We start from the raw sequence: 72089 nt of genomic DNA on the forward strand, positions 1-72089 counted from the left end.
GGAATACCAAAAGAGATAGCATGTGACAATGGGCCACATTTTATCGGTAAAAAAGTTACAAAGTTCTTCGAAGACCTGAAAATAAAGAGAATCACATCCCCACCTTATCATCCGAGTCCAAAAGGTCAAGCGGAGTCAACAAACAAAGTGATCATTGAAAACCTCAAGAAAAGGTTGGAAGCATCAAAAGGCAAATGACCCAAAGAGTTGCCCGGAGTTCTATAGGCCTACCGAACAATGACCAAATCAAGTATCGGAGAAACTCCTTTTCCCCTCGTGTACGGTGCTTAAGCCCTAATCCCGGTTGAAGTGGGCGAACCCACTTTGAGATATTCTCAGACAAACGAAGAACCAAACGATGAAGCAATGCTAATCAACTTGGAACTGCTCGAGGGACGCATGGACTTGGCGCATGTAAGAATGGCAGCTCAAAAGCAAAGGATGAAGCGATATTACAATCGGAGAGGCAACTTTCATTTTTTCAAAGTAGGAAACTTGGTTCTAAGAAAAGTAACACAAAATACTTGGGAGCTTAACACGGGAAAGTTAGGTCCAACGTGGGAAGGCCCTTACCGGATTTCAGCTGTCATTGGCAAAGGTTCATACAAGTTGGAGAACCAGAATAGGGACAAGTTGCTCAGCAACTGGAACGTGGCACACCTCAAAAGATATTATTGCTGATGAACATCACTCAAACAGAAAGTATGTGCTGCACTCTTTTTCCCTTCGTTCAGTTTTTGTCCCAATTGGATTTTTCAGGCAAGGTTTTTAACGAGGCAGGGACGGAAAGCATACTACGAAGACAACAACAACAAGACCTTTGATAGCAAGGAAAATGAACAGGTTTCCACTCGGGGACGATTAGGTAATCTTTGGTTCGATAGCAAATTCCCACCGGGAAGTTAAGTTTGCTACCGAACAGAGGTTACCGGACCATTCACGGGCACAAACCGCCAGAGGGCTGTTAGGTATTCTTTTGCTCGATAACATGGATTCCTAAGGGGAAACAAGATATGTTACCAAGTGAAGGATTACCTAGTAATTCATTGGTGGGACCTTCAAAGATTCAAGACTTCCAGTGTTCCAATTCGCATTCTTCGCATTCAAACACTAGGGGGGGGGGATGATATGAGGATACGACAACAATGACTGCCACATCAACCGGGAATGAAAATCCGGAAACAAAATGTATCATCGGGACTGGGGACTACGTAGCTATCCCCGTAGAAACAAGTTGTACCAGATAGCCACAAGTAATGGAAATTTCTTTTCTGCATAGCAAAATGCTTATGTAATTTCTGAAAATACAAGGAATAAAATGAAGTCCTTTTGCTTTTATCTTATTTTTTGTCTGAACGATGAGCTAACTTTATCATTTGAAAGTTAAACAAGTACTTTGAATATTAGTGCCGTAATGAACATGAGACATCCTCTTCAAGAGCACCGTAAACATAAAAGGACCCTCTCTTATAAAAAAAACCCCACTTTAAAGGGTTGGTTCAGGAAGAATCGATGCTTGGAATCCAAAATTCCATTGGGGAAAAATACACCCGAAGCCGCATACGAAAAGGACGCAAAAAGCAAACTTGCGCAAATATTCATAAAAACTCTCATGTAAAAGGGAAACTTGCGCAAATATTCATAGAAACTGTCACGTTAAAGGGAAACTTACTCAAATATTCATAAAAACCCTCACATAAAAGGGATAATACTCGGAACCAAAATGCTTTGAAGAAAAGGCATCCGAGATACACATAGTAAAGCGCGAATTGAACATCATGCGCATAATGCTTGAGCAAGTGCAAAAGTTAAAGGCTTGCATGGATATTCAAATTAAAGTAAGACCCAAACGACACTTGAACAAAAAAATATGTCTTTATTTACAAGAACGGGCCAAAACGTTACAAGTACAGAATGGGAAAATAAAGAAAAAGCTAAACTGCAGCGCCTCTGGAACCAGGAGGAAGAGAAGTATCCGCATTGCCGGGAAGAGTAGGTGGTTCCACCGATGGCTCAGCGCTTTCCCCAGTTTGGTCTTCGGCCCCATCGCCTTCCGATCCTTTTTTAGTTTCTGAAAACTCGAAACTAGAATCAGAAGAACCTGGAGCATCAGACTACGCCGGGAGTCCATTTTTTGCAGCCAACTCAAGCTCTCGGCCTTAGCAATTTCGGCATCAACGTCAATGATACCAGCTTTGGCCTCTTCCAAGGTTTTTCTCCTCATGCTATACATGGAATAAGTTTTTTAAACAATGAGGGAAGCCGCACGGTGCTTGAGTTCTCTTTTGAGTTGGGTAACCTCGGCAAAAAGGTTTTCCCAGGCGGATATAGCAGATTGGAGGTTGACGTCAAGTTCGCGAACAGTTGAACTAAAGAGCCTGTTATGCTCGATAGTTTTCTTGTACTTCTCTTCTAGCTGGGCATGTTTCGCCTCCACGGAAGCAAGCTCTTCACTTGGGAGTTCAAAGCTGCTTCCAAATTAATCACTCTTTCAGCGGAGGGAGCCTCGCGGTCTATTGCAGCAAGAACAACGTTCTGGACTTCTGCCCATTTGGCCTTGGCCTCATCAAATCTAGCCCTCAGCGGCCCAATTTCTTGGCTAAGGGTTACCACTTCTTTCTTGCTTTGCTGCAAACGAGCCTCCAAAACAACGGCCTTAACAGCTCTGTTTTCCAATTCTGAGAGGCGGAGAACAGTCTGGTCCTGTTCCACCAAAAGCTGGTCCTGTTCAGAAGTAAGTTCTTCCTTCTCATGAATCAACCTTTGAAGGTCCTCAGAAGCAAGAAAGTTGGCCTACAAAACAAGAAGAAGTAGAACTTAGAATACATTCATACTAAAGTAGAAGAAATTGCGAAGGAAGAAAAGAACGTACCGCTGCGACATTGTGCATGGCATTGTTCAACAAACACTCTCCCGAGAGTGCCTGAATCTTTTTCCAGTCCTTCTCTGAAGCCGAAGGCTTCAGATAAATTATCCACGATAATGTTTGAAAGTGAAATAGTGAGCATGAGTTTTGAAGTATGGCCAATGTACCAAGAATGATATTGCGTTATGGCTAATGATGCCAATAAAATGAATGACATGTAAAAAAATATGAATTGAGTGGTAAATACTTTTAATAATAAATTACTTGGGAGTATCATTTAGACACCGAGAAAGGGTAGGTCGAAACAACCTAACCTAAAAACTACACGTGCCGGTTTAGGAGTGATTGAGGGGTAAATTCCGGTGTTAATATGATGAGACTGTTTCCCCTTATATGGGATGAGATTGGTGTGTTGAGATGTTTCTCCTTAAATGGGATGAGATTATTGCTAGTGAGATGTGATGTGATGTGATGTCGACCCACATGACATTGTGGTGAGACGGCTTAGCCGATCAGACTGAGATCAGACGCCATACCGCGCACATGGTGGTATTATGAGTGTATGTATCGGGGTTAGACGGCTTAGCCGGTCGGGCTGAGATCGGACTCCGTGCTAAAATACGGTGGTGTATCGGTGCTAAAGATCTCCCAACTTAAATTACTGAAACCTAATTGAAGTTTACCTTTCCCCTAACTCGACACCTTGATATTGTTTGAGTCTCTTATTGATTTCATTATTTATTCTCCGTTTACTGTTGCTCGTTCTATTGAGAGGGTGTTTAGTTTTACATACTAGTACTATTCCATATGTACTAAAGTCCCTTTTGCCGGGGGCGCTGCATCTATAATGGATGCAAGTGGTTCCATAGCAGGTGGTATTGATCAGTGATAGCAGCACACCCTCTCCTCAGCTGATTTGGTGAGCCCCATTTCATTTCGGGGTCATGTATCTTTTATCCTTTGTACATAGCGTTTTGAGGTATAACTGGGGTCTTATTGCCGGCACTGTCATAGCACTCTTTTGTTCCTGTTAGAAGCTCCGTAGACATAGTGTGGGTTGTATCTGTTTTTGGAAAGGTGAAACTAAAAATGTTGTAATGGTATCATCTGTTCCACTTTAAATATGATTGTACAATGTACTATTTTGGAGACTTATTAATCTCATAACTAATGAAAATAAACAAGTGTTTTCACATGACCTCTTATTGTCTATTTAATGAAGTGTATCCTTCTCTTTATTCATGGGTGAGTTGGGTAGAAGGTATTATAAAGGCTTTTTTGACCAGGGTATCTCGGTTGAGCGTCGGTCGTGCTTTCCGAGGTCGGAGCGTGACACCTTTGCTGCCTGGGTTCGAAACAAGTAGCGACATTCTGTTTTTTTATCAACTCACTAATAAAGGTATTAAAGTATTTGTAATATTGATTCCAACCAGAAATGTCGATAGACCCTGTCACGCTCTAAAACTACATGACCGACACTTGGTACTATACCCGACCCGAGTAAACCATCCCATAGATTAATACTCATCTATATGCCTAATAGGAGGATGCGAGAGCCTCTTCAAATACAATCATTTTAAGATATAAAACAAAACATGAATAATGTATTTAAGTAAATATTTTCCTTTGAAAGAAAAACTTCATAAAGATAAAAGAAAATTTCATTCATGCATGCCATATGAGTAACCATAGGATTACAACCCAAAATGAATACTACTATTTTCTATGGAATCTTTATGATACGGAAATAAAATAGTCAACCAAGGCATAACCCGATGGCTCAAAAGAATAATAATATAATAAAGTCCTCCACGAGTACAAGTGTCGAGTCTCACCAAAAACGTCAACAGAGAATGTAGAGCTGCCCTATTCACGCGGCCCAAGCTGCTCAGGTCCAGTCCCTAAAAACATATATGAAAATGTAGCCTAAAGGCCTAAGCTCCACATGCCTAGTACGAATCATGAACCGTTCCCCAAAAGAAAATAGGACAAGACTTAAGAAGATATAAGATATACAATAATAATTTATATAAGAAAGAAGCCTTCATATCAATTAACAATTTAGAAAATAAAATAAAATAATATGGTGAAACATATTTCAAAATCTTCCTTTAGCATTAGTCTTTGCAAAATCATGTTAGATTTTTCATTTAGCAGGAGCACTATACCATCACCGACACGGAAGAAAGTCAACTAGATTATATACCTAGCGGCAAGTATCATATACTCTACTTGCTTAGGTCGTCTCGTCGTTGTGCCACACGAATCGACTCAGCCATGCTAATAATGTAGCACAATAATACCCCCTCATGGGTAGTACTCTGTCGTAGTTCCCAACAGTAAGGTGGGTTCTACGCCTACACCGGCACATGTAGTTTCATGACCTAATGAGGAAAAATATCCAAGGTCAATCTCGGTGAACTTAAGTAACTCCCAAAATCTTTACATTTATTAACAAATCCAAATCAACTATGAGAATAGTTAAATCCAAGATATTTCACAACTTATGTATTTTCATTTCAAAAATACTACGAGTGCTATTCCTCCTTCATTTAGTTTTAAAATTAAATAAATTTTTCAAGAAAATAATATTCGTAGCACTTAAATCCTCTTATGATGCATGAAGTAGTACAATCCCAACTCGCTTGTCCCCACAAGCTAGGGCTCACATTTAAAATTTCTATTTAATCGCGTTTCGATATGATTTTGGAGAAAAGTTTCGAGGGTACTAAGTTTCAACACACCTCAAATTGCTTCCAACCTTTACCCCAAATGATCCAATAATTCCACCGAGTCACGATCTACATATACGAACTCACATAATTCAATAACGCATCACAACAATACCAACTAAGCCAACTAAGTGTCTAACACTTAAGTCCAATTTCATAAGTTTAGCAAAAATTTCATCATTTGAAGGTCAACCCTTGAATTTTAACTCCAAATCATTCATTAAACATATCATGGTATCTAATTGTTCCATTAGAATCTCAAAACGATACTGTTCAGGTAAGATCCAACACTATTCATCATCCCTACCAACCAACTCTTCAATTTCAAGACTAGTTTCTAGGGTTTCATGAATAGATATTTTAAATATAAATCTATTTTTATAAATATACTCTACTACATTCATGGAGTGTAGTATATGAGCTTGGAGTGAAGAGATTACCTCTTTGTCAAACCCTAAAATTTTTAAGACTTGAGTTCTTGAAGTGCTCTTGAGATTTTCTTCAAAAATCTATAAATTTCATGATGTTGGAGGGTTAAGAGATCAAATAAATGAACCAAATCTATCAAAAATACATTTAATTCTTACCTTAAACATGCATTAATGATATGGAGCTCCTTTCCCTCTCTTAGTCTTCAAAGATAATGCCTAAAATAAAAGACCAATCCCAACTCGTAATTGTCTTTAAAAGGCTCCAGCTATTGGCTTACATTTTCGGATGCCAACTTGTACGCTTCAGCTGCACTTCACTGCCTAGCATGCTGGACTTCAAATCCTTTGGACGCCATGTGCATTCGACGCACTAAAGGAGGCGACAATCACTGGTACGTATCTTTTGTTCCTTTCTTTCTATGTCAATTCAATGCATTGGGCTTACTTTCCATTTTTCAACTAAATAATCAGATCCAATTGAATAATATTTTGACTTAATTCCAACAAGTTCCACCAACTTATCATTTAAAAAAATGATTATCCACTTATTCCATAAAGTTCCAAGCATCCATTCTTTGTAGTGTAGTATGATATTTTTCAAGTGTGCTTGATAACATGGTTTAGTCAACGAAAGTCCATTATTTCCATTCCCTTTTTGTTTCTTATTAAATTTCCGGTGAACTCATACTCAATTTATTTGATAAAGTAATTTTCCTCGAGCATTTTAATAATTTTGTACCACCTAAGTAATCACATGTGGCTTGGGTTTAATGAATTTATATTGTTAAGCTCAAAACTAACTCGACTTAAATATAAAAATTCACGGGGCTTTACAGACCCTCTGGTTAATCAACTCTTTAAGTTCTTTCCCTTACATATGCTATCAAGGTTCGAAACCTGGCTGCAACATTTTTTTTTCCGAAATTGTTCTTTCCCTTGAGTCTAGGTGGTTGAATTGTATTTAATATTTCGGTCTCCAAAATTTTGAATCCCTAATTAATATAATTTTTCGCTATTCGTGATGACTTTTGCAATTCTCTATGACCAAATTAATTTCGAATTTCAAGAGTTTTTTTTAAAGCTTCCCAGTCTTGTTCTGGGTTCTATTATATCCAAAAGAAGAGGGGGACTTGTAATTTTCAGTCTTATTCCCAGTAGTTTAGGTTTTAGTCGTTTTTTTCCTTATAGTAAATGTATAAAATAATTTCCATAAACATGGAAAAAGTATAACAAGGAAAAATCACAGACAATATTATAAGAAAATCATATTAATCCATAAATATTTTAATGACAAGGGTAAAACACAGTCACTACATGACCTTAATTAATGAAAAAATCGAAAAAGCTAAGCATTAGATGTTCCTAGCACTTCAACAGTGAATATCACAACCCTTGATGTAGTCTCAACAAGTTCAAAAAGAAGAACATTCCCTTTCTTCAGATTGTTGTCGACAATAAATTGCTTTCACCCCTTAACGAGTCTTCTTCGAACAACACATGTTAGAGTCACAGTCCACTCCTTTCCATTACATCTAAGTACACTCCTTTCCATTACATCTAAGTATTGTTTTAACCGAATTAGGAGGAAGATAGTCATAGATACTCTTTGAAAGGAACTGCACAACCATAATGGAAAGATAGGGTAAAAAGTCATATCATGTAAACTAAAAAAACAAAAAAAGTGAATTTACCAGATCATCGTGCTTAATGTACGATCTAGGCACGTTCATCCTAAACCATGGGTAGAAATCATCTTCAATCCATCCATTAGCATTCATGTTTAGAGTATGTATTTTGTTTGTAGAGTAGGAAATGTAGGTTAGCTTATGTTTAGGAGATATATATAAAGAGTCAAAAACTTTTAATATCCCTCCAATCGTATTTTTAAGAGTCCCTTTGTTTCCCTCCAAATATTTTATTTGACATTTTAGTCAAAAAAATATAATCATGTTTTCCCTATAAATAAAAGAAGCTAGAATTCATTTTAGTCCTATAAAATATAGAGTCACACCTCTTTTTTCCCACGCAACCCTATTACGAGGTTAAGTTAGAAGAGTTTTTGCAATTGAAGTGACGTTTTGAAAATGGATTGTTTATTATTTAGAGTCACCACTTGGAATTAAGTTTTGGTATTTCAAGTCACCTTTTATTTGAATCCCTTATCAAATGGAAGGTTTGACTCCTAATTTATGGTCTACGAAAATAAAAGATTGGGTAAGGAATTCTGTTGACCGAGGGGAAGGTGTAAGGCACCCCTCGAGTCCCATGATTTTGACACGGTCACTTTCTATTGAGTAATGTCCGGCTTAAATTAATTCTTGACTATTCTTGTATTTGATTATGATTTGCCTATTATCACTTAATTGATTATTGTATTTTATTAGTTGTTTTGACCTAGATGTGGTATGTACACAAGGTATTTATCTGAAATTGAATGTTAAACCAAGGTACGGAATGTACACATGGTCAAAACATAATTATTTTAAATTTAAAGGCATCGAGACGCGGGAAAGCGCACATAATTCTTTTATTATTCAGGCATATCAATACAAGGTTTGGGTATGAACACATGAGCTAATATTTAAAGTGCGTCTAAAACTTTCTAGTATATTTAGAGTATTTCATTTATTTTTGTCTCTTTCATATTCGAGATATTTATTTGTATAATTTTATTATTATTACTTATTGTAACGAGTCTTATATTAGTTCGTGACTCATCTCGCTGTCTTATAAATACTTTTTCTTTAACGATAGGCCTAAACTCTTCTATTGGCCCAAGCTTTATCCTATTAGGCGAAGTCAAATGAAAAAACTATTACAGGCCAATTATTATGTAGTCTAATTATTTAAAATTTTCTTGCGCCGTTCTTCGACAGTATGAAAATATTGATACAAGCAAACAACTTAACGCCAACAAATATAAAATTTAACTATTAAACACATGATAAATATTAAATAAAATGACACTAAACACTAGATTATAATCTAAACTCTTAATATGTGAATATGACCGAGAATAAAAAGAAAACTAAGAAATATAAACTAATGAAATTATCCTACTAAGTAAGCTACATGCAGAAAGTTTTGAACTAAACTATAAAGAAATTTTACCACACATACGTTGTTGATCCGATGAAATAATACAAATATATATATATATATATATATATATGAAGAATTTAACTAAAATGAAAAAAAATAATGAAATGAGAAAAATTATTGTATTCCTATATTCATCTTTAATAAAAGTACTTCAACTCTTAATTTTACTAATTAAACTACACTAAAATTAATTATTGACCTAAACAATATTTTCATTTGATACAATTTTAAAATATAACTTTATGATCCCCAAAGTAGCGTATAAATTAAATAATTCTCCAAATGATAAAAGAATGTATTGAAAATTAAAGCATAATGTGAACTCTCTTTGTGTTCTCTGAACTTTCCAAACATTTGAAGTCTAAAACCTCAATCGCCATTATATTCTACTAGATAAATTTTTTTGACTAAATATTGGTTCTCGTCCAGCCCACTAATGGATTAACATGGAAATGGATTTCAAGGAAATATTATTGGATACTAGTTAGAATCTGTAACGATCCGGCCGATCGTTTTGAGAATTTAAGTCTCGTTCGGCGGTATAAGGCCCCGAGCAGCTTCGTATTATGTGTATTGACTTGCGTGCGTGGTTAAATTCAATTAACTTTCCAAACATTTGAAGCCTAAAACCTCAATCACCATTATATTCTACTAGATAAATTTTTTTGACTAAATATTGGTTCTCGTCCAGCCCACTAATGGATTAACATGGAAATGGATTTCAAGGAAATATTATTGGATACTAGTTAGAATCTGTAATGACCCGGCCGATCGTTTCGAGAATTTCAGTCTTGTTCAATGGTATAATGCCCCGAGCAGCTTCGTATTATGCGTATTGACTTGCGTGCGTGGTTGAATTCAATTACCAGATGATTCAGAGTGATTTGAGACACTTAGTCCCTAAAACGAAAGCTTAAGCTTTAGGATTTTGACCGTAGTCGGAACTATGTGAAGATGACTCCGGAATAGAGTTTCGTCGGTTTTGTTAGCTCCATTGGGTGATTTTGGACTTAGGGGCATGTCCAGATTGTGTTTTGGAGGTCTGTAGCTCATTTAGACTTCAAATGGCGAAAGTCGAATTTTCGGAGATTTTGACCGGAAGTGGACTTTTTGATATCGGGGTCAAAATGTGATTCCTAGAGTTGAAACAACTCTATTATGTTATTTGGGACTTGTCTGCAAAATTTAACGTCATTCCGGGTTGATTTGATTGGTTTCGCACGAGTTTTAGAAGTTGGAAGAATTGAAAGTTCATAAGTTCTATTCTTGGTGTGATTCATAGTTTCGACGTTGTTTGACGTGATTTAAGACCCCGAACGAGTCCGCGTTAAGTTATGGAACTTGTTGGTATGTTTAGATAGGGTCCTGGGGGCCTCGGGTGTGTTTCGGATGGGCCACAGGTCATTTCCTCCTATTTTGAACTGCTGTTTTCTGTCATCTTGTTTCCTTCATCGCGTTCGCGTTCGTGTTCTCGCATTCGCGTAGTTTTATTTTGGAGGATGAAATATTTCCTCTTCGCATTCGCATTCAATCTCTCGTGTTCGCGAAGGTCTGCCTTTTTCCTTCTTCGCGTTTGCATCCTTCCTTTCACATTTGCGTAGTAGAAACCAGGCGCTGAGCGCTGGTGATCATTTACCCTTCGCGTTCGCGTGTCCTCTTCGTGTTCGCGTAGGTTCCTGTCCCTTGTGCTTCGCATTCACGTCCCTTTTCTCGCGTTCGCGAAGGGTCTTCTGGCAGCCTTCACTTTTCTTCTTCGCGAATGCGATCACCCTTTCGCGTTCGCGATGCTTTAAGACCTGGGCAGAATAAATAGTACTCTATTCCGAGGGTTTGCCATTTTCACCATTTTTTGGAGTTCTAGAGCTCAGTTTTGAGCGATTCTTTGTGGGTTTTTCAAGAAAATCGATTGGGTAAGTGTTCTTCACCTAGAATTTATTATATTCCATAATTTTATCTTTATTTTTATCATTTAATTTGTGTTTTGAGTTGAGAAAAATGGGAATTTTTGAAGAAAACTTTCAAAATGAAAAATCATGATTTGAGGGACGAAATGGTATCGGAATTTGATAAATTTAGTATGGTTGAACTCGTATCGGAATGGGTGTTCGGATTTTATAAAATTTGTCGGGTTCCGAGGTGCGGGCCCGGGAGTAGACTTTTGGGTCGATTTTTAGATTTTGATAAACATTGAAACTTTATGATCCGGGATAGTTTCTCATGAGTTTTATTTGTGCTTTGAAGTTATTTTGGTTAGATTTGAGCCGCTCGAAGGTCATTTCACCCGAGAAGTTCATTTTAGAGTATCGGTCTGTCTTCTTTGTGGTAAGTATCTTGCCTAACTTTGTGTGAGGGAACTACCCCTTAGGATTTGAGTCTTCTATGCTAATTGTAGTCCGTGTACGCGAGGTGACGAGTACGTGCTCAGACTTATTTGTGGAAAGTTGGCATTTTAGGGTTCTTAGATCCTTGTATTCACTGATTATGCAGCTGTTCTGTTATGAATACGTCTCTTAATTACTAGTTTCACCTCTACCTGCTTTAATTAGAATTATTTTCTTCATTATCCGCCCTTGACAAGGTGGGTTGCTCTGATGGTGAGCACCCTCCACTTCCAACCAAGAGGTTGTGAGTTCGAGTCACCCCAAAAGCAAGGTGGGGAGTTCTTGGAGGGAAGGATACCGAAGGTCATTTGGAAACAGCCTCTCTATCCCAGGGTAGGGGTAAGGTCTGCGTACACACTACCCTTCCCAGACTCCACTAGTGGGATTATACTGGGTTGTTGTTGTTGTTGTATCCGCCCTTGATGCTTATTTGAGTCATCCGTGCCTTAACTAAAATTGTTATCTCTTCTATTGCCATGTTATCTTTCCCCTAACTGCTTATCTTTATTTGAAGTTATAATTAACTCTTTTGTAATTGTTCATCCTTAATTGAGACTGTGATTATCTTTCTGCTGCTTATCCCTAATTGAATTTGTTGTATCCATTTCTTAATTGCCAACTTTAAAAGAAGTTAGATATCCTACATTTTAGTTGACCTGTCCTTATTTGAAATTATTCGCCTTGTGTTAGCTCCCTCGTTGTCGAACTGTACATTGTGGACCGTTGTTCATAATATTTCCTTTCTTGTTGAGTTGTTCTTATTATGACTAGCATTCTCTATTGTGGCCACTCCTCGTGAATTAATTCTTCCGTTCCTTTGAGTTGTGGAATTTCTGAGTTGATTTATTTGTCGTACCCTTGTATTAGTATTATTGTTGTTGTTGTACTTGTTGTTCTTGCGTATTTATTTTGGGACTACGAGGCGGTACCTCGGGAGATTCCCCTGTCTTGTATATTTACTTTTGGGACTACGAGGCGATACCTCAGAAGATCCCCTGTTGAGCATTTACTTTTGGGACTACGAGACAGTATCTCGGGAGTGCCCTTTGTTGACATCTCTTTGTTATGGGGTTGCACGAGGTTTCTGCCGTGCTATTGTTACTATTGATATATTCACATGCGGCGTGACAAGGCGGGATATATATATGTGGTTGCGCATATGGCGAGATAAGGTGGGAACATTATTATGCATGTGTGGCGAGACAAGGCGGGCATTTACTTTACTATTACACACGTGGCGAGACAAGGTGGGCTATGTAAGGGATTGATTTGTGATGGCCTGGGGGCATTCTTGTTGTTGATATTTGTGTAGTGGTACACTTACCCGTGTGAGCTTTATCTTGTGAAAGTTGTGAGAAAACATTCTATGTGCCGTCTGTTCTTTTCCTTAAGCTCACTAGCTGGTATGAACTATGTTAGAACACTTGCAAAAGTATACACGTAGTTAAGCATTCTTATCAGATAAGAGGTTTTCTTGATATTATTGAGTATAAATGCACACCCTTGCTTACTTGCCTTCTATGTGAGAATGACTCTATTTTGCACACGAGTCGTCAGTACGGTTATGAGGTATAAAGAGGGCACATGATGCCAAGTGTTAGGGTTCAGGTATTGAGACCCGTGAGTTATGATTTGTCCGAGGTTCGATACCTCGTGGAATTTATTGACTAAAACTCGGTGTGAAAGTTGTCGTATTGTTGAGTTGTTACTTGTCCTTTCTTTATCTGTGATTATCGGAGTTAGGCTATGTTTCTGTTCTTTCTTCTATGTCATTATTATGGTGTTCCACTGATAGTTGTTATTTTCCTTCCTTATTGCAATTACCGTATTAATTGCCACTTCGCGTAGTCTTTATATAGATATCATACTCTGTTGTTTCTATACTTATACTTGTTCAAGTCATTTAGTTCAGTAGGTGTCTTGACTGTTCCTCATCACTACTCCACTGAAATTAGTCTTGATACTTGTTAGGTACCGCCGTGGTATACTCATACTACACTTTTGCACAATTTTTTTGCTGATCCAGGTATTTCGAAGTCAGTTGATCATTAGCTAGTTGTGCGGACTTGTTGCTGTGGAGACGTAAGGTAAACCTGATGTTGCTTTTGCACACTTCGGAGTCACCTTCCTATTTTGTATTCACACTGTTTTACCTATTTCCAAACAGTTATATTTAGAAATTTGTAGCAAACTCTGTAGAGCTTATGACTTGTACTATCGGTTTCGGGAATTATAAATTTTATAGAGATTTACATTTTTAAAAATTGTTAGATGTTATTTAATTATTATTGTTATTCAGTAAATGTTAGGCTTACCTAGTCCCTAAGACTAGGTGCCATTACGATACTCAACAAAGGAAAAATTAGGTCGTGACAAGTTGGTATCAGAGCTCTAGGTTCATAGGTGCTACGAGTCATACGCGAGTTTAGTAGAGGCTTGCGGATTGGTACGGAGACGTCTGTACTTATCTTGGAGAGGCTACGAAACTACTAGGACACTTTCACTTCCTTTATTCCTGTCGTGCGAGTTCATTGGTCTCCAAGTTTGAACTTTTATCATTCCATTCTCTCACAAATGGTGAGGACACGAGCTGCAGTTGCTGATGGCGTTACCCCCGGAGTAGATGTCGCTAGGGGCAGAGGCAAAGGCCGACGAGGAGCACGTACCGCAGCTAGGGCACCTACCAGAGCAGCAGTTGATGAGCTGCCAGTAGTTCCAGTTGGCGGGCAGGTACCGGAGGCGCCTGCTGTTACCCTCGGACTTCAGGAGACCTTAGCACAATTCCTGAGCATGTTTGGTGGTACATTGGCTCAGACGGCGTTGATTCCGGTTGTACCAGCTATTTCACAGATCGGGGGAGGAGCTCAGACTCCCGCCGCCCACACTCCAGAGCAGCGAGTTCATATTGTTCAGGTTCCAGGTGTCATGGCGACATAGTCTGTGGTCCTAGTTCAGCCCGTGGTTAGGGCAGCAACATCTGAGGAAGAACAGCTTAGACTTGAGAGGTACAAGAAGTACCACCCTCCTACCTTCAGTGGATTGGCGACAGATGATGGCCAGAGTTTTCTGGAGGAGTGTCACCGCATTCTCCGTACTATGGGTATGGTGGAGACGAGCCGGGTTGCTTTTACTACTTTCCAGCTCAGGGGAGCGGCTTATCAGTGGTGGTGGGCGTATGAGTTTGGTTAGAAATATGGTACACGACACACACACACACACACACACACACACACACACACATATATATATATATATATATATATATATATATATATATATATATATATATTGGAAGTTCATAGCAAGTGTACGCATGAATATTTTTTGGTTATTTGTTATTTGATGCGGTGTTTGAGATCTTTATACTTTAAAAATGATCACAAAATATATGATAATATTATATATGTTTGGTAATAAATATGATTATCGAATATATTATAAAAATTATTTTTATAAGAAAGATAGCACTTTACAAGGGTTTTTGCAAAAGCCACGCATGAAAAGTGTGGCCTATAAGGTACCAAAGGTCACACTTTGGAAGTATTTTTGTAGGAGTTAAAAAAGCGTTGCTATAAGGGTATGTACAGGCGTGGCTTATGTACCGTATAGGCTACACTTTTGAAGCGTAGCTTCTAAAGCAATACTCGTAAAGCGTGGCCTTAGAAAAAATATTACGCTCGTTTAGGCCACCCTTGAAAAACGTTGCCTAAAGTTGAAAAGTGTGGCCTTTGATTAAATGGTACACTTTTTGATAGTTTAGGCCACACTTTTCAAGGGTGGTTAAAGGTCTAAAATGTTGTAGTGCGAGAAAATAGAAAATTCCTAAACAACTGTAATCCTGAGTCCGTTGGACAAGTAAGACTCATTGTCGAGCTCTTCAAGCCAGTAACCACTTTTAAAAAAAAATCATATCGTATTATACTAAAAGTAGAAAGATACTACCTTCAAAGTTGATTTACAAAAATGTCTTTTAAATTTTGAGTGACCATTTTGTCCTTAAAAAAAAAAAATACCTTCCCTTAAATGATTTCTATCTTTTTACCCTTCAAGCAATTAATATACATGTAACATTTTTGTGTATATATATATATATATATATATATATATATATATATATATATATAGTATGGTTATTGACTGTTTTATGTATAGTGGATTTTTACAATTTCAATCAATCAAAATCTGAAAGCAAATGAGAAGACAACTATGAATTTATTAATCATCTTATGAAGAAACTGTTGTCTCTTGCACTCCCCATTGCTCCATGTTTTGTCGACTCCTTACATATACATCTCCTCTTTTACTATCTATTTGAATTTGGTTTAGAGAGCACAGATGAGGTATTTCTTCGTGGATGTTCCTTTTTTTTTTTTTGGTTGTCAATTAGCTTCTTGCTTCTTACTTATCATATAAATTATATTGTTTAATGGATGTTTACGAGTTTGATCCCTTATATGAAAGTAAAGAGCTGTAATTTTGTTTCAACATGTTATAAGATGTTTTTTTTTTCAGGAAAAAAGAATTGACGTGATGCTTTAATAGATAATTGGATAGAAATCTGTTTGGAGTTGCGCCGATACAAATGAGATGGGCGACATTACTTTCTTTCTAACATGATCGTTTTTCTTTGACACATTTTTTCCAATTTCTTTTTCCTTGAGTAATTTTCTATTTGATTGTGCAATCGGCACAGCATGAGAGTTTCCTTACGTACATTTAATTATCACATGGTTAATTTTTTTTTTTCATATTTTCACAGTTTTCATATTTTGTCTTTTCGTTTCTTTGTTTTCTCAAACCTGGCATTTCAATTAATAAAAGAATTTTGATGCAATTGTTGTCTTATATATATATATTTTGTTTTAGAGTCATTTTGATAAATAGGCATACTTCTTATCTTAAATTTGGACAAGAAATATTTTAAAGATGTTGACTAATTTTGGTGCTACTCGGTCTAACTGTATGGATATCCATCTTGTCAAAATCCTTCACCTATGAATTGGTGATAATAAAGCTTTTCATGAATTCAGGGAGCTAGAGAATTTTTTATCGATTAAACTGCAGAAATATTTTGCAAAAATTGTAGCTAAGTAGGAAAACAATAATGTCAAGATTTGGGTTTTACTTTGAATGGTTTAAAATTCATACTGTTGACAGTGATTTGGATCAATTACGACATATGTATTAACTTTACTTTTGCGTATATATTGGGACCACATTTGGGGAAAGTTAACTAATAAAATATCAATTCAATATGTTTAAAATATTAATAACATAATACGAGTAAGTCATTCTTATACGTACACTCTAATATTAACATAGTATAGATTGTTACAAAAAGATTAAAGAACCTTCAAACTAATTAAATCATATAAAATTGCACATGATTGTTGCAAAAGATTAATTAACAAATTAAAAGAAATTTCCAACTAAATATGTAAAACAATTTTAGCTAAATGCATCACCAAATGATAAGCTTATGTCACAATAAATTATTTTCTCTAGTCGTCAAATGTTCAATGTCTTCAAACTTGTACGGAGATTTGCTCTGGAGCAAAGGGACCAATATTGCGTCAAGGAAATCGACTGTGTTAGTTTTAAGGGTGGATATTAATTTCCCTATGCATTAGGGCCCTATGAGTCTATCTTTTGCTGTTCTTTTGTGATAAAACCTTCGATTCTGCAAATTTTCAGACTGCAAAATTGGATCTGCAAAAGATAGACTAGACCAAACAAGGATTTTGCATACCTCACGTAAATCGGTTGGTATTAGGTGGGTTGTTATAAACCATGGGACCTCTCATGTAATGTTCATTTTTCTTTTTGACTCATTACACTTAAGACTATGTCTTCTTCTCAACTGCTCTCTCTTTTTCCCTCTGACTAGCAGTGAGCAATTTCTCTATTTAAGGCCTCAATTTTCACTATCACCTTATTAACTTAACAACCATATATAACTTGCCATAAAAATTTTAGGAATAAAATGGCTTCCTTCTACTTAGCTTCTTTCTGCATAATGGTACTGAGTTTTTCAGTAACATTTGCTAGTGGAAATAGTGTTCCCAACAAGTCCAAGGAAACATGCATTAATGATGCAACCATCGTGTTAAGTTTTGGTTTGTACCAAAAAAGCTGCCCAGAAGCTGAACCTATCATATATTCATGGGTGGAAAGAACAGTGTCTCAAGACTCCAGAATGGCTGCTTCTTTGCTTCGTCTTCATTTCCACGACTGCTTCGTTAATGCAAGTCCAATTTTTCTTTTTCCTTTTTATTTGAATACAGTAGTATATTTTATGTTAAATAATACTCCATATGTAAAAGCATTTCAGGGATGTGATGCATCAGTATTGCTGGACGATACCCCTAATTTTACTGGAGAGAAAACAGTTGCCCCAAACTTGAACTCATTGAGGGGTTTTGAAGTGATTGATTCCATCAAAGCTGATTTAGAACTGGCTTGTCCCCAGACTGTATCTTGTGCTGATATTCTGGCTATTGCTGCTAGAGATTCTGTTGTTCTGGTATTATATTATTCCTTATACTACTAACAAATAAGTAATTCAGAACTTTTTCAATAATTAATGCATGCAACTCCAATATAATTATTGCAGTCAGGAGGTTGGGGATGGGAAGTGCAAATGGGAAGAAAGGATAGCTTAACAGCTAGCAGAAAAGCAGCAAATAACAACATTCCTGGACCAAACTCTAATGTTGCCACCCTTGTTTCCAACTTTCAAAACCTTGGTTTTTCTCTTCAAGATATGGTCACTCTCTCTGGTAAACTTAATTTGAAGGGCTAGATGATATTATATTGATTTAACATATATAAGACTAATTAATGTTTATTATACTGAAGGTGCACATACAATTGGAAGGGCTAGATGTTCAACATTTAGTTCCAGGCTAAATGGGGGTAGCAATTCAGACATGAACTTGGATTTCTTGCAGTCACTGCAACAACTGTGCTCAGTTTCTGATACAAACACAACACTAGCAAATCTTGATGACATGACACCATCAACGTTCGACAATCAGTACTACGTTAACCTTCTATCGGGAAAAGGGTTGCTTGTTTCAGACCAGGTCTTAGCAACTGGGGATGACAATACTAGAGAAATAGTGCAAACTTATGTGGATGATCCATCTGCTTTTTTTGAGGATTTTAAAAACTCCATGCTCAAAATGGGAAGCTTGGCACCACCAACTGGAACAACCGGTGAAATCCGTGTTAACTGTAGGGTTGTTAATCAATTTAATTCTTAAGACTCCATGAAAATCATTACTATAAAAATTTCTGCGTACTTCGTGGATGGCTCCATACATCAGTTTGTTGTACAAAGCCATACCGGCTCATCCTCCAAGATAGGAGTCGGATATTTTCTCAATGCAATGATTTAACATAGCCCAAAGAGGAAAGCAATCTTCACAGCCCATTCACAGCATTCTTTTATTTATTTATTTTAATCAAAGGAGAAACCACGAGCATAACAGAGAGGGCAACGTCCACCCTTCACAAAATCCGAATTTCCCTGATGCATCATTCTTTTTTACTTTGTAGGCTAACAAAAAATGGTGAGCAATATGATTTATAACTTGTAGCTGAAAGTCGCAATCGGTGATTGCGAACTCAGTGAATGATGATAATACGACTTCTAAATCACAATCATAAATGAGACTTATAAACTTATATCTCCAAAGTTGGAAAAAAAAAAAATTAACTGTCGGAATTTTGTGGAATTTGTTTCCTTCGGGCGAGAGATTTGTATTTATCCTTGGTTAAAAACGATGATTTTTTTTTCCTGATATTTTCTGTGCTCTTAAATTGGTGTCAGGTTTGGCATTTCTTCTTGATTTTATTTTTGGGATTCTGAATAACTCTAGTCAAGAATAGAGGTGTACATATGTCGGGTTGGTTTGAATTTTTCAATAACCAAACCAATAGTGTCGGGTTTTTAAATCTATAAACCATACCAAACCAATAAAGTCGGGTTTTTCAATCTCGAATTTTTTCGGTTTTTTCGGTTTTCGGGTTTTTTTCCCCGATAAACTCTTCATAGCGCAAAATATGTAACTTGTGCTCCAATTATTTTTTTAGTCCTAGTAGAATACAACTATGTAGTGTATTCTTCAAGAAAATAACACAATAATATGAGATTAGTCATAGCATTGTACTAAATAATATTCAATAACACAGATAATAAAATCGCATTAATAAAATATTACTAATTAATATGCCATAATAAAAATTAAAATAATCTAAAAATACTATATAGGTAATGTTAAAATAAGTACATCTAATAAGTACTAATTAATTACACAACTAAGCACTAAAAAAAAAAAAAAGTTAGGTTATGCACTTTTCATTATAAACTAATGGAAAACTAAAAAATGGATATCCAACACTATTGTCATTCTTAGTGTTGAATTGAATTTCCTTTATTAGGATTAGTATTGATTTGAACTTTATTTGACTTACTACTTTTATGGGTAAAATTTATTGGACCATTCAAGAATGTTAAGTCTAAACTTTAAATAATACATTTAAAGATAAAATTGTGAACAAGTTTAAGAAATATTTATAAATTATATTACAATAAATATTTATATGTATAAAATATTTTTAAAAATTGTACAAATGTAATGTCGGGTTGGTTTGATTTCGGTTTGACTTTTTTTAGTTAAAACTAAACCAAACCAATTATGGTCAGGTTTTTTTTTGCCAACACCAAACCAAATCAAACCAACCCACAATCGAATTTTTTTTTCGATTTAACTTGAATTATCGGTTTGGTGCGGTTTATAGATTTTATTTGTACACCCCTACTCAAGAATGTTAAAAGAGGAGGAATTTTAGTTTTACTCAAGTGACAGAGTAATACATTATCTGACTATTATTAGGTATGTCGACACTTATAAAATTCCACGGATGCAATCGCAATCCGCAACCGCATATGCGACTTAAAATGCACCCCGTATATGCGACATAAATTGCAATTTGCATGTGCGAGTGAGTCACAATCAGCAAACACAACTTATAATCGCAATCATTGAATGCGACTTATAAATAGCATTTAGTGAATGGCGACTTATAAATCGCAAGCAGCGAATGTGACTTATAAATTACAATCATTAATTGAGACTTATAAACTTATATCTCTAAAGTTGGAAAAAATATTAACGTGGGATTTTTGTTGAATTTTTTTCTTCGGGTGATAGATTTGTATTTTCCTTTGTTAAAAACGATGAAGTCTATTTTTTTCTAATTTCTTTTGGTATTTTCTGTGCTCTTAATTTGGTGTCAAGTTTTGCATTTCTTCTTGATTTTGTTTCCGGGATTCTGAATAACTCTACTGAAGAAGGTTAAAAGAGGAGGAATTTTGGTTTTACTCAAGAAAGATTCTACTGAGTAGTATATCACCTGACTATTATTAGGTATGTCGTCACTTATAAAATTCCACGGATGCAATCGCAATCCGCATATGTGACTTGTAAATCGCAATCCGCGTATGCGACTTAAGCGACATAAATTGCAATCTGCATGTGCGAGTGAGTTGCAATCGGCAAACACAACTTATAAATCGCAAGCGTTGAATGCGACTTATAAATCGCATTTAGTTAATCGACTTAGAAATCACAAGCAGTGAATGCGACTTATACAATCATTAAATGAAACTAATATCTCTAAAGTTGGAAAAAACTTAAGTGAAGCTCCATTATGTTTACCAACAAAAAAGGCCTAATATATAATGAAGTTCTAAACATGTTTGTTTTTTGACAAATTTGGCTAGAAAAGATTTTTTTTAAAAGATTAATGAATTTAGAAAGATAATAATATATTTTTTTATTATCAAACATGCCATGTGGACAAAAAGTATCCATGTGGCAGTAAGTTAAAGGGGGTAATTAAGACCATAACTAGTTTAGGTATATACGTTAGGGGTCCGATATATTATGCTTTTTTTAATTGTTAATTTGCATTAGTTGGTGATATGTGCACACAGTAAATATCCTATGACTGTCCAAAACAAAAGTTGTTTCACACGACATGTTAAATAAAATTAAACAAAGAAAACTGATACATCAGGATTGATGTCGCGGCAAAGTTCATCCAGGCCACTATGCAAACTTAGCAATCAGGTGTAAACATTTCCCGGAAGCAAAAAACAAAACCTTCAGCTAATATCATCACATGAGATGAGAACTGTTTTGCTTACAGTCTAAAATGCAGTTTTCAGGGAGGAAAAACATAGTAAGACAACTCTTCACATAACTACTTCAGCAAGAGGGTTGGCAACATTGCTTTTGTTGAATGATTCTGAATGGAGTAACTGTATATTATCTCTTTTATTCACATATATCAACCAATTCAATTTCATACTGGATCCATGAGTTTGGCGGTACTGGAGGCCTACCGTTTTTCCCAAAGCTGCATCAACAAAAGGCATGAACGTAGAAACTTTTTATCACAACGAACAAGTTTAAAAGATGCAATAATTTGTATATACCCCAAAGATGGTGGAACAATGAATCTTCTCTTTTCACCAGCATGCATACCTGTACAGCTTAAGCTTAGGCCTTAGGCACGCATAAGAGACAGTATAATAGAACGCTTAAGATATAAAGGATACAGTTTCAGTCCATAAAAATGATTACCTTCAATGCCAATGTTCAATCCCTTTACCATGTTCTTGTCACCTGATCAAAGACAGCAAATAAATATGAAGTGAAGAGAACTCTCTTGAAAATCACAGGAAGAACTGAAAAGTTCCACCTAAACTATATATACTCCTCATCCGTTTGTCCAACCAACTAAAAGATCAGTGTGTGTGTGTGTGTGTGAGAGAGAGAGAGAGAGGGAGAGCAAGAGACAGAGAGAGAGACCTAAACGGAATTTATGGGGAGCTTCACCAATGTTAGAGCCAACGACACATCCTGTACCTCTTAATTTGGCAGTGAAATAAATTTTGACCTGGACAAAAGAAAGGATAACTCAGTAGTTATTATTGTGTTTGCACCACCTCTATCTAAATTATCAATAGAGTCAGTCACCTGCTTTCCTATGGAAGCTGCTTTTCCATCTTGTTTTCCCTTCATCAGCACCTCAAAAGTCACTCCATCTGATAATGTAAGTACATGTGGTGATGTGGCATTCTCAGTGATCTCCTTAGGAGTTGCAAGTGAGCTTTGATTTTCCATCTCCAATTGAGATGATGATATATTTGAGTCACAACGATTTTCTTGGTTTTCAATCTTCCTTTTCTTTTCTTTCGTTCTATCCTGAGAATGGCACATTTCAGTTACTGGTTCGGGACTTTTGTTTGGAGCTCTGCATATTCAAAGTGCAAGTCAGACCTTAAGCATGCCTCAGAAGAGTCTTTTAACAACAAAAGTACAATCGTACAATAAACTTAAATACTCAAAATATTTTTCAAATATTTATAGCCTAATTTAAATTTTCAACTATGAAAAATGAAACATATTCACTTATGTATTTTAGGTCTGCAGTTTGTTGCTTCACACATAGGCGTAATTCTTTTCTCAGCACCAGATACACAAAGTATTTTATTTTATTGATGCATACAAGATATTTTACTAACAAGTAGTTATGAGACTGAAAACAAAAATAAATTGAGTAAACCATCTAATCTAAAGATAGAACTCGTTTATTTATTTGTTTAGTCCAACTCTACAACAGACACCAATAAAGCTTATAGCAACCATGTCAACCATTAAAGCTTGTACCTCTCCCCTCAACCGGAAGCAAAAGCCCTATTTTGCCTAAGAAAAAATCATCTTTTGAAAATTTAGGACTGACTTATGAAGCTAGACCTATATGATCGAAGCAGAGGAAATTGAAAAACGATATGTCAGGCTTCATGAATTTTAGATCTGAAATTTTATACTTATGCATCAAACCCCAAATAGATGAAACTTAAAGTGAGTTTGCTGAGGATACAACAACAACATACCCAGTTTGCTGAGGATATGATGTAATATTAACCTTTCAAACTTCAGAGCATTACTTCGTCTCTCACTGTGTAAATAAAATAGCATTTATATCTTAAGTAGTATACTGTTCTGGACAGAGGCGGAGCTAGGATTTGAAGTGTGTCGGTTCTAAATTTTAAAATAAAATACTGCCTTCAGCGAAAATCGAACTCCCATCTTTCCCGGCGAACCCACAGCCCTTACCGTTGATCCAAGACCTCTTTTGTTACTGGGTTCGGCAGTGTATACTTACATAGATTTAGTAAATATTTCAATACAAATACAGGATTCCGAAAAAAGTCACTGGGTTCGCCCGAACCCGCACCCAGTAGCTCCGCCCCTGGGTTCTGGAGGTATAAATTATGTAACCTTGTTCATAAGAATTTTCATAGATAACTAGTTTGGGCTTTTCTTTTATAAGGTCAAGTTTACTAGCTTGGGATTGATGCATAGTTCTTGTACAATTATTTAAGCCAGAAGACTAGTTGATTTGTTCATCGAATATAATCCGCACACATATTATACTGAGGAAAGATGAGTTCATCATATTAGCTATATTGGATCAGCCTTCCCTATAAGGTTCCTATAGTAAATATGTGATGAGACTACTATTATTAAAATAATATACTGGATCAGCTCACTCTACTACAGGTTCCTATAGTAGATATGTGATCAGCTCTTTCACATAGAGACTACAAAGACATATGTCTTGTAAAGACTATATCCATTTTCTGCCATCTAAAGACTACAACATCATTTTTAGCCTTCCCAGCCAACTTGTAAGATTTACAAATTTACACAACTATTAATTTCCAATAAAGGCCAACTAGTAATTCCAGAACAAACAGGTCATGCATGCTGCAGCATAACTTATAAAACAGACAGCAGATATGATATGACAGCATGTCACGCACCTGCATCATCATCGAAGCTGTTGATCCATTGGCGCCTATTATCATCAGCAACGGTTTGGATTTCCAGCAACGCTGGTTTGCTAGCTGTCAACTCTGTATTTTTCTCACATACTGCATTGCTGATATCTTCTCCATACAAGTCACTTGACCAAAATGAAATAGTAAAGGAAAAGTGACAGAATATGATTAAGTATCAAAATAAACTTTAACAAAAGTAAAAGCAAAATAAATTCTGAATTTTCTCTTCAGATAGTGTTGTGAATTTCTGCAAGTTCGACACAAAGAGGGAGAGAGAGAGAGGGGAGTTTTTTTTCAAATCGACCAGTTGTATCTCCTAATCCAATAGTATGTATACTGTTTTAGTGCTGGTACAGGTTTAGTTCATCTTAGAGAAGTAAAAAGAGTAGTGAATTTTCTTATGCTATGCTAATGCTGCCAAAGTATACAACCGAAAACTACACTCAAGAATGAAGGATACACTCCAAGTTCATCAGTTCCAGTACTTTTACTGCTGGTTCCGTTGGAAGGGAGGTAATAACCGGCAAGGTGGATGCCACGTGGACCGACAACTGAGAAAACAACATCATCAAACTCCTCGAACTCAAGATCCAACTGACAGCAATGAAATTCCTTGCACAATGAGCAGATCGAAATTGGAGGTTGACTGCCAATGGCACATCGAACTATAGATCTTGATTTCCACAATCCACTACGCTCCCCCAGTGTTGCCTGCAATCACCATCTAAATTCATTCCATTACCTTTTTTTAAATTTAACATTTACCCAGTAAAGGAGATAACTCATTTGATAAATTAAATAAACCTGTGAAATCCGAACACGCCTTTTATTATTATGCAACTGTAGTGTGTAAGGTTTCCCTGGTTCTATAAAAGCCCCTGAGGAAGGAGAAGACACAAACTCTTGGAATCAAATTGATCATAAAAATTGGACCTTTCTGCTAGTGCTACATACAGAGAAATTAAGTTTGAGCCAATCATTTTTTCACATAATTATGTGCCAAATACAAAAATAAAAGAACAAATCACATAATTTGACAACACATGGTCAAACATTACCATTATGAACTGAATGCATTTACATAAAAAGAAATTTTCCATATAGTTCTCTTTGATCAAACAAATGGGAGGAAAATAGACAAAGCACAAAATGGGAAAAATAAAAGGGGAAAATGGGTTCAGAATCAAACCCCAAAATGCCATATTTGGTATTGAGAAACTTTGCGCAAAGATGCAGAGCAGAGCGGAGCGTGAATCAGTTGTTTTCTACAGGAAGGTGAAGTGCGACGTTTCCTATTCTCCATTTTTAAAAGGGTTTTGGGGTTTATGTATACTACTCTTCATCGTCAGTGGTTTTCTTTCCCGCGCTTTTTTCTTTTTCTTTTTTCTGATTTGTTGCCAAAATATTGTTTATTTAGATTGCAACAGAGATTAAGCTACTTCATATTCACGTAGTATCACTTGAAAATAACAAAGATTTTATTTTTTTACCAACTTAATAATCTTATATAATAGTATGATATAACATGTGTTTTTTGAATTTTATTTTTTGAGTGATTTAGAAAATAAATTTTTTTAACTGATGTCATGTGGATATTATATAAAATGAGTTGCTTAAATGACAGATTACTTGTGCTTTCAAGACTTGATTTAGCATTTGACGTTTTTTATTTTATGTGATATATAATTATTATTGTGTTATTTTCTGTTATTAATTTTTAACTTTAGTGTAATAAACAATAAGTGAAGGAACCATTCGTAAAATTAACCCCCAAAATAATAGGAAAAAATAAGTTTTCTAAGAAATGGAGAGAATCCAAATGACGCACCTATTTGACTCTTTTCTTTTCACCTTTTTTCTCTTATCCTTTATGAATATAATGAAAACAATTATGAAACCAGACATTGCGTGCCTTTTGTTTATTTTCTTTCTAATAAAATTTACGAATAATGCACGTATTTGACTCTTTTCTTTTCACCTTTTACTTTATGTTTTTTGATGTTGGGCATATTTCGATATGTGTTGATGTTACTTTATCCATGTTTTAACCGCTTTTTGATGCTATTTGATCTTTAAAATGCCCAACATGGTTTAATTATTGGTTTTATGACTAATTGAGTTGTGTGTGATGAATTAAGGTGTTTGGAGTACAAAAATATGAAGAAAAAGTGCTCTAGGTAGAGGAAGAGGGGTTGGATTTCGTGCACCCTTAGCAGTGAAGTCGGCCCATAGCATCCGCCATAGCATCCCCACCTGGACAAAGCTGAGAAGGAGGAACAAAGGGTGGATGCGACACATCAACCCTAGCATGCGAAGCTGAGAAGTGGAGGACGAGGTGGATGCGACGCATCCACCCCAGCATCAATCCCTGTAGCCAATTCGGATTAGGAATATGAGAACTTTGGCCCACGACTTTTGTACGCAATATATAAGACAAAAACGCCTCTTTTAGGGCATCTAACATATTGGGAAGGGGGGAAAAGCCACAAAAAAGCTGTGGAGGCCAGAATTCATCAAGTTCCATCTTTCTCCCACCAAACTTAGTAATCTTTATGTTTCTTTGTATGATTTGTTGTTTGGCTACCATGTCTATATGGAGATAAACTTCACGTTCTAGGGTTGTGGTTCTTTCATGACTATTGTTATTCGGATATTGATTTTGACTTCTTGATTTATCATATTAGTTTATTTATTCAATCTTGCGCTTAATTATTTAATTGCTTGATCACCAATTGAATATTATCTACAAATCTAGAATTGAACTTGAAAGTGGAAATTCTATATTGCATACAGGATTGAGTAGGGCAAGTTCTTGAACTCGGGCATCAGGGAACGGATTCGTGGTTAGGATAGACATATACCTAATTGCCTTGCTTGGTTGATTTACAGGAATTATAAATGCGTTCTTGTTGATTCTAACTCCATAGACATATAGGCGTTAGGTTAGCTTGAATAGGCAAGTAAGAACTCGACAGATTTTTATGAGCAATATTAACCCTGTCAACCAATAAGCTAGATAAATTAGTCGGTCAATTCAATTTAAGAATACAATAGGATTGTTAGATAGCCCATAACCTTAGATCGTTTTTATTACATTGATATCATAAAAATCTGCTCTTTCTCTGTTCAAAGTACATTATTTATATTTTTTTTATTTAATTAGTTTAGAATCAAATATTTTTAGGTTTAATTCTTGTTTAGATAATTAGGATAGTCTAATTTAGTTAATCACAAGTCCTCGTGGGTTCGACATCCGACTTTTAGTCACTTTATTACTTGACGACCGCGTATACTTGCGTGTGCGTTTGGCTGCAACAAGTTTTTGGCGGCGTTGCCGGGGACTTAAAATTAGCTATCTTTCTAGATTAGACTTTTACTTTTAACTTTATATATTTTTTTTTTTTTGTAAATATTTTTAATTTTATAACAATTTGATCTTTCTCTTAGTGTGTTTCTAGTTCTTTCAACATGACATCTGGGGATGAAATATCCGGAGGTAAGGTTATTGATGAAGACGCTTGGTTGACGGAAGACTTTTATGGCCCGTCTTTTTGGGATTGTCATGACTTGAACTCTGGGAGGTCTGAATTTGAATATGGGAGTAAGGGTTGGTATTGGGACGGATATTCTCGATTAAGGGAATATGCGGACCCACGTTGTCTTCTAACAACGTTGGTGAGTAACTGGTCTAAGAAGAGAGATGAGCTTGCACATAAAATTGACAATTTTGGCTTAGTTGTGCATAAGTTGGATGCATATTTGAGTGCAAAGGTTGATGCGTGTAACGCCCAACAATTTAATGATGAGTTGTGTGAAGCTGAAAAAAATCTTCTAGACCAAATTGAGGAGCTAAAATGAGAATACCAATCATTAGACCATATTATTTTTGAGGATGCCAATGTTGAGAAGAGTGATATAGAGACATGCGAGGGAGTAGATAACATTACTTTGGGAGATGTGAGTGTATCTATATATGGGGATGTAAATAGTAGTACAATTCATGAGTCAGGGCGCATTAGACCTAATACCAATCATTTTTTCACATTGTGTTTAAATAGTAAGATAGTAATCGAGCCATCTGAGCCTATCGGGGAGTCAAAGGGTGAGGATGAGAATTTCTATATTCTTGAATTTGTCGTGCCAAAGAGAAAAAATTACATTCCTCATATAAAGGCGAAGAAGTATAGAGTCAAAAATATATTACTTGGCCTGGTTATCTTTGTAGCCCCACCACTGGAGCATAGCCGCAAACTGGATGCCATGTTAGGGGCTCAATTCATAAGTTCGAGGTGGAGGCAAAAAGTGATTCACGTCGTGCCGCTACGTTAAATCAGGCGCTTGTTGGGAGGCAACCCAGCTTTACTGCTTTCTTTTATTTTTATTTACTTTTTATTTTATTTTATTTTTATTTTTTTGTAGTATTTATTTTTGTTTTGTAGGATTATGAGCATAGGAAGCAAAGCCATTAGAAGAGTGCAAAAGCGAGCTAGATGGTGAGGACTAAGTGTGGGGTGCCCACACAAAGGACGATGCCTGGGGAAGTCTGAGTACCTCGTGAGCCGCTATTGCTTCGGCCTTTGGCCTACCAGGGAGTCTCGTTTACCCTCTTATTATTTATAGTGTGCATTGAGGACATTGCAAAATTTTAAGTGTGGGGTGAGGAGATCGTTTGGATGAGTTTCTGTGCTATTTTAGCTTAGTTGTAGTACTCATTCTTAAGTGTAGTAGCTTTTGTGGGGAAAAAAACGAAAAAAGTAGAAAAATTGGACTTTTCCCGACGATTGATCTTCTAGACAGTTATCTTGAGGGATTAAAGTCTAAACAAAAATCCAAAAATATGTCTTTTAGCTTTTTTTAGGTAGTAATAATCCCCTGTGGTTTTTCTTTGTGCCTCGGTTCTTTTCCATGGGATGTAGTTTGAACCGGGTAGTTTTTTTTTTTCCCGAGTAGATTAGGAATTTAGGAAATAAAAGGAGGAAGAATGATGAACCTAAGCGCCCTTGACTTGTTTCATAGTAGCATATTTATGCTTTGGCATGTGTAGTATCTCCCCTATATTTTGATATTAATATTGATGCCTTTGTATCATAGCATGTTTTGTGACGACTATTTCTCGTTTTCTTGACTTGTGTTCACTTTGCGCTTAATGCTTAATATCTCGTGGCTCCGTGAATACTTGCATTATTTGAGAGTCGGAATGGGACCTTCCTTAGTGAGTCATGTGCCATGTGTGGTGAGGTTTTTGTATTGTTCATGTATTGTACTTGTGTCTAGAACTTGCCCGGTATGTGAGTTGAAGCGAAATTTTAGGTGATGCTCGGTTTGAAAAATGATTTTAGGCTTTCTTTGATCTTTTTGAGCTTATTGCTTATCACAAATAAAAACTATCCCTAGTTAACCCTTTTGAGCATGTAGACCTGTTATTTGGTACCCACATTACAAGCCTATACCCTTTTTATTCTTAATTGACATTATTTTGATCCTTTTACCTCTTAAAGCACTTTAATTGTTAGATGAGCGCTAAAAGAAGTAAGAAGGGACTAAGTGTGGGGTGACTTTTGAGTGGAGCCAATGAAAGAAAGAAGGGTGCACTTATTTTGTAAAATAATACACCACTAGCGGAAATTGAAAAAAAAAAAGAAGAGAAAAATCTGGAAAAAAAAGAAAGAAAAATATAGATGAATAAATTGTTGTCTTGTTCTTGCTAGTGGGTATGAATTAAAGTAGTTCTTAAAGAAAGAGGAAATATTATTGGGGGTGATATTATTTGTGAAATTGAAGTGGTGTTGAAGAATTTGAGCTTAAGTTATTTGATGATGTGTTAAAGTGCTTAGGAGGTTGAGTCACTATTCCTAAAATATATCCTACCCTTCCCTTAGCCCACATTACAACCATGAAAAATTCCTAATTGATTTTAGATCGAGCGAGCTTACATTAGTAGAGATTTACATTAAGGGCAAGCCTATGGTACCAATTGCATGCATGTGACTTCTCTGTGAGAGTGAGCGATTTTCTTTGATATATGTGAGTCATTAAAATATATTTGATCATGTGATTCGAATGTGTGGATTGAACTCGATCTCTTGTTCTTGTTGTGAGGGCACATGGTTTCACGAGAGATAGGTAACGTTATTAGACTTCTCTATGATGTTGGGTGTTCAAGCCATGAGTGCATTGTGACGTTGAGTTGATTTTTGAGGTTAGGATTGTTGTGAGCATATTGTCTTTGTTTGAATATTTTTAAAAGAATGACACAAGTAAAGGTAAGTGCATATGATGCATATTCTAGAGCCTAATTGTGGCAAATGACCATGGTCATAGGTGTAGTATGCTTTGAATAATAAGAGCTTAATTTTGTTTCGTCTACTATAGTGATGGTTTGTTCGAGGACGAACAAAGGTTTAAGTGTGGGGTGGTGATGTTGGGCATATTTCGATATGTGTTGATGTTACTTTACCCATGTTTTAACTGTTTTTTTATGCTATTTGATCTTTAAAATGCCCAACATGGTTTAATTATTAGTTTTATGACTAATTGAGTTGTGTGTGATGAATTAGGGTGTTTGGAGTACAAAAATATGAAGAAAAGGTGCTCTAGGTAGAGAAAGAGGGGTTGGATTTTGTGCACCCTTAGCAGTGAAGTCGGCCCATAGCATCTGCCATACCATCCGCACCTGGACAAAGCTGAGAAGGAGGAACAAAGGGTGGATGCGACGCATCCACCCTAGCATGCGAAGCTGAGAAGTGGAGGACGAGGTGGATGCGACGCATCCACCCCAGCATCAATCCCTGTAGCCAATTCGGATTAGGAATAGGAGAACTTTGGCCCACGACTTTTGTACGCAATATATAAGCCAAAAATGCCTCTTTTAGGGCATCTAACATATTGGGAAGGGGGAAAAAGCCACGAAAAAGCTGTGGAGGCCGGAATTCATCAAGTTCCATCTTTCTCCCACCAAACTTAGTAATCTTTATGTTTCTTTGTATGATTTATTGTTTGGCTACCATGTCTATATGGAGATAAACTTCACGTTCTAGGGTTGTGGTTCTTTCATGACTATTGTTATTCGGATATTGATTTTGACTTCTTGATTTATCATATTAGTTTATTTATTCAATCTTGCGCTTAATTATTTAATTGCTTGATCACCAATTGAATATTATCTACAAATCTAGAATTGAACTCGAAAGTGGGAATTCTATATTGCATACAGGATTGAGTAGGGCAAGTTCTTGAACTCGGGCATCTGGGAACAGATTCGTGGTTAGGATAGACATATACCTAATTGCCTTGCTTGGTTGATTTACAGGAATTATAAATGCGTTCTTGTTGATTCTAACTCCATAGACATATAGGCGTTAGGTTAGCTTGAATAGGCGAGTAAGAACTCGACAGATTTTTATGAGCAATATTAACCCTGTCAACCAATAAGCTAGATAAATTAGTCGGTCAATTCAATTTAAGAATACAATAGGATTGCTAGATAGCCCATAACCCTAGATCGTTTTCATTACATTGATATCATAAAAATCTGCTCTTTCTCTGTTCAAAGTACATTATTTATATTTTTTTATTTAATTAGTTTAGAATCAAATATTTTTAGGTTTAATTCTTGTTTAGATAATTAGGATAGTCTAATTTAGTTAATAGTTAATCATAAGTCCTCGTGGGTTCGACACTTTATTACTTGACGACCGCGTATACTTGTGTGTGCGTTTGGCTGCAACATTTTTCACGAAAGTTTTTGGAATGCATGATAAGTACTCACTCCGTTCATTTTTAATTATGCACTTTTGATTTTGTACTCCTTGTCACGACCCAAAATCTTACCTCAGGCGTTGTGATGGCACTTAGTCTCTAAGACTAGGTAAGCCAATTTTAATTTCATTTCAAGCCATTTTTTAAACATATAATTTAATACAAGTGTCACCAAAAGCGGAAACAAATATAACAACCTCCCAAGACTTGTAATACTGAGTCACGAACTCTAACCGGATACATGTAATGATCTCAAGGATCGAATATACGATACTGTTCGAATAAGAGTTGCCAGTACAATAAAATAGAAAGACTCCAAGGGACTGCGACGACCAAGCAGTTCTACCTTGAATCCTTGCGATCAACACACTTACTTTGTCCGAGTCTAATATCTCCAATACCTGACTCTGCACAAAAATGTATAGAAGTATAGTATGAGTTATGGCTGTCCAACGGGACGGGCCGTCCCGTCCCGTCCCGGTCCCGTCCCGCATCCTGTCCTGTCCCACTTAATTCTAAACGGGATGGGCCCATGTTAAACGGGACACGGGATGGGACGGGATGGCCATTTCGTCCCGTTTGTCCCGTCCTGTTTCGTCCCGTCCCGTCCCGTCCAGTCCCGCCTGTCCCGTCCCGTCCTGTCCCGTCCCGTCCCATCCCGCCTGTCCCGCATCCTATTTTTTTGTGTGCATTATATGCAAGAAACTTGTAATCCTGCTTTTCAAGGTTTTCCTAAGACCACGGTTAGAAATGATGTTTTTAAATTTCAAACCGAATATTTTCAGTATATTCGTTGTGTATTGTTTCACTTAGATTGTAAAGTGTTTATCACATCTGATATATGTCGTAGTCCTAATGGTTGTGATTATTTAACTGTTACATGTCATTGGGTTGATCATCACTGGAACATGCAAAAACGTATTATTGGTTATAAATTTGTTGATTCAAAACACAGTGGAGCATATATTGCAACTATTGTTCTACAAATTATTGATTTTTATGGACTCATTGATAAAATTTTAACTATCACCTTAGATAATGTTTCTGCTAAGTGCTAACACAACTGCAGCAACTAGCTTAATGAAATGATTACAAAATTAATCCAACTTATGCACCGGCCATTAATGAAATAATTGTAAAATTTAAAAAGTATTTTTTCCCTATTCCCCAAGTTTATTTAATTTCTACTATACTTAACCCATCTTTAAAATTAAGAGGTGCAAATGGACTTGTTCGTAAAATTTATGAGAATTTAGCAATTCAAAAAAATGAACAACCATCTCTCGAAGACTGCCAAGCAAACATATATTCTTATGTTAGATTAATATTTGATAAATATAAATCTATGAAAACAACAAGTGGTGAAACTAGGGAAGAAGAAGAATACAATGAGATACTAAGCACCGGGAACTATGACGGCATGGAACTCATGGAACATCAATCAACATTGCCAATTCCAAAACAATGTCCGAGAGAAATTATAGATAAGTTACAACGAAGTTATATAGGAGCTTACAAATATTAGTATGATAATTTGTAATTGGCTACTAAGAGGCCTAGTTTAAACAGAACCTTTCCTAGAAGGTGGCTGCGTAGATTAGGTGCTCTTCAAAAGAATTATATTTGTATGTGAGATTTGAAAGTTCTATTAATAAAATAAAAGGCTTTAAGCGTTGAATTATTTTTATGAATTGTCTTACACTCTTACTTAATTACTTAATGGCTTGACATTATATTAAATAAATTATAACTCTATTATAAATTTATAATTACTAGAATATTTCATTACAAGTCTTTTGTTTTAATATTTTATAATTCTTTACTTAGTTTCCTAATTTCCGTTTAATTTTTAAGTTTATTAAATAACTCAAAAAACTAGTTGTTGCAAACTTTAAAGCTTAGTCATTGTCAAAGGAATAGCGGTTTCCAAACTCAATGCTTAAATAATTATTTTTTTAAAACGGCACTTAAGGCCCGCGAACCCGTCCCGTCCCGTCTCGTCCTGTTTGTTAGCGGGACGGGATGAGCCTACTGTTTCGTCCCGTTTGTCCCATCTCGTTTCGCCCCGTCCCGCCACTGTCCCGGCTAAATGTCGTCCCGTTTCGTCGCCCCATCCCGTCCCGTCCCGTTAATTCTGTCCCGTCTCGTCCATCCCATCCCGTTGGACAGCCATACTATGAGTACACGACAGTCGGTACCCAGTAAGTATCAAGACTAACCTCGTTGGAGTAGTGACGAGGTACAGTCAAGACACTCACTAGTCTATTAACCTGTGCAATATAGTATACAAAAAAAATAGAGAATAAATGGCAGCGATAGCAACAACAATCAACTAGTGATGTAAACATCAAGGAAGCAAGAACATCATAATTATTACTCAAACGAATAAGAAACACAAGTACAACCAATTAAACAAGTCCTTCAAATATAAATCTTTCACATATAATTCTTTCGAATAAATACTTTCCGGATATATTTCTTTCGAATAAATATCCTTTGAATATAAAACTCTTTCAAATACAAATCTTGCAAATATACTACTTTCAAATAAATATCTTTTGAGTATAAATCTCTTTCAAATAAATATCTTTCGAATATACTTCTTTCAAATAAATATCTTTTGAATATAATTTTTTCAAATAAAAGTCACTCTGTGACACACCTCGTTTCATAATTATAAAATATGGGCGTCAGTCCACTTTCATATTTTCACTGCACCTTGTGCCCGTATTTCTGTCAACACTGCACTAACAACTCACTGTCAATAGTAAAAAAATATTATATTTTCCCGGCACCTCGTGCCCACATTTCATATCACAAATGTGGGCACGAGGTGCGAAGGAAATATAATGATTATGTTATTGGCACGCGAACCGTCCGTGCCAATAACAAAATTATTATATCACATTTGCATGGACAGTTCACGTGCCAATAACATAATCATTATATTTCCCTGGCACCTCGTGCACACATTTCATATCATATCTGCACGGACAGTTCACGTGCCAATAACATAATCCGCCCGGCAATAGCCACAGGCTCACAATTTCAACATGAATCAGACTATTATCAAGTTACCAACAACAAGACAAGTTGCACAAGAGATAAAAATAAACACCAGAAAAATTCACAACATCATATAAAAATAACCAACAAAATAATCCCACATCATCATGTATCATCCCCAACAATAGCTACCCTTATCTCTCCTATAGCCACTTGTATCACTCCATAGTAATAGCAACCCTTATCCCTCCGCTCTGACAATATCAATAGTCACCCTTATCACTCCTATAACCACCCTTATCACTCCGCCCAGACAATATCCCAACACACATAACCACAGTGAAATGCCACCCTTATACCCACGTAATGTCAACGGTGGAATGCCACCCTTATGTCCTCATAATAATAACTCAAATCACACAATAATTTACTCAGAATATTATGATGACAACATAATACATCACTTCATATCACAATTTTTCCGTAGGCCACAACCAATTCTAAAGATACAACAAATTCACAGCAAGTAGCCCAAAGCTCCACACAAGGTACACAAAACCTCAAGAACAACAACAACAGAGATGGAAAAATAACTCAGTATAGGGAAACACCTTCATTAATCCAAATTTTTGATAATTATATTAACGCCTCAATTTAAACTTATTTAATTAATTATTTGCAGATGGAAAATCCATAATATAATTATTTCCAGGAAATATCAAATCAACAAACTCACGGCATTCACATAAAAATTCAAGTGACAATCACACCAAATTATCATATAAAATAAATTCGACAAACAAGATTGAGGCATGGCAAATAGAGGATTTAATAAATGCCAACAATTATCCAATTTACTACACAAAAATGCCTAAGACTTTAGCCCAATAAATTTTGCACATATAAGCCCGAGTACGTACTCGTCACCTCACGTACACGGTTTTTCACATTTCATATTTCACAAATGGCACATAAGACTAGATGCCTAAGGGGTAATTTACCCACTCAAGGTTAGGCAAGATAATTACCTTTTTGAAGTTAGGCCGATATTCCAAAATAGCTTTCTCACATGAATTGACCTCCGGGCGGCTCCAATCTTTCTTGAGCTTTCCTTACATTATTACGAGGTTCCAGAAATCCTAGCAACTTCAATCTATTTAGAAACATAACAAAAGTGAACAATAATTAGGAAGATATTCGTGGGTTCACCTCATTTAAGCATTTCATCAAACACTAAGTGTGCAAATTTGATTACAAGGTTCTTCCATAAAATTTCCTTCACCCCACAACCCACTCTTTGCCCATTTGAGCTCAACAATCTTTTCACAAACCTTATTGGTACATGCATGTATAAATAATACTCTCATACCCAAGAATCATACTCCCAATCACCCATCTTCTACCCAAACTCGAAATTGAAGACTAGGGTTAGAACCTTACCTCTTGAGTGAAGATCTTGTGAGCTTTCTTGTTGAATTTCAAGGCTTGAGCAAGATTTTGATGAACAATTAGCTTAGGAATTTCTCCTCTCACTTTAGGGCACTTCCTCTCTCTAAAAATATCAGATATTCCCTTCAAAAATGGTCTCTTGCGTCTATTTAACGAGATAGGGCCGGGTTACAAAGATAGAAGAATGGACCCTCCAAATTCTGGAATGGGCTACAGACCAGGCTTCGCGAGCTCTATAGCGAAATAAATACCAGGCTTCGCGAGCTCTATAGCGAAATAAATACCAGGCTTCGCGAGGGATATAGCACGGTCTAGTGCGCTATAGACCTGGCTTCACGAGGCATATAACACGGTCTAGCGCGCTACAGACCTGGCTTCGCGAGGGATATAGGACGGTCTAGCGCGCTACAGACCTGGCTTCGCGAGGTCGAAATGATTCAACTCCCCAACGCACTGCTCAACCCAAAAAGTCCGAAAGTACAATACATTAGCCTACCTTGGCACCACGAAACCTAAAATTCCTTTGCAAAACTTTACGGGGCATTACATTCTCCCCCGGTTAGGATCATTCGTCCTCGAATGAGAAGTAGAGTCCGCCCCAAACACCTAACATAACACATCTCTTCTCTCACACATCTCAGGCTCCCAAATTTGACTAACTCCCAAATTTTTCAGAAATTTCGGCAGAGTCTCCTCTATATTTGGGCCTATCCACCTGCCATAGAAATACCAAAACCACTTCTAATAATACATCCACAACTCGATAAAGCATCACAACATACCAATAACACAAATTTCAACATTATCGACATTACATTAACAAAAGTGGTATCTGGACATGAACTGTACTTATTTGAATCATAACACATAAAAGTACTTTTCGATCCACAATCATTTGACTATACAATCAAGCGTGAACATTTTCTTTCCTTAACACTTTCGGCCTTCGAGGTGGCCTCCTCGACTCACATACTTCTCCATAACACTCGACAGAGGCAAATCTCAACTTTTAGACTTATCTAACAAGGATGACAATTAAGTACCTCTCATAGGCCAATTATCCATTTACTTCACCTCCACTAGCTTCCACCGGAATAATAGAGAAAGGATTTCCAACTACCTTCTTAGACATAGACACATGAAACACCAGGTACATGGAGGACAATGATGGGGGAAATATCATGCTCATAGTTTGGCCTATTTCCTTCAGATTTCAAAAGGCTTGATTTCCCATATTAACACACTGTGTTAGTCTCAACCGCGGTAGCAATTTCGTGCCTACACACACATTATATGTATGCCCATAATCACATCTCTGGTCATAATAATTGTTCTTAATTAATTCCAGCATCTTCAATTAATCTTATATTAACCAAAATCTCGTTTCAAAATTTTCACAATACTGACAGCAACACGCGAGGCATGAAGACCTCATAATTATTTACCCGAATTGACGAGTCAGATTTAAAGCCACCTGGGCATCCATCTCATAGGCTTAACTCAATATTTATAGCACGAATATGGCTAAATATGCATAGATAATACATACAAAATTATCAAATAAGCCTATCAGGCATGACTCTTATTAATACTATAGTACAAATTTTAATTTCATAGAGGGAGAATTTAAACTCATAATTTTTTTTTCACCACAAGGACCTCGTCCTTATATAACTTCCACCGCGGCTTGTAGCCCAGTTTAAATATTTCACACCATATAAAAATGCGAGGATCTCGTCCTCAACTATGAATCACAGGTATTTTGCACATTGTGCCAACTGAAATTTTCCATTCCCTTTCTTTCTTCTTTTTAATAAATTTCGTAAACAGTTTTCACAATGCATAATGAACCCCCATACCGGTATGGCATATAATTCATAAAATTATAATCAATTATCCCGAAATCACATCAAAACCCATTGTAGTGAGTAATAAGAAGTCACCTTTTGGGACTCATAGCCCACAATAATGTACAGAACAAAAAATGATAGACACGGCTAACACCATCAAGTCTCCCAACAGGGATAAACACGGAAGTGGAGTACAAATTCACAAATCCACCAAATAAAGAGCATGGAAGGAGTTCGCACCTCGATAATCGAATCAAAGTAAGAATAATGTTCCTTTTATTATAAATTAATTCATACTTGTAATGACACCATCTGGTGTATCGGCCTCAGTCAATTCATAACAATTATATCAACGGGTCGGGCCTCCCCCTCTTAGACGCCCTCTACTCGCCTGTCCTCCACCCCTAACTGTTTGTGCACGTGGGGTATTAACCGGAATAAAGAATGTAGCCTAAGTGTTTTGATGAAATTTGCCTCTCCCAAGTCTGGGACAATCTCTCATGATATGCCTGGTATCACTTCACTCATAACAACCCCTCTGAGGTCGTGACTGCTCGTACCGAGTCTGTGCCTGATAACTGGAATAACCACTGTAAGAACCTCGTGCTGGTGGTGCACTAAAAGTATTAACTGGAGCACTACGAGTACTCTAAATTGCGGACTGGGCTGAACGACTGCCCGAGCCTCCGCTATGATGAGTCATAGCTGCAGAGTAGGATCCACTGAATCCTCTAGAGTTCCGAGACCTTTTGGTCTCTTTAGACTCATTTTCCTCACTTCGAAAACATTCTAACATCCTGGCAATCTAGAAATACTTGCTCAAATTGAATGTCAATCTTCAATTCTCGATCCATGCTTATTTTAAAATCATAATCGAGCCCTTCAATGAATCTGCGAACTCGCTCTCTAACTCTAGGAACCAAGATAGGTGCGTGTCGGGCTAACTCACTGAACCTGATAGCATATTCTGACACCGTCATGGTGCCCTGATGCAACCGTTCAAACTTTGTGCGCCATGCATCCCGGAGAGTCTAGGGAACAAACTCTTTCAAAAATATTTATGAAAATTGAGCCCAAGTTGGTGGTGTTGCATCGGCTGGTCTGCCCTCTTCATAAGCTTGCCACCATCGATAAACTGCTCCTGACAACTGAAATGTAGTAAAGGTAACTCCACTCACTTCTACAATACCCATGGTACGGAGAATACAGTTGCACTTTTCTAGAAATCCCTGGGCATCCTCAGTAGTTGTGCTACTAAAGGTAGGTGGACTATACCTCTTAAATCTCTCAAGTCTCTTTTGTTCTTCTTCTAATGCCTCTGGCCTGACCTCAGGCCGAATTGGAATAACAGGTTGTACCGATACTATACCCGGAACCTGACCAATGTGAACCTGCTGCTCTGGAGGATGGGTGGTAGTAGTCTGAACTCCTCCCCCAATCTGTAAAATATTTGGTGAAACGGAGATCAATCCCGCCTGAGTCAATGTACCAAACATGTTTAGCAACTGTGCTAAAGTCTCCTGAAGTCCGGGGGTAAGAACAGGTATCTCTGGTGCCTATCCACTGACTGGCGCAACTGGCGGCTCCTAAACTGCCCCTCTAACCGATGTTCTAGCTGTGACATATGCCCTTCCTCGGCCTCTACCTCGACCCAAGGCTCGTGCAGCCCTAGCAGTATGCGCGGGTGTCTGCTCAGCTGATCCGGTAGCATGTGTCCTCACCATCTGTGAGAGAATAGAGACACAAAGGCTCAAATTCCAAATTCAACAAATTTCGCACGACCGGAATAAAAGAAGTGAAAATTTCCTAATAGTTCTGTAGCCTCTCGAAGATAAGTACAGACGTCTTCATACTGATCCGCAAGACACTACTAGACTCATTCGTGACTCGTAGAACCTACGAACCTAGAGCTCTGATACCAACTTGTCATGACCCAAAATCCTACCTCAGGCGTCGTGATGGCACCTAGTCTCTAAGACTAGGTAAGTCGATTTCAATTTTATTTCAAGCCATTTTTTTAAACATATAATTTAATACAAGTATCGAAACCAAAAGCGGAAACAAATATAACAACCTCCCAAGACTGGTAGCACTGAGTCACAGACTCTAACTGGATACATGTAATGATCTCAAGGATCGAATATACAATACTATATGAATAAGAGTTGATAGTATAATAAAATAGAAAGACTCAAAGGGACTGCGACGACCAAGCAGTTCTACCTTGAATCCTTGCGATCAACACACTAACTCTGCCCGAGTCTGATATCTCCAATACCTGACTCTGCACAAAAATGTACAGAAGTGTAGTATGAGTACACCACAGTCAGTACCCAGTAAGTATTAAGACTAACCTAGGTGGAGTAGTGACGAGGTACAGTCAAGACACTAACTAGTCTATTAACCTGTGCAATATAGTATACAAAAATAATGGAGAATAAATGGCAGTGATAGCAACAACAATCAACTAGTGATGTAAACAGCAAGGAAGCAAGAACATCATAATTATTACTCAAACGAATAAGAAACACAAGTACAACCAATTAAACAAGTCCTTAAAATATAAATCTTTTATATATAATTCTTTCGTATAAATACTTTCAGAATATATTTCTTTCGAATAAATATCCTTTGAATATAAAACTCTTTCAAATAAAATTTTTGCAAATATACTCCTTTCAAATAAATATCTTATGAGTATAAATCTCTTTCAAATAAATATCTTTCGAATATACTTCTTTTAAATAAATATCTTTTGAATATAATTCCTTCAAATAAAAGTCACTATATGAAACACCTCGTTTCATAATCATAAAATACGAGCCTCAGCCCACTTTCATATTTTCACTGCACCTTGTGCCCATATTTCTGTCAACACCGCACTAACAACTCACGTGTCAATAATAAAAATCATTATATTCCCTGGCACCTCGTGCCCATATTTCATATCACGTATGCACGGACGGTTATTGTGCCAATAACATAATCATTATATTTCCCTGGCACCTCGTGCCCACATTTCATATCACATTTGCACGGACAGTTCACGTTCTAATAATATAATTATTATATTTCCCTGACACCTCGTGCCCACATTTCATATCACATATGCACGGACAGTTCACGTGCCAATAACATAATCCGCCCGGCAATAGCCACAGACTCACAATTTCAACATGAATCAGAGTATTATCAAGTTACCAACAACAAGACAAGTTGCACAAGAGATAAAAATAAATACCAGGAAAAATTACAACATCATATAAAAATTACCAACAAAATAATCCCACATCATCATGTATCATCCCAGACAATAGCCACCCTTATCTCCCCTATAGCCACCCGTATCACTCCATAATAATAGCCGCCCTTATCCCTCCGCCCTGACAATATCAATATCCACCCTTATCACTCCTATAGCCACCCTTATCGCTCCTATTAATATTCACCCTTATCATTCCGCCCCGACAATATCCCAACACACATAACCACAGTGAAATACAACCTTTATATCCACGTAATGTCAACAGTGGAATGCCACTCTTATGTCCTCATAATAATAACTCAAATCACACAATAATTTACTCGGAATATTATCACGACAACACAATACAACAATTCATATCATAATTTTTCCGTAGGCCATAACCAATTATAAAGATACAACAAATTCACAGCAAGTAGCCCAAGGCTCCACACAAGGTACACAAAACCTCAAGAACAACAACAACAGAGATGGAAAAATAACTCAGTATAGGGCAATACCTTCATTAATCCAAATTTTTGATAATTATATTAACGCCTCAATTTAAACTTATTTAATTAATTATTTGCAAATGAAAAATCCATAATATAAATATTTTCAGGAAATATGAAATCAACAAACTCACGACATTCGCATAAAAATTCAAGTGACAATCACACCAAATTATCATATAAAAACATATTTGACAAACAAGATTGAGGCATGGAAAATAGAGGATTTAATAAATGCCAATAATTATACAATTTACTACACAAAAATGTCTAAAACTTTAACCCAATAAATTTTGCACATATAAGCCCGAGTACGTACTCGTCACCTCGAGTACACGGCTTTACACATTTCAAAAATGGCACATAAGACTCGATGCCTAAGGGCTAATTCCCCCACTCAAGGTTAGGCAAGATACTTACCTTTTTGAAGTTAGGCCGATATTCCAAAATAGCTTTCTCACGTGAGTTGACCTCCGGGCGGCTCCAATCTTTCTTGAGCTTTCCTTACATTACTACGAGGTTCTGGAAATCCTAGCAACTTCAATCTATTTAGAAACATAACAAAAGTGAACCATAATTAGGAAGATATTCGCGGGTTCACCTCATTTAAGCATTTCATCAAACACTAAATGTGCAAATTTGATTACAAGGTTCTTCCATAAAATTTCCTTCACTCTACAACCCACTCTTTGCCTATTTGAGCTCAACAATCTTTTTACAAACCTTATTGGTACATGCATGTATAAATAATACTCTCATACCCAAGAATCATACTCCCAATCACCCATCTTCTACCCAAACTCGAAATTGAAGACTAGGGTTAGAACCTTACCTCTTGGGTGAAGATCTTGTGAGCTTTCTTGTTGAATTTCAAGGCTTGGGCAAGATTTTGATGAACAATTAGCTTAGGAATTTCTCCTCACTTTAGGGAACTTCCTCTCTCTAAAAATATCAGATATTCCCTTCAAAAATGGTCTCTTGCGTCTATTTAACGAGATAGGGTCAGGTTGCAAAGATAGAAGAATGGACCCTCCAAATTCCGGACCGGGCTACAGACCAGGCTAGGCACGCTCTGTAGCGAGCTACGGACCAGGCTTCGCGATCTCAGTAGCGAGCTAAATACCAGGCTTTGCGAGCTCTGTAGCGAATTAAATACCAGGCTTCGCGAGGGATATAGCACGGTCTAGCACGCTACACACCTGACTTCGCGAGGGATATAACACGGTCTAGCGCGCTACTGACTTCGCCTCGCGAGGGATATAGCACGGTCTAGCGAGCTACAGACCTGGCTTCGCGAGGTCGAAATGAATCTACTCCCCAACGCACTGTTCAACCCAAAACATCCGAAAATACAATACATTAGCCTACCTTGGCACCACGAAATCTTAAATTTCTTGGAGAAAATTTATGGGGCATTACATTCTCCCCCGGTTAGGATCATTCGTCCTCGAATGAGAAGTAGAGTCCGCCCTAAACACCTAACATAACACATCTCTTCTCTCACACATCTCAGGCTCCTAAATGTTTCAAAAATTTCGGCATAGTCTCTGCTGTATTTGGGCCTATCCACCTGTTAGAGAAATACCAAAACCACTTCTAACAACACATCCATAACTCGATAAAGCATCACTACATACCAATAACACAAATTTCAGCATTATTGACATTACATTAACAAAAGTGGCATTTGGACATGAACTGTACTTATTTGAATCATAACACATAGAAGTACCTTTCGATCCACAATCATTTGACTATACAATCAAGCGTGAACATTTTCTTTCCTTAACACTTTCAACCTTCGTGGTGCCCTCCTCGACGCACATACTTCTCCATAACACTCGACAGAGGCAAATCTCAACTTCCAGACTTATCTAACAAGGATGACAATTAAGTACCTCTCATAGGCCAATTATCCATTTACTTCACCTCCACTAGCTTCCACCAGAATAATAGAGAAAGGATTTCCAACTACCTTCTTAGACATAGACACATGAAACACCGGGTACATGGAGGACAATGATGGGGGAAATATCATGCTCATAGTTTGGCCTATTTCCTTCAGATTTCAAAAGGCTTGATTTCCCATATTAACACACTGTGTTAGTCTCAATCGGCGGTAGCAATTTCGTGCCTACACACACATTATATGTATGCCCATAATCACATCTCTGGTCATAATAATTATTCTTAATTAATTCCAGCATCTTCAATTAATCTTATATTAACCAAAATCTCGTTTCAAATTTTTCACAACACTGATAGCAACACGCGAGGCATGAAGACCTCATAATTATTTACCCGAATTAATGAGTCATATTTAATGCTACCTGGGCACTCATTTCATAGGCTAAAACTTAATATTTACAGCACAAATATGGCTAAATATGCATTAAAAATACATACAAAATTATCAAATAAGCCTAACAGGCATGACTCTCTATTAATAATATAGTACAAATTTTAATTTCATAGAGGGAGAATTTAAACTCATAATTTTTTTTCACCATAAGGACCTCGTCCTTATATAACTTCCACCGCGGCTTGTAGCCCGGTTTAAATATTTCACACCATATAAAAATGCGAGGATCTCGTCCTCAGCTCTGAATTACAGGTGTTTTGCATATTGTGCCAACTGAAATTTTCCATTACCTTTCTTTCTTCTTTTTAATAAATTCCGTAAACAGTTTTCACAACACATAATGAACCCCCATACCGGTATGGCATATAATTCATAAAATTATAATCAATTATCCCGAAATTACATCAAAACCCATTGTAGTGAGTAATAAGAAGTCACTTTTTGGGACTCATATCCCACAATAATGTACAAAATAAAAAATGATAGACACGGCTAACACCATCAAGTCTCCCAACACGGATAAACACGGAAGTGGAGTACAAATTCACAAATCCACCATATAAGGAGCATGAAAGGAGTTCCCACCTCGATAATCAAATCAAAATAAGAATAGTGCTCCTTTTATAATAAATTAATTCATACCTGTAATGACACCATATGGTGAATCGGCCAATTCATAGCAATTATATCAATAGGCCGGGCCTCCCCCTCTTGGGCGCCCTCTTCCCGCCTGTCCTCCACCCCTAACCGTTTGTGTACGTGGGGTATTAACTGGAATAAAGTATGTAGCCCGAGTGTTTTGATGAAATTCACCTCTCCCAAGTCTGGGACAATCTCTCATGATGTGCCTCGTATCACCACACTCATAACAACCCCTCTGAGGTTGCGGCTGCTCGTACCGAGTCTATGCAGGATAACTGGAATAACCACTGTAAGAACCTTGTACTAGTGATGCACTAAAAGTATTAACTGGAGCACTACGAGTACTCTAAATTACGGACTGGGCTGAATGACTACCCGAGCCTCCGCTATGATGAGTCAAAGCTACAGAGTAGAATCCACTGAATCCTCCTGAGTTCCGAAACCTTTTGGTCTCTTCAGACTCATTTTCCTCACTTCGAAAACGTTCTAACATCATGAAAATCTCTACTACTTGCTGAAATGGAATGTCAGTCTGCAATTCTCGAGCCATGCTTATTTTAAAATCATAATCGAGCCTTTCAATGAATTTACGAACTCGCTCTCTAACTGTAGGAACCAAGATGGGTGCGTGTCGGGCTAACTCACTGAACCTGATAGCATATTCTGACATCATCATGGTGCCCTGACGCAACCGTTCAAACTCTGTGTGCCATGCATCCCGGAGAGTCTGGGGAACAAACTCTTTCAAAAACATTTATGAAAATTGAGCCCAAGTTGGTGGTGTTGCATCGGCTGGTCTGCCCTCTTCATAAGCTTGCCACTATCGATACGCTGCTCCTGACAACTGAAATGTAGTAAAGGCAACTTCGCTCACTTCTACAATACCCATGGTGCGGAGAATACGGTGGCACTTTTCTAGAAATCCCTGGGCATCCTAGGTAGTTGTGCCACTAAAGGTAGGTGGACTATACCTCTTAAATCTCTCAAGTCTCTTTTGTTCTTATTCTGATGCCTCTAGCCTGACCTCAGGCCGATCAGGAATAACAGGTTTTACTGATACTATACCCGGAACCTGACCAATGTGAACCTGCTGCTCCGGAGGACGGGCGACAGTAGTTTGAACTCCTACCTCAATCTGTGAAATATTTGGTGAAACGGAGATCAATCCCGCCTGGGTCAATGTACTAAACGTGTTTAGGAATTGTGCTAAAGTCTCCTAAAGTCTGGGGGTAACAACAAGTGTCTCGGGTGCCTGTCCCCCAACTGGAGCAATTGGCGGCTCCTTAACTGACCCTCTAACAGATGTTCTAGCTGTGACACTTGCTCTTCCTCGACCTCTACCTCGGCCCCGGGCTCTTGTGGCCCTAGTAGTATGCGCGGGTGTCTGCTCAGCTAATCCGGTGGCACATGTCCTCACCATCTATGAGAGAATAGAGATACAAAGGCTCAAATTCCAAATTCAACAAATTTTGCACGACCGGAATGAAAGAAGTGAAAATTTCCTAATAGTCTGTAGCCTCTCGAAGATAAGTACAGACGTCTCCGTACTGATCCGCAAGACTCTACTAGACTCATTCGTGACTCGTAGAACCTATGAGCCTAGAGCTATGATACTAACTTGTCACGACCCAAAATCCCACCTCAGGCGTCATGATGGCACCTAGTCTCTAAGACTAGGTAAGCCGATTTCAATTTCATTTCAAGCCATTTTTTTTAAACATATAATTTAATACAAGTGTCGAAATCAAAAGAGGAAACAAATATAAACACCTCCCAAGACTAGTAATACTGAGTCACGAGCTCTAACTGGATACATGTAATGATCTCAAGGATCGAATATACAATACTGTTCGAATAAGAGTTGATAGTACAATAAAATAGAAAGACTCCAAGGGACTGCGACGACCAAGCTGCTCTACCTTGAATCCTTGCGATCAACACACTAACTCTGCCCGATTCTGATATCTCCAATACCTGACTCTGCCCAAAAACATGCAAAAGTGTAGTATGAGTACACCACAGTCGGTACCCAGTAAGTATCAAGACTAACCTTGGTGGATTAGTGACGAGGTACAGTTAAGACACTCAATAGTCTAATAACCTCTGCAATATAGTATACAAAAATAATGGAAAATAAATGGTAGTGATAGAACCAACAATCAACTAGTGATGTAAACAACAAGGAAGCAAGAGCATCATAATTATTACTCAAACGTATAAGAAACACAAGTACAACCAATTAAACAAGTCCTTCAAATATAAATCTTTCACATATAATTCTTTCGAACAAATACTTTCCGAATATATTTCTTTCGAATAAATATCCTTTGAATATAAAACTCTTTGAAATAAAAATCTTGCAAATATACTCCTTTCAAATAAATATCTTATGAGTATAAATCTCTTTCAAATAAATATCTTTCGAATATACTTCTTTCAAATAAATATCTTTTGAATATAATTCCTTCAAATAAAAGTCAGTCCGTGATACACCTCGTTTCATAATCATAAAATACGGGCCACGACCCACTTTTATATTTTCACTGCACCTTGTACCCAGACAATATCCCAACACACATAACCACAGTGAAATGCCACCCTTATACCCATGTAATGTCAACAGTGGAATGCCACCCTTATGTCCTCATAATAATAACTCAAATCACACAACAATTTACTCAGAATATTATCACGACAACACAATGCATCAATTCATATCACAATTTTCCGGTAAGCCACAACCAATTCTGAAGATACAACAAATTCACAGCAAGTAGCCCAAGGCTCCGCACAAGGTACACAAAACCTCAAGAACAACAACAACAGAGATGAAAAAATAACTCAGTATAGGGCAACACCTTCATTAATCCAAATTCTTGATAATTATATTAACGCCTCAATTTAAACTTATTTAATTAATTATTTGTAGATGGAAAATCCATAATATAATTATTTTCAGGAAATATCAAATCAACAAACTCACGACATTCGTATAAATATTCAAGTGACAATCACACCAAATCATCATATAAAAATAAATTTGACAAACAAGATTGAGGCATGGAAAATAGAGGATTTAAAAATGCCAATAATTATACAATTTAATACACAAAAATGCCTAAAACTTTAACCCAATAAATTTTGCACATATAAGCCCGAGTACGTACTCGTCACCTCGCGTACACGGCTTTTCACATTTCACAAATGGCACATAAGACTCGATGCCTAAGGTGTAATTCTCCCACTCAAGGTTAGGCAAGATACTTACCCTTTTAAAGTTATGCCGATATTCCAAAATAGTTTTCTCACATGAATTGACCTCCGGGCGGCTCCAATCTTTCTTGAGCTTTCCTTACATTACTACGAGGTTCCGAAAATCCTAGCAACTTCAATCTATTTAGAAACATAACAAAAATGAACCATAACTAGGAGGATATTCGTGGGTTCACCTCATTTAAGCATTTCATCAAACACTAAGTGTGCAAATTTGATTACTAGGTTCTTCCATAAGATTTCCTTCACTCCACAACCCACTCTTTGCCCATTTGAGCTCAACAATCTTCTCACAAACCTTATTGGTACATGCATGTATAAATAATACTCCCATACCTAAGAATCATACTCCCAATCACACATCTTCTACCCAAACTCGATATTGAAGACTAGGGTTAGAACCTTACCTCTTGGGTGAAGATCTTGTGAGCTTTCTTGTTGAATTTCAAGGCTTGAGCAAGATTTTGATGAACAATTAGCTTAGTAATTTCTCCTCTCACTTTAGGGCACTTCCTCTATAGCGAGATAAATACCAGGCTTCGCGAGCTAAATACCAGGTTTTGCGAGATCTATAGCGAGATAAATACCAGGCTTCGCGAGGGATATAGCACGGTCTAGCGCGCTACAGACCTGGCTTCGCGAAGGATATAGCATGGTCTAGCGCGCTACAGACCTGGCTTCACGAGGGATATAGCACGGTCTAGTGCGCTACAGACCTGGCTTCGCTAGGTCGAAATGATTCAACTCCCCAACGCACTGTTCAACTCAAAAAGTCCGAAAATACAATACATTTGCCTACCTTAGCACCACGAAACCTTAAATTTCTTGGAGAAAATTTACGGGGCATTACATTTTAAGAAAAAATAAATGAAGTATATATTTTACAAGTAGTTAATGATAAGGGTAAAACAGAAAAAAAATTGTCTTTCTCTTGATTTAGTATGGTGGACAAGTAAAAGTGAAAATATATTTTTAGTATAGTGAACAAGTAAAAGTGAACGGATGAAGTATATAAACATCAGAAATATATCTCGGGATCCTTTGAAATTGAATTCATTTATTCCGTGTACCTTAAATTATTACTAATCTTAATTATTTCCTTGAACTTGACATTAGATGTACTAATGAAGGTGAGAGACACGCGTTGCTATGTGAATTATTTGTTCACGTGGTATTTTTTTTTATACCTTTTTAGAATTCGATTTTCTTGGATCATCCTTTTCAGGCTAGATTTGAAAAGAAAAAAAATCTAGATTGAACTCCAGTATTTTTATTAAATCCTTTATTTGGCTAAAATAAAAGAATTCTAATGAAGCCGCTTACAGATTTGTAATGACCCGACAGATTATTTTGAGTATTACAGTCCCATTCCCCCATTTACTGCTCTATTTGTGCTTTCTGGGTTAGTTGGTTCGGGTTCGAAAGAATTTCGGAGTGAAATGAGACACTTAGTCTCATAATGGAAAGCTTAAGTTGGAAAAGTCGATCGGATATTGACTTATGTGTAAACAACCTCGGATTTGAATTCTGATGATTCCAATAGCTCCGTATGGTGATTTTGGACTTAGGAGCGTGTCCGAAAAATTATTTGGAAGCCTGTAGTGGAATTTAGCTTGAAATGACGAAAGTTGAATTTTTGGGAAGTTTGACCGGGGGGGGGGGTTGACTTTTTGATATTGGGGTCAGAATCATATTATGGAAATTAAAATAGGTTTGTAATGTGAAATGTGACTTGTGTGCAAAATTTGAGGTCAATCGGACGTGATTTGATAGGTTTCGGCATCGGTTGTGAAAGTTTGAAGTTTCGAAGTTCATTGATTTTGAATTGAGGTATGATTCTTCGTTTCGATGTTGTTAGGTGTGATTTGAGGCATCGAGTAGGTCCGTGTTATATTATGGGACTTTTTGGTATGTTCGGACGAGGTCCCAAGGGGCTCGGGCGTGTTTCAGATTGATTTTAGATCATTTTTCTTCATGTTGTTATTGTTGGTTACTGCAAGTTCTGGTGTGACCGCACCTGCGGTTGAATTTGCACATGTGCGATGGTCGTAGGTGCGACAAGGCAGTCGCAGAAGCGAAGGGCGCAGAAGCGGCCCAATGCACGCAGAAGCGACCTTCGCAGGTGCGAGCTTCATCCGCATAAGCGGATATCGCAGGTGCGACTATTCCACCACAAATGCGGAAGTCGCTGGGCAGAAGCCTTAAATTCGGGGTTTCGATATTTTTAGCCATTTTCAACATTTTGGAGCTCGGGTTGGGAGATTTTGGAGAGGAATTTTTCTACACAACTTGGGGTAAGTGTTCTTGACTCCCTTGTGATTATATTCCATGAATTAATCTTCGCTTTCGGCGTTCGATTATTAATTTTTCAAGAGAAATCAGACGAATTTTTTACAATTTCATAAAAAGAATTTCCAAGATTTGAACATCGAATCGGAGTCGGATTTGAGTGAAATTAGTATGGTTGAACTTGTAATTGTATGGGTTGTCGGATTTTGTAAGTTTCGTCGGATTCCGAGACGTTATGGAGTATAATTTCGGATTTTGTGGGAAAATATTAGTATTTTGATATGGAATTAATTCCTATAATTTGTGTGGACTGAATCAAATTAATTATGACTAGATTCGAGCCGTTCAGCAGTTGTTATGCGCAAAATGGAATTTTTGGAGCATTGTTTAGCTTGCTCGACATTGGATTCGTCTTGTTTGAGGTAAGTAACTCTTCTAATCTTGAAGCTGAGGATATGGACCCTGAATATATGTGTTATGTGTTTGGTGTTGAGGTGACGCACATGCTAGGTGATGGGCGTGTGGGCGTGCACCATGTGAGCTGTGACTCCGTCATTTTTGTGGTACTGTGTAGTTACATGAACTTGTCTGAAATCATGAAATCTCTACGTACTAGAGTTATTGAGCTGTGATTCGTGCTATAAATTATGTTTAGGCTACATGCTTTTCTTGTTGGGACCCACCGAGGTCATTTATGCTGTTGAGTTATCTGCTTTCATTGCATTACATACTCAGTCATACACATTCATATGCATCTCATATCTCAATCTCTATTATTATTTATTGATACATCATATCATCATTTTCTAGCTAGTTTCATGACATTGTGAGCCCGTGAGAGAGAGAGACTAGAGAGATTGATGACTAAGTGAGGCCGAGGGCCTGATTGATTCTGATATTGATACTATGGCATGTGAGTTGTCCGTGCGAATTATAGCGTTTGGGCTGAAGGAGCCCATTCGGAGTTTGCACACACTCCAGTGAGCGCGGTTTATATTATTGAGGGATGGATCTTCCCTGGACACGGATCTTGTCCGAAGCGTTATATACCTAGAGATGGATCTTCTCCACGTGCTGGATTGGCCCTACTCGGTACTGAGTGACTGATGATCAGTTGATGTGTATATTTCGGGATGGATCTTCCCTGGGCCGAATTGGCCATATACAGTACCGAGTGATTGAGCATGATGAGTGAAATGTGTGAGAAGGTGAGATTGAGTACTCTTAGAGTGTGATTACATGAGTTCATCTCTGAGATACATTGCATTGACATGCACACATGACATACATGCATAGAGATGTATTTTCCTCATGCTTTACGGTGTCACGTCATTCATGACTTCTCACACATGTTGACATATGGGCATAGTGATGCATTGGTTTTACACTGGCTATCTGGAAAGAAAATGAAATATCTTAATTATTATTGAAATTGATTTTTGAGAAAATTATTATTTTCAAACTTATTCATATTTTTGGCAACTTCGGTAAACGATTTGGGTTTTCGCTGATGTACTTGGAAGGCAGAACTATTTTCAGAAATCATGATTAAGCTGAGCATTTTATCTCTGAGTTACTTCTTTTGTTACTTACTTTATATTGTTATGAACTATTGTTGGTTATTAGTTGTGGACCCGACCTTGGTAAAAGCTTGTCACTTCTTTCAAATTAAGGTTAGGTTTGTTACTTATTGAGTACATGGGGTCGGTTGTGCTCATACTATACTTCTGTACTTTATGTGCAGATATTGGATGTTGATATTGTTGTACATGATGAGAGATGGAATTGAAGATGTACCTGCGTTCCGGTTGTAGCTGTCTCTTGTTCTTGGTAGCCTTAGATTTATAAAATTCTGTTCATGTACATTTCGAACAAATGATGTATTATTTTATACCAGCTTTGTAAACTCTATTCTTAGAAGCTCATGATTTGTACTACCCGTCCTTGGGGAATGTATCAGATTCAGATATTTCTTTACTTAAATTGCTTTATTAATTGTTATTGGAATTGGTTAGTGGTTATTTGGCTTACCTAGCGGGTTGGGTTAGGTGCCATCACGACTAAATGGATTTTGGGTCGTGACAAGGTGGTATCATAGCTCTAGGTTCATAGGTTCTACAAGTCATGAGCAAGTGTCTAGTAGAGTCTTGCAGATCGGTATGATGACGTCCATACCTATCTTCGAGAGGCTACAAGGCATTTAGGATATATACTTCCCATCTTTCTTTCCTTATCGTGCAAAATTGATTTAGCTTGAAACATAACTCTTTGAATTCCTTCCACGCATTCGTATGCTCACATGAGTGCTCGGTATCAGTTGTGCATCGCCGACTTGTGATTCTATGAACGAGGTTCTAGATGTGTATTCTGCGTTTTGGTGATGGGCCAGTCTGGAGGACTTGAGGCCATGGTTAGACTACAACTTAAGCTTGGTAGTTTCAGTTGTAACTTGTACATTTGGAATCATATGTCTGGTAATATCCCTACGAGTGGAATTTATGGCTCGATGAGCGGTGTAATGGCTTTATGATGAGTATGATGTAACTACGGAATGTGTTAAGATGATTTGAATGTGACGAGAAGTGTTTCCTTGAAATGTAAAGAAAGGGCCGTTGGGTGCTTGATTTTTATTTTGATGTGGCGTTCAGTATCGAGTATGAATATTTTGAAGGATCTTTCACTTTGTTAAATTTTGGGACAAATTAAATTTTTATGTCTGGTTAATTAGTTTGGACTCAGATAGACTAAGTGATTGCATAGTAATTGTGACTGCGAAAGGATATAACAATATACCAATTTGAGGCTAAGCAGGTGGGTTATCCCCTGAGGAGTAATCTACGTAGGTGTGTTCCTTATAATATGAGTGGAGAGTTTCTTTTCTGCCAGCGGGGCGTATGTGTTGAGATTTGAATTTGAATCTGGTTGAGAAATGTGACTTGAGTGTCAAGAGAATGAATGCGAGTTTAGCAGATGATTGGGGTATTTTATGGTTGGTGTTGCATGATCTTGAGAATAATTTTTGTTGAACTGACTGCGGTATTATGGCAGTAATAGAGTATGGGTATTGTGAGTTATCGAGTGTTTTAATCTATGGCTTTGAGCCAAGTGAGGGAGCCTGCTATTGACGATTTGATTTCATAGTTATGTGTTAAATTTTAGTTTTGGTCTGAGGCATACTTGTGGATTAGTTATGACTTGCAGAGGTTGAGATCGAGGATGACTCAAGTACTGAAATTCCTATATACGGGTTATATTACGCTTTATGAGTATATAAAAATCATGGGATGGGTGAATTGTTATTTGTGAATGATGTAGTGCGCACGGAGTATGAATTTGATTAGTGGTGTTAAGGCAGGATTACCTCTTCGAGTGTTGCTGTGCTAATGGGGCACGTGTCTTTCAGCCCGTTTGGGTGGTGTAATTTTTAGATTTGAGTAAATTCGGTGACTCTCGAGAAGGTGCTAATGGATTCAAAAATGTATAAGTGGAAATTGAAAAAAATAATTTGAATTCGTATATCACTAGAATTGGTTATTTACATTGGATGGTGTCGAGACTTACGGTAATTTTATATGACTATGGATTCTACATTTCAGTATAAGAAAGGAAAGAGGAACAATTTTATATTCACATAAGGTATTTTCAGAGTGAGTGTTACGGTTATGGTATTTATGGAGGTTTTTAAGAAGAATACAGAGACTTATGGGCCTTAAGGCGATGAGATTTTATATTAGGATGTCTTGTAGTGAGCTTTGAGTAAGAATGGTAGTGTTCTGACAAGGAAAAGTATCAACTTGAGGGTAATTCAGTATGCTAGACCAGTATGGTAATAAGACAACTGGGTAGTAGGCTAGACCAGTATGGTAATGGTATGTTCGGTGCTTTTGGTGTAATTATGATGTGGTGAGACTCTACAGATGTTTTGGTGGCAATATTCTTGGGTCTGGTAACCTACATGGCTTGGTCGAGTGAGAGGAATTCAGTCTTGATAGATTGGTTATGTGCAAACAGATTTCAAAGTATTCTTGATGGTTTCTACCATGGTTGGAACCGAATATTCTTTATCGGTGTGGAGAAACGTGTTTTATATTGTGATATCCTCCTGGAAGGAAGCAAGAGGAAGGATTCTAACTGATCGGGTTTGTAATTTGCTGGCGACTCAGAGTGTTAATAAGGTTCTTGTGTTTTCATGTAATGGCCTAATAGAGGCGGTGCGTGGAGTGAGACTGAGATTTGCAGGTTCAAGTATACGGTTTAGTTTTGAAGGAGAGGTCATAAATTTTTAGAGGGAATGGACGATTTTCGATGTTTAGAGGAATGGTATAACTATTTGGTATTGCGTGAGTTGAGTGTACTTTTTAGAAGGCGCACTATGTTTGAATTATGGATATTTCATAAGTATTGCGGCACTCTCCTGGTTGATCGACTGTTGGTTTTAAGACGTTGCTATGTGGCACGGAAGAATTATGAAAGTATTCCTCGTGGGATGATCGTACATGAAAGATACGTTAGTCATTCGAGTGCTGGAGTCGGGATAAGTTACGGTGATTCATGTGTTCTATGAATTTGGAGGCTGGGAGTTTTCAGGAGCAGATTGTTTCATGGTTGCGGACTATGAAATCGTGGCCGAAGCTAGCCAGATGATAATATGTATTATGATTCAGTAGTTGTGGATTTTTGGAGGGTTATGTATCTATTTGCGGGTGACCAGAGTTGATTTGGGGGTCCATTGGTTGGCCCAATTAGGATGTGTACTATATTATGTGATTGTATCCGTGGTTATGGTTATGGCTCGATGCAGCTTGTTCAGACTTATACAGTGTGTAAATGTGAGATTCGGGTCTTGTAAGAAATTCAGAATGTTGGGAATTGAACTCCAAGATTTTTGGGCTAAGGTTAAATTAATGATTTTCAGTTGTGCTGTGTTGTCAGGCCTATATAAAATAGGGTGACATGGGATCACCCCCGTATATGTGTGTGGTAAGGTGGAATAGAGATTTGAACATTAGGAATAACTCTTGGCACGTTCGAGGATGAACGTATGTTTAAGTGGGGGAGAATGTAATGACCCGGCCGGTCGTTTAGAGTATTACATCCTCGTTCCCCCATTTACTGCTCTATTTGTGCTTTGTAGCTGTATTATGAATAACCGGGTTAGTTGGTTCGGGTCCGGAAGAATTTCAGAGTGAAATGAGACACTTAGTCTCATAATGGAAAGCTTAAATTGGAAAAGTCGACCGGATGTTGACTTATATGTAAACGACCTCAGATTTGAATTTTGATGATTCCAATAGCTCCGTATGGTAATTTTGGACTTAGGAGCATGTCCGGAAAATTATTTGGAGGTACGTAGTGGAATTTGGCTTGAAATGACGAAAGTTGAATTTATGGGAAGTTTGACCGGGGGGGGGGAGGTGACTTTTTGATATCGGGGTCGGAATCCAATTTTGGAAATTGGAATATGTCCGTAATGTGAAATGTGACTTGTGTGCAAAATTTGAGGTCAATCGGACGTGATTTGATAGGTTTCGGCATCGGTTGTGAAAGTTTGAAGTTTCGAAGTTCATTGATTTTGAATTGAGGTGTGATTCATCGTTTCGATGTTGTTAGGTGTGATTTGAGGCCTCGAGTAGGTCCGTGTTATGTTATGGGACTTGTTGGTATGTTCGAATGGGGTCTCGAGGGGCTTGGGCGTATTTCGGATTGATTTCGGATCATTTTTCTTTATGTTGTTATTGCTGGTTGCTGCTGGTTCTGGTGTGACAGCACCTTCGGTTGAATTTGCGCAGGTACTATGGTCACAGGTGCGACAAGGAAATCACAGAAGCAAAGGGCGCATAAGCGACCTTCGCAGGTGCGAGCTTCATCCGCATAAGCGGATGTCGCAGGTGCGACTATTCCACCGCAGATGCGGAAGTCGCTGGGCAGAAGCCTTAAATTCGGGGTTTCGATATTTTTAGCCATTACATTTTGTAGCTCGGTCTGGTCAATTTTGGAGAGGAATTTTTCCACACAACTTGGGGTAAGTGTTCTTGACTCCCTTGTAATTATATTCCATGAATTAATCTTTGTTTTCTGCGTTAGATTATTAATTTTTCAAGAGAAATCGGAGGAATTTTATACAATTTCATAAAATGAATTTCCAAGATTTGAACATCGATTCGGAGTCGGATTTGAGTGAAATTAGTATGGTTGAACTTGTAATTGTATGAGTTGTCGGATTTTGTGAGTTTCGTCGGATTCCGAGATGTGGGCCCTACGAGTGATTTTTGGAGTGTAATTTCGAATTTTGTGGGAAAATATTAGTATTTTGATATGGAATTAATTTCTATAATTTGTGTGGACTGAATCAAATTAATTGTGACTAGATTCGAGTCGTTCATGAGTTGTACGCGTAAAATGGAATTTCTGGAGCATTATTTAGCTTGCTCGACATTGGATTCGTCTTGTTTAAGGTAAGTAACTCTTCTAATCTTGGAGCTGAGGGTATGAACCCTGAATATACGTGTTATGTGTTTGGTATTGAGGTGATGCACATGCTAGGTGACGGGCGTGCACCGTGTGAGCTGTGAGTCCATCATTTCTGTGGTACTGTGTAGTTACCTGAACTTGTCTGAAATCATGAAATTTCTACGTACTAGAGTTATCGAGCTGTGATTCATGCTATAAACTATGTTTAGGCTACATGATTTTATTGTTGGGACCCACCGAGGTCATTTATGCTGTTGAGTTATCTGCTTTCATTGCATTACATACTCAGTCATACACATTCATATGCATCTCATATCTCAATCTCTATTGTTATTTATTGATACATCATATCATCATTCTCGGGCTAGTTTCATGACATTGTGAGCCCGTGAGAGAGAGACTGGAGAGATTTATGACTGAGTGAGGCCGAGGGCCTGATTGATTATGATATTGATACTATGGCACGTGAGTTGTCCATGCGGATTATAGCGTTTGGGCTGAAGGAGCCCCTCCGGAGTCTGCACACACCCCTAGTGAGCGTGGTTGATATTATTTAGGGATGGATCTTCCCTGGACATGGATCTTGTCCGAAACATTATATACCTGGCGATGGATCTTCTCTACGGGCTGGATTGGCCCTACTCGGTACTGAGTGACTGATGATCAGTTGATGTGTATATTCCGGGATGGATCTTCCCTGGGCCAGATTGGCCATACACAGTACCGAGTGATTGAGCATGATGAGTGGAATGTGTGAGAAGGTGAGATTGAGTACTCAGAGAGTGTGAGTACATGAGTTCATCTATGAGATACATTGCATTCACATGAACACATGACATACAGGCAGAGAGACGTATTTTTCTCATGTTGTACGGTATCACGTCATTCATGACTTCTCACACATGTTGACATATGGGCATAGTGATGCATTGGTTTTACACTGGCTATCTAGCAAGAAAATGAAATATCTTAATTTTTATTGAAAGGATTTTTGGGAAAATTATTGTTTTAAAACTTATTCATATTTTTGGAAAATTCGGTAAACGATTTGAGCTTTTACTAATGTACTTGTAAGGTAGAACTATTTTCAGAAATCATGATTAAGCTGAGCATTTTATCTTTGAGTTACTTCCTTTATTACTTGCTTTATGTTGTTATGAACTGTTGTTGGTTATTGGTGGTGGACCCGACCTTGGTATAAGCTCATCACTACTTTCAACCTAAGGTTAGGTTTGTTACTTATTGAGTACATGGGGTTGGTTGTACTCATACTACATTTATGCACCTTGCGTGCAGATATTGGATGTTGATGTTGCTGTACTTGACGGGCGGTGGAATTGAAGACGTACCTGCGTTCCGGTTGTAGTTGCCTTTTGTTCTTGGTAGCCTTAGATTTATAAAAGTATGTTCATGTATATTTCGAACAGATGATGTATTTATTTCATACCAGCTTTGTAAACTCTATTCTTAGAAGCTCATGATTTGTACTACCAGTCCTTGGGGAATGCATCAGATTCAGATATTTCTTTACTTAAATTTCTTTATTAATTGTTATTGGAATTGGTTAGTGGTTAATTGGCTTACCTAGTGGGTTGGGTTAAGTGCCATCACGACTAGACGGATTTTGGGTCGTGACAAGATTTGGCCCGAAAAATTTTAAAAAGATTGAGCAAATGTCTATTGCATCTAAAGAAGAAACAAAAATTAATATGCAATTGAACTTCATTGTTTAGGCTAAAAAAATTATTTTGTTAAAATAATAAAATTTCAATTTTTTTAATTTACATATTTGGTCCAAAAAAAGAATAATATACAAATGAAACAAATTGACATTGCATCTAAGAAAGTAACTATAAAAGAATTACATGGTTTGGAACTATATTATTTGACTAAAGTTTCTTATTCGGGTAAAACTAATGGACTGCAAGCTAAGATAGTTTATAGGCTTGGACCCAAAAGGAATAAATGCACAATTGAACAACTGATCATTGCATCTAATAATAACAACAACAACAACAACAACAACAACAACAACAACAACAACAACAACAACAACAATAACAACAATAACAACAAATCCAGCTTAATCCCATACATGGGGTCTTGGGAGAGTAGTGTGTACGCAACCTTACTGTCACGCCCCCAAACTGGGTGGGACGTGATGGCGCTCAACCTACCTTACCCGTCAAGCAAGCCTTATTCTAACTAACTGAAATTCGATGTACATAATATCTAAGAAATTCATAAATAAGTCTTAAAATAATAGTTATCTTAAAACTAAAATCTAATATTAATATCAACATGTCTAACAGCTAAACCCACTAGCAAAGTCATGAGCCTCTAACTGTAAGTCTGAATACATACGTCTACGGGGAATTCCCCTAGAATAATATGAAGGTCAAACAATAATTAAAGACTTAAAAAGAACACCAACACCGCTGGGAGGAAACAACGGGCTTGCCAGTTGAGTCTACGGAGTATGTCTCTAGCCACGTATCTCGTCACCTACAATCTCAACACCTGCCACATGACATGGCATGCCCAAACAGGCTAAGTACCACCAAAGGATACCTAGTAAGTCTCATAGGCTACCTCCTAAAAAGACAAAACGAGATCTTCTGGAAAAAAAATCATAATGTGAAAGGAAGTGATTTCACAAAATATCATATCAACAAAATCTATAAACAGGAAATGAGCTGAAAACTGAAACTATAAGTTGATAACTCCAATTTCATATCAACAAAATCTATAAACAAAAAATGAGCTGAAAACTAAAATTATAAGTTGATAACTGAAAACATGAAAACTGAGTCTATAATTGATAACTGAAACTTAAGGTGAAAACTAAGTATTTTTAATGAAATAACATTTCTGAAAAATGGTTACACATAGTGGCCCTACGTACGTGAGATCTAGCAACACGTACGGAGGAGTGTCGATCAATTTCCTCAGCAAAGAATAGCCCCTACGAGCGTGGGTAGCTAACTCTGGCCTTATGGCACTCACGCAAGGGGAGGTCAACTAGCTCTCTCTTTCTGAATGTGATCACATTAATGCATGAATGAATGCTAAACTACATGGAAATATCATAACTAAGGCAACTAATAATTGATAATATATGTAAACACATAAGACTGTCACAATTTCATACTATTGAATAAGAATAGAGTAAATTGAATACTAGAGCACAAGGAGACATAGCTTAGGAATTTTATCGAATATATATAGCACGTGAATTCTAGTAGAATTTCCTATTAAGAGAGAAAGCCTTAATGTCATGACCCAAAACTCTAACCTATCGTTATGGCGCCTATCGATGGTACTAGGCAAGCCGACCTTTCAAAATACTTCAATATTTCATAAAAAGGATAACTCAAAGCTTTTTCATACCAGAATTTTTTAGCAAAACCGGAGTTGAATTCAAAATAAAATGCAGAAATATAACCCCAAACATCGGGGTGTCACCAAGTCATGAGCATCTAGATATCCAGTCTAATAAAAACAGCGTCTAAGTATCAATATAGGAAAGAAAGAAAACATAGAAGGAGAGAGAAGGTTTGCGAATGCTGGCAGTTACCTCATAGTCTCCGGTACTCAATCGCGCACGAACTCAACGACCTCCGTGATCAAACACACCTGGATCTGCACATGAAGTGCAGGGTGTAGCATGAGTACAACCAACTCAGTAAGTAACAGAACTAAATAATGAACTGAGAAGCAGTAACGAGCTATACAATTACAGTTCATTTTCAATAATTCCAGCAAAGAATAGATATGCTTTCACATCCGGCAGTTTAAGTCCAATCAGTTTTATACAGTTAAAGTTCAGGTAATCCAGATATAGGATCTTTCAGGAATTTTCACAACAATGACAAATAACAACTAAGTGCATCAACAAATGAAAAAGCAAGTACAGCCTCTCAAGGCAACAGTCACTCAACTCGTCACTACAGCTCAAATCACTTGCCTCTCAGCCCTCAGTACTCACACTCAATAGGTACCTGCGCTCACTGGGGGTGTGCAGACTCCGGAGGGGATCCTTTCAACCCAAGCGCTATATCCGCATGGATAACTCACGTGCTGCACGAACAACTCACGTGCTATAGTATCAATATGTGAATCCGCACGGACAACTCACGTGCCATAGTAACAATACCTTACAGACAGGCCATCGGCCTCACTCAGTCATCAACCTCTCTAGTCTCTCGGGCTCTCGGAAATCACAAGTATCGGCCCAAACAAAGATAACATAGTGTATCAACAAGAATCAAGAAGAGGCTGAGATATGATATGCGAGTAAAACCATGACTGAGTACAAGACAATAATTAGCAAATAATTCAACAAGTACGCGACCTCTACGAGTCCCAACAGTACCATCACATAGCCTAAGCATCATTTCTAACATGATTTGCAGTCAAATATCTATAACACAGGGAGAGCATCTAGCTAGCAACAAGTTATTCAACTTTACAGTTTCACGGAATGGACCAAGTCCCAATTCCTACGGTGCACGCCCCCACGTCCGTCACCTAGCATGTGTGTCACCTCCAAAATACTCACATAATCTGATAATCCGGGGTTTCATACCCTCAGGACCAGATTTAAAACTGTTACTTACCTCAAACCGCGCAAAATCCTACACCACAATGCCTTTTCCCCTCGAATCAATCTCCAAACGCCCTGAATATAGCCACAAGCACCACGATATAATTAATATAGGCAAAAAGAATCAATTCCACAAGAAAAACACAAAATTATAAGCCAAAATCCAAAATAGACTCAAACCGGCCCCTGGGCCCACGTCTTGAAATCTGACAAAAGTCGCAAAACCCGAAAGCCCATTCACTCTCGAGTCTAACCATATAAAATACTCAAATCCTCTAAAAAAATCCCATTCAAAACCTCAAAAATCTAACTCAAGAATTCTTCCTCTTTTTCTCCAAATTTTCACCCCAAATCACAAATTAGATGGTGGAATTAAAGGCATAATCATGGGATTTGATCAAAATTGGATAGGAATCACTTACCCCAAACACCCATGCAATAATCTCTCCAAAAATTGCCTTTTACCGAGCTCCCACTTCAATTTTATGATATGAACTCGAAACCCTTGTTTCTAATCTTTTAAATCTGCCCAGATGCACCTTCATCGCGAATGCGACCATCCTCTCGCGTTCGATTGGACCAATCTTCCTGCCCTTCAACTTAACTCTTCGCGAACGCGACCATAGCTTTGCGAACGTGAAGCTTTACCAACATCACCCTTCGCGAACGTGACCCCTGCCCCGTGAACACGTAGACCAAGGGACTGGGGTCCAAAATGATCCGTTAACCACACGAAATCAACCCAAGGCCCCCGGGAGCTCAACCAAACATACCTATAAGTCCTAAAACACTATACGAACTTAGTCCAGCCTTCAAATCACATCAAACAACAACAAAAATACGAATCACCCTCCAATCCAAACTTAATGAACTTGAAATTTCAAATTTCTACAACCGATGCCAAAACCTATCAAACCACGTCCGATTGACCTCAAATTTTGCACACAAGTCATGTTCAACATTACGAACCTACTCCAACTTCCGGAAATCAAAATACGACCCCGATATAAAAAAGTCAACCCCTTGGTCAAACTTTCCAAAAATTCGACTTTCGCCATTTCAAGCCTAAATTAGCTACAAACCTCAAATTCATAGTCGGGACACGCTCCAAAGTCCAAAATCACCCAACGGAGCTAACGGAACCGACGAAACTCCATTCCGGAGTCATCTTCACACAATTCCTACTACAGTCAAAATCCTAAGACTTAAGCTTCTATTTTAGGGATTACGTGTCCCAAAATACTCCGAAACAAAAAACAAGACCTCTCGGCAAGTCATATAAGTTGAAACAGATACGGGGATAGTAGTAAATAGGGGATCAGGGCTAATACACTCAAAATGACCAGCTGGATCGTTATATCCTCCCCCTCTTAAAACAATAGTTCGTCCTCGAACGAGCATAGAGACATACCTGAAGTGGTAAAAAGATGAGGATAATGGCTGCGCATATCATGCTCGGTCTCCCAAGTTGCCTCCTCGACCGGCTGACCCCTGCACTGAACCTTCACGGAAGCAATGTTCTTTGACTTTAGCTTTCGAACCTGCATATCCAAGATCGCCACCAGCTCCTCAACATAAGATAAATCCTTGTCCAACTAGACTGAGCTGAAATCCAACACGTGAGATGGATCGCTGTGATACTTCCGGAGCGTAGAAACATGGAATACTGGATGAACTCCTGCTAGACTGAGAGGTAAGGCAAGCTCATAATCAACCTCCCCAACACGTCGCAATACCTCAAATGGGCCGATAAACCTCGTGCCTAGCTTGTCCTTCTTCCCGAACCTCATAACACCCTTCATGGGTGACACCAGGAGCAAAACCTGCTCCCCAACCATGAATGCAACATCGCGAACATTTCGATCCGCATAACTCTTCTGTCTGGACTGGGCTATGCGTAGTCTATCCTGAATCACCTTAACCTTCTCCAGAGCATCCTGAACCAAGTATGTACCCAATAATCTAGCCTCGCTCGGCTCGAACCAACCCACCGGAAACCTACACTGCCTACCATACAGAGCCTCATACGGTGCCATCTAGATGCTCGACTGATAACTATTGTTGTAGGCAAACTCCGCTAGTGGCAAGAACTAATCCCATGAACCCCCAAACTCCATTACACAGACACAGAGCATATCCTCTAATATCTGAATAGTGCGCTCGGACTGTCCGTCCATCTGAGGGTGAAATGTTGTGCTCAACTCCACTCGAGTACCAAACTCATGTTGTACGGCCCTCCAAAACCATGATGTAAATTGCGTACCCTGGTCAGAGATGATAGATACTGGTACGCCATGAAGCCTGACAATCTCGCGGATATACACTCGAGCCAGTTGCTCGGAAGAATAGGTAGTCATCATAGGAATGAAATGAGCTGACTTGGTCAGCCTATGCACAATCACCCAAACTGCATCAAACCTCCGCTGAGTCCATGGAAGCCCAACAATGAAATCCATAGTGATCTGCTCCCATTTCCACTCCAGAATCTCTAACTTCTAAAGCAACCCACCTAGTCATTGATGCTCATACTTCACCTGCTGGCAATATAAGTACTGAGCTACATACTCCACTATGTCCTTCTTCATTATCCTCCACAAGTAATGTTGTCTCAAGTCCTGATACATCTTAGCAGCACCCCGGATGAATAGAATACCGTGAACTGTGAGCCTCCTGAAGAATCAGCTCACGCAAACCATCTACATTGGGCACACATAGCCTGCCTTGCATCCTCAATGCACCATCATCCCCAATAGTGACCTTAGAACCACCGTGCTGGACTGTGTCCTTAAGGACAAGCAGATGGGGGTCATCACACTGACGCTCCCTGATACGATCATAAAGAGAAGACCGAGAGACCACACAAGCCAATACTCGACTCGGCTCAAAAATATCCAATCTAACAGACTGGCTAGCTAAGGCCTGAACATCCAATGCCAATGGCCTCTCTACTGCTGGAAGATATGCTAAGCTCCCCAAACTCTCCGCCCCGCGACTCAAGGCATCGGCCACCACATTGGCCTTCCCAGGATGGTACGAAATTGTGATATCATAGTCCTTAAAAAGCTCCAATCACCTCCGCTGACACAAGTTAAGATCCTTCTATTTGAACAGATGCTATAAACTCTGATGATCAGTGTAAATCTCACAATGGACCCCGTACAAATAGTGCCGCCAAATCTTCAAGGCGTGAACAATAGTTGCTAACTCAAGGCCATGGACATGATAGTTCTTCTCATGGGACTTCAACTGGCATGAAGCATAAGCAATCACTCTACCCTCCTGCATCAGAACATACCCAATACCGATCAGCGAGGCATCACAATACAATGTGTAAGAACCAGAAGCTGATGGCTGAACTAGAACTAGAGTCGTGGTCAAAGCAGTCTTGAGCTTCTGAAAGTTATCCTCGCACTCATCCGACCACTTGAAAGGGGTATCCTTTTGGGTCAATTTGGTCAAGGGCGATGCAATAGATGAGAAACCCTCCACAAAATGACGGTAATAGCCCACCAACCCAAGAAAGCTCTGAATCTTCATGGCTGAGGACAGTCTGGGCCAACTCTGAACCATCTCTATCTTCTTCAGATCTACCTGAATACCCTCACTAGACACCACGTGCCCCAAGAACGCCACTGAACTGAGCCAAAACTCATACTTGGAGAACTTTGCATAAAGCTTCTTCTCCCTCAACCGCTGTATCACAATCCTCAGATGTTGGGCATGCTCCTCCTGGCTACGAAAGTACACCAGGATATCATCAATGAATACAATAACGAACGAGTCAAGATAAGGCTGAAACACACTATTCATCAATTGCATGAACGCTGCTGGGGTGTTGGTTAGCCCAAAAGACATCACAAGGAACTCATAATGGACATATAGGGTCTTGAAAGCTACCTTAAGAATATCCGAATTCTGAATCTCCAGCTGGTGATACCCTGACCTCAAATCAATCTTGAAAAACACCCTCGCTCCCTGAAGCTGGTCAAATAGATCATTAATACATGGCAAAGGATACTTGTTCTTGACTGTGACCTTGTTCAACTGCATGTAATCAATGCACATCCTCATAGTACCATCCTTCTTCTTTACAAAACAAACTAGTGCACCCCAAGGTGACACGCTAGACCGAATAAACCTTTTATCAAGGAGTTCTTGAAGCTGTTCCTTCAACTCCTTCAACTCTACCGGTGCCATACGATACGGTGGAATAGAAATGGGCTGAGTGTCCGGCATCAAATCAATACCAAAGTCAATGTCCCTTTCAGGCGGCATGCCTGGCAGGTCTGCAGGAAACATATCCGGGAAATCACACACCATAGGAACAGAATCAATAGAAGGGACCTCTGTACTAACATCCCTCACAAAAGACAAATAGGATAGACAACCCTTCTCAACCATCCGTTGAGCCTTCAAGTATGAAATCACTCTACTGGGAACATAGTCTATAGAACCACTCCACTCATCTCTCGGCAACCCCGGCATCGCTAACGTCACGGTCTTAGCGTCACAATCTAAAACAGCATGACATGGAGACAACCAATCCATACCCAATATCATATCAAAATCAACCATACTAAGCAGGAAAAGATCTACTCTGGTCTCTAGGGCCCCAATAGTTACCACATATGACCGATATACACGGTCCACAATAATAGTATCGCCCACCAGCGTAGACACATGAACAGATGAAACTAGAGACTCACGGGGCATATCCAGATTATAAGGAAAATACGAGGACACATATGAATAAGTGGAACCAGGGTCAAATAATACAGAGGCATCTCTGTGACAAACTGAGACAATACCTGTAATCATAGCATCTGAAGCAATGGCATCTGGTCTGGCAGGGAGAGCATAGAAACGGGCTTGGCCACCCCCTGATCGACTTCCCCCTCTTGGGCGACCCCTAGCTGATTGAGCCCTACCTCAAGCTGGCTGGACGGGTGGTGGAGCTGCTGGTGTTGGTGGCATTGGCCGAGTACTTTGCTGTGGAGCCCCACTTAACAACCTAGGGCAATCTCTCTTAATGTGACCAAAATCTCCGAACTTGAAACAACCCCTCCTCTGACGGAATTGCTACTCCTGATGCCCAGAGGAACTACTCGTGGAAACTTGAGCTGACGAGGCATGGTGAGAACTCTACGCCGGTAGTGCACTGAACGACGACTGACCCTGCTGATGACTATGTGACCCGTGGCTAGATGATGCACCACAGTGAACTGGGCGATCCATTTGAGCATGTTTGAAAGGACGACCCCTACCGTGGTAGAACTATCCCCCAGTGGAACATCGTTGAATCCACCCTGGCCACGAGGCCTCTTGGCCTCCCTCTCAACCAGCTGCTGGCTGCGAACCATCTCAATCTGATGAGCAATTCGACAACCTTGTCGAAAGTAGCACCAGACACACACTCTCTCTAGTCATAAGCAATCGCAGCTGAAAAGTGAGGCCATTTATGAACCTCATGATCCTCTCCCAACCAGATAGCATGATAGACCAACTCTGAAAATCTCATCTCATACAATGTCACAGACATATCACCCTGACGAAGATGCTCAAACTGCCTACGCAGTTCCTCTCTATGGGACTGAAGCATGAACTTCTCCAGGAATAGACCGGAGAACTGTTTCCAGGTAAGGGGTGCTGCGCTGACCGGCCTACGCCTCTCATAAGCCTCTAACCAACTGAAGTTATCCCCAGAGAGCTAAAAAGTAGTGAACGAGACCCCACTGGTCTCTAGAATACCTGCTGTACGGAGTATCCTCTGACACCTATCTAAGAAGCCATGTGCATCCTCTCCCTCGGTACCACTAAAAGATGGAGGCTGGAGTCTCCCAAACCTCTCTAATCTACGCTGCTCATCATCAGGCATGACATGAACTACATAGTTCTGAGAAGCTGCAACCGGCTGGGCTAGTGGTGCCCCCGGTGTCTGGAGTCCCTGTACCACCTACTTTGGTGTGCAGTTGGCGGGAGTCTAAGAACCTCCCCCGGTATCTGGAGTCCCTGTACCACCTGGTACACGTGGTTAGAATCTGAGCTAAGGCCTCATGAAGGCCTGGAATCACAATGGGCACGGGTAGTGCCTGAGCTGGTCCCACAGGCTCATCCATAACTGGAGTCTGCTCTTGAACTGGGGTAACTGGTGGATCTACAGGTGTTGCCCTAGCTACGGTGCGAGCTGTACCTCTGCCCCTACTACGACCTCGGCCTCTCACGACCCTGACTGGTGGTACCAATGGCTGTCCATCCTGCCCCGTAGTATGCATCCTCACCATCTGTGAGAGAATTAGAACAACAGAAATTTAGTTACCAGAATCATAAGATTCGCACGACAAGAACTCAAGAATGTGAAATTACCTAAGGGTTTGACAACCTCTCGAAGATAAGTACAGACGTCTCTGTACCGATCCGCTAGACTCTACTAAACCTGCTCATGACTCGTGAGACCTATGTAACCTAGGCTCTGATACCAACTTGTCATGACCCAAAACTCTAACCTGTCGTGATGGTGCCTATCGATGGTACTAGGCAAGCCGGCCTTTCAAAATACTTCAATATTTCATAAAAAGGATAATTCAAAGCTTTTTCATACCAGAAATTTTTACAAAAACTGGAGTTGAATTCAAAATAAAATGCGGAAAGATAGCCCCAAAAATTGGGGTGTCACCAAGTCATGAGCATCTAGATATCCAGTCTAATAAAAACACTGTCTAAGTATCAATACAGGAAAGCAAGAAATAAAGAAAGAAAGAATAGAAGAAGGGACAAGGTCCGCAGACGCTGGCAGCTACCTCGTAATCTCCGGTACTTGATCGTGCACGAACTCAACGACCTCCGTGATCAAACACACCTGGATCTGCACATGAAGTGCAGGGTGTAGCATGAGTACAACCAACTCAGTAAGTAACATAAATAAATAAGGAACTGGGAAACAGTGACGAGATATACAATTACAGTTCATTTTCAATAATTCCAGCAAAGAATAGACATGCTTTCACATCCGGCAGTTTAAGTCCAATCAGTTTTATACAGTTAAAGTTCAGGTAATCCAGATATAGGATCTTTCAGGAATTTCACAACAATGACAAATAGCAACTAAGTGCATCAACAAATGAAAAACAAAGTACAGCCTCTCAGGGTAACAGTCACTCAACTCGTCACGACAGCTCAAATCACTCAGCTCTCAGCCCTCAGTACTCACACTCAATAGGTACATGCGCTCACTAGGAGTGTGCAGACTCCAGATGGGCTCCTTTCAGCCCAAGCAATATATCCGCACGGATAACTCACGTGCCATAGTAACAATACCTCACAGACAAGCCCTCGGCCTCACTTAGTCATCAACCTCTCTAGTCTCTCGGGCTCTCGGAAATCACAAGGATCGACCCAAACAAAGGTAACATAGTGTATCAACAAGAATCAAAAAGAGGCTAAGATATGATACATGAGTAAAACCATGACTAAGTGCAAGACAATAATTAGCAAGTAATTCAACAAGTATGCGACCTCTACACGTCCCAATAGTATCATCATATAGCCTAATCATGATTTTTAACATGATTTGCAGTCAAATTTATGTAACACAGGGAGAGCATATAGCTAGCTACAAGTTATTCAACTTTACAGTTTCACGGAATGGACCAAGTCCCAATTCCTACGGTGCAAGCCCCCACGTCCGTCACCTAGAATGTGCGTCTCCTCCAAAATACTCACATAATCCGATAATTCGAGATTTCATACCCTCAGGACCAGATTTAAAACTGTTACTTACCTCAAACCGTGCAAAATCCTACTCCGCAGTGCCTTTTCCCCTCGAATCAATCTCCAAACACCCTGAATCTAGCCACAAGCAGTATGATATAATTAATATAGGTTAAAAGAATCAATTCCACAAGAAAAATAAGAAATTATAAGCCAAAATCTGAAATAGACTCAAACCGGCCACCGGGCCCACGTCTCAAAATCTGACAAAAGTCGCAAAACCCGAAAGCCCATTCACTCCTGAGTCTAGCCATATCAAATACCCAAATCCGCTAACAAAATCCCATTCAAAACCTCAAAAATCTAACTCAAGAATTCTTTCTCTTTTTTCCAAAATTTTCACCCCAAATCACAAATTAGATGGTGGAATTAAAGGCATAATCATGGGATTTGACCAAAATTGGATAGGAAAACTTACCCCAAACACTCACGCAAGAATCTCTCCAGAAATTGCCTTCTACCGAGCTCCCACTTCAATTTTATGATGTGAACTCGAAAACCTCGTTTGTAATCTTTTAAATCTGCCCAGATGCACCTTCATCATGAACGCGACCACCCTCTCGCGTTCGCGTGGACCAATCTGCCTGCCCCTCAACTTAACTCTTCGCGAACGCGACCATAACTTCGCGAACGCGAAGCTTTACTAACATCACCCTTGGCGAACGCGACCCCTGCCCCGCGAACGCGTAGACCAAGGACCTGGGGTCTCCAACTACCTCACTCCTCTTCGCGAACGGGACACCACTCCCTCGTTTGCGATGCACACATAGACCACACCTTCGTGAATGCGTCCCCATCTTCATGAACGCGAAGAACAACTCCAGTGTAACTACCCGACTGGCCAATTTGAGCTCTAGCGCATCGTTCGGCGGTTTGAGACCCTGAGCAGCTTCACTTCAGATATTATGACTTGTACGCGTGGTTGAAATTTATTTTCGGGAAGGTCGGAGTGGATTTGGAAAAAAATTCTAATTTCGAAAGCTTTAAGTTGGAGGAATTGACTAAAGGGTGATTTTGAGTAAACAATCTAAGAATCGGGATTTGAAGGTTCCAACAGGTTTGTATGATAATTTTGGGCTTGGGCGTATGTCTAGATCGGGTTGTGGATGAACCGGGTACGTTTCGGCACCTATTGTGGAAGTTGGCATTTTGAAATAATTTCGTAAATTTGGGTTGAAGTGCATTTCAACTGGGAATAGCTTCGTATGGAGATTCTGATGTTGGGAGCGCGTCCGGAAGTGGATTTGGAGGTCTGTAGGTCATTTTGGGGTCATTTGGCGAATGTTAGAAATTTGAAGGTTTTTGAGAAGTTTGACCGGAAGTGGACTTTTTAGTATCAGGGTCGATTTCTAATTCTCGAAGTTGGAATAGGTCTGTAATGTCGAATGTGACTTGTGTGTAAAATTTGAGGTCAATCGGACGTGATTTGATAGGTTTAGTCATCGATTGTAGAAGTTGAAAGTTTCAAAGTTCACTAAGTGGGAGGGTGATTCGTGTTTTTAGCATTGTTTGATGTGATTTAAAGGCTCAACTAAGTTCGTGATGTGTTTTGGGACGTGTTGGTATATTTGGTTGAGGTCCCGAGGGCCTCGGGTGGTTTCCGGATGGTTAACGGATCGAGTTTGGACTTGGATGAAATGCTGAGGCAGCTGATACCTGGTGCAATCGCACCTGCGTGAAAAGGGCCGCAGGTGCGAAGGAGAGGAGCCTGGTCAGAAACCGCAGGTGCGGAACATTTGGGCATACCTGCGAGGTTATTTCCGCAGATGCGGAGCTGCAGGAGCGGCTGTTGGACCGCAAAAGCGAGAAGTCGGGCTAGGCAGTGTCATTTTAAGACAAGATTTGGTTATTTTCCTCCATTTTTCTTTTGGATGGGTGATTTTTGGAGCTTTTGGAAGGGGGATTTTTATCATCTATATCAAGGTAAGTGATTCCCACATATTGAGACTTAAATATATGGTTTATATAAGGATTTAAACTTGAAAATTTGTAGAAGTTTGGGATTTTGGTAGAAAACCTAGAAATAGATATTTTTGGATTTTGACCACGAAATTGGACATGGAATTTGGAATAAATTATATATTTGAGTTCGTGGTGTCATGGGTAAAGTTTATCTTAAAATTTTTTCAAAATCTAGGCGTGTGGGTGATTTTTATCGACTTTTTAAGCGGAGTTAGGAATTGTTGTAAATTGAATTATAATGAGTATTAGAGTATATATTTATAGGTTTACATATTTATTAACTAGTTTTGGAGCGTTGGGCATCGGTTTGAATTGTTGGAAGGGCTTGGGAGTCGGTTATGGAATTTCGAAGAGAGGTAAGTCTCTTTTCTAACATTGTAAGTGGGAATCTACCCCATAGGTAAACTTAATTAATATGTGTTGTTATTTGTGGGGGCTACGTACGCACGAAGTGACGAGAGTCC

General features: G+C 38.4%; 3 protein-coding genes across 4 annotated transcripts; 1 reads left to right on the forward strand and 2 right to left on the reverse strand.

The window, feature by feature from the left end:
• Positions 1-17471: 17471 nt before the first annotated feature.
• Positions 17472-18805, forward strand: LOC104108289 (peroxidase 40-like). The gene is made up of 3 exons (XM_070196505.1): positions 17472-18035; positions 18126-18291; positions 18371-18805. The coding sequence occupies exons 1-3, from the start codon at positions 17496-17498 to the stop codon at positions 18775-18777; spliced, it is 1113 nt and encodes a 370-aa protein (XP_070052606.1). The 5' UTR covers positions 17472-17495; the 3' UTR covers positions 18778-18805.
• Positions 18806-21461: 2656 nt separating this feature from the next.
• LOC104093752 (peptidyl-prolyl cis-trans isomerase FKBP43) lies at positions 21462-22961 on the reverse strand. Of its 2 annotated transcripts, XM_070196507.1 has the most exons (4): positions 22564-22961; positions 22396-22483; positions 22168-22209; positions 21462-21940 (listed from the first exon to the last, which is right to left on the reverse strand). In XM_070196507.1, the coding sequence occupies exons 1-4, from the start codon at positions 22804-22806 to the stop codon at positions 21777-21779; spliced, it is 537 nt and encodes a 178-aa protein (XP_070052608.1). In that variant the 5' UTR covers positions 22807-22961; the 3' UTR covers positions 21462-21776. The 2 variants fall into 2 exon arrangements, 1 of the variants encoding a protein (XP_070052608.1); XR_011414486.1 differs by lacking the exons at positions 22168-22209; positions 22396-22483; positions 22564-22961 and adding an exon at positions 22020-22158 and having other exon boundaries at positions 21857-21940.
• A 275-nt stretch (positions 22962-23236) lies between these two features.
• LOC104091084 (peptidyl-prolyl cis-trans isomerase FKBP43-like) lies at positions 23237-25729 on the reverse strand. The gene is made up of 5 exons (XM_070194860.1): positions 25624-25729; positions 25239-25312; positions 24895-25145; positions 24417-24559; positions 23237-23292 (listed from the first exon to the last, which is right to left on the reverse strand). The coding sequence occupies exons 1-5, from the start codon at positions 25634-25636 to the stop codon at positions 23237-23239; spliced, it is 537 nt and encodes a 178-aa protein (XP_070050961.1). The 5' UTR covers positions 25637-25729.
• Between the last annotated feature and the right edge of the window lie 46360 nt (positions 25730-72089).

The sequence above is a fragment of the Nicotiana tomentosiformis genome, chromosome 2 (assembly GCF_000390325.3).
Source record: "Nicotiana tomentosiformis chromosome 2, ASM39032v3, whole genome shotgun sequence".
Lineage (NCBI taxonomy): Eukaryota > Viridiplantae > Streptophyta > Magnoliopsida > Solanales > Solanaceae > Nicotiana > Nicotiana tomentosiformis.

What these genes read in the sequence shown, in the direction of transcription:
- LOC104091084 (XM_070194860.1), bottom strand. An exon ending in GGAACTGATGAACTTGGAGT is followed by an intron (nt 24,560 to 24,894) that starts GTATCCTTCATT and finishes ATTTTGGTCAAG; the next exon opens with TGACTTGTATGGAGAAGATA. An exon ending in CAGCTTCGATGATGATGCAG is followed by an intron (nt 23,293 to 24,416) that starts GTGCGTGACATG and finishes ATTTTTTCTTAG; the next exon opens with GCAAAATAGGGCTTTTGCTT.
- LOC104108289 (XM_070196505.1), top strand. Translation starts at nt 17,496, where the DNA reads ATGGCTTCCTTCTACTTAGCTTCTTTCTGCATAATGGTACTGAGTTTT. An exon ending in CTAGAGATTCTGTTGTTCTG is followed by an intron (nt 18,036 to 18,125) that starts GTATTATATTAT and finishes TAATTATTGCAG; the next exon opens with TCAGGAGGTTGGGGATGGGA. An exon ending in AGATATGGTCACTCTCTCTG is followed by an intron (nt 18,292 to 18,370) that starts GTAAACTTAATT and finishes ATTATACTGAAG; the next exon opens with GTGCACATACAATTGGAAGG.
- LOC104093752 (XM_070196507.1), bottom strand. Translation starts at nt 22,806, where the DNA reads ATGTGCCATTCTCAGGATAGAACGAAAGAAAAGAAAAGGAAGATTGAA. An exon ending in TCCCCATAAATTCCGTTTAG is followed by an intron (nt 22,210 to 22,395) that starts GTCTCTCTCTCT and finishes GTCTTTGATCAG; the next exon opens with GTGACAAGAACATGGTAAAG. An exon ending in ATTGAACATTGGCATTGAAG is followed by an intron (nt 21,941 to 22,167) that starts GTAATCATTTTT and finishes TTGTTGATGCAG; the next exon opens with CTTTGGGAAAAACGGTAGGC.